Source organism: Gallinula chloropus (genome assembly GCF_964237585.1).
Source record: "Gallinula chloropus genome assembly, chromosome: 5".
Classification (NCBI taxonomy): domain Eukaryota; kingdom Metazoa; phylum Chordata; class Aves; order Gruiformes; family Rallidae; genus Gallinula; species Gallinula chloropus.
In genome coordinates, this window is record NC_140090.1 from 27,544,991 (window position 1) to 27,613,214 (window position 68,224).

General features: G+C 54.6%; 1 protein-coding gene across 1 annotated transcript; it reads right to left on the bottom strand.

Moving 5' to 3' along the window:
* Positions 1-25,955: 25,955 nt before the first annotated feature.
* Positions 25,956-52,292, bottom strand: COL6A1 (collagen type VI alpha 1 chain; the record flags this gene model as incomplete). Its single annotated transcript, XM_084264553.1, has 35 exons — positions 25,956-28,009; positions 28,760-28,789; positions 29,211-29,385; positions 29,606-29,789; positions 30,087-30,196; positions 31,150-31,283; positions 32,805-32,813; positions 33,625-33,661; positions 33,965-34,000; positions 34,647-34,712; positions 35,110-35,172; positions 35,626-35,661; positions 35,757-35,807; positions 36,167-36,229; positions 36,712-36,774; positions 40,806-40,868; positions 43,680-43,742; positions 43,915-43,950; positions 44,036-44,089; positions 44,250-44,312; positions 44,730-44,792; positions 45,634-45,687; positions 45,921-45,965; positions 46,066-46,092; positions 46,450-46,476; positions 46,581-46,625; positions 47,435-47,488; positions 47,753-47,797; positions 47,887-47,907; positions 48,127-48,147; positions 48,240-48,362; positions 48,557-48,716; positions 48,995-49,195; positions 50,948-51,077; positions 52,187-52,292. 35 exons carry the CDS (start codon positions 52,290-52,292, stop codon positions 27,399-27,401), a joined length of 3,069 nt encoding a protein of 1,022 aa, XP_084120679.1. The 3' UTR covers positions 25,956-27,398.
* Positions 52,293-68,224: the final 15,932 nt, after the last annotated feature.

Here is a 68,224-nt window from a genome sequence, read left to right on the forward strand (position 1 = left end):
TGTGACTTACATGACAGTTTCCCTACTCCTCTCAAAGCCCTGTGGCAGAAGCAGGACTCATTCTGGAGCAAGGGGACACTGAAGAATAAAGAACATCCAAGAAACAAGAAATTTCGCAATGATTTCTTGGAAAAGGAAAGAAGGAATTTGTGTGGTATCCATTTCCATATGCCATCTGTAGGAATATTATCTTCACCTCTCTCTCATAGATGGCCACATCCATGACTTAAGTTGGTGTGGTCTGATGTACAAGCACGCTGAAGCACTTGCGTGTCTTGTTTACACAGACATTCAGACAAAACAACATCCAAACAAGATGCTGCTTTGCTTTTCCAGTCTGGATTTGTCAGGTGAGGGGTTTTTTTACAATTTTTTTTTGCAACTGATGGCACTAAAGGCCTGAGACAGCTCCCTGTAGCTGGGCTTCTGTTCTTGCTAGTAGGATGAGGATTGAAGAAGCTCCAGAGGAAAACAGATGTGGGGCAGGGACTTCTTTTGAGGCGGCAGCACTGAAATTTTACCTACCATCTTTGTTGGGGGAATCAAGGTGGCTTGGGTGTCTTTGGCTCCTTTTCCTAATCCCCATATCAATGGCCTTCCTTTTTCCCCTCTCCTTTCAGTGAAACTGTAAATCTCATGGACAGATTTTCACAGAGAGTGTTGGGGATGAGATGCTCATCCCCTATGTATCTGACCTGCGACCAGTGTCGCTGCTCACAGGGCAGAGTAGATACTGAACGGCTATTTTGCATTTAATTACATTTTAAACAGAGAGAGAGGGAGATGAAGAGCAGAAAGGAAGGAAAAAACCTGCTTGAGTCACTGCTCTCCTCTATGACTTTGAGTCTGAAGTCAGGGCATGTTGTTGTTTTACATCTTTTCGCCCCCCAGTAAAGTGTGTTCTCCCAGTTTAAGCTGCATACATACATCTGCAACAGCTTTATGGGATGGCTGTGGCTCTCTGGGAAGCTGCTATTGCTGTTCCTGTGTGTCTGCCCGCAGCGGCATCCCCCTTCATGTGATCCCGAGGACACACAGAGGTCTCTGAGGGTCTCGTTTTCTAAATATGTGAAGAGAACAGGAACCAAGGCCAAGACCATTAAGTGCTTAAGGACAACAATGAATGCTGGTTCTCAGTGTGGGGTGGATAACCTCAGCGATGACAGTTGGAAGGATGGATTTCATGCCCCGTTGTAGTTGCCATTTTCTGAAATTCTTGTTTCCCAACCCAGTTTGTTAGGGCATCCCTCCCTCCCCAGCAGGCAGAGCCCTGCTGCTCTGAGGGCTGGGGTTGTACTTCCGGTGTTTGCCTTGTTGGCTCTCTCAGCACCTCAAGTGCTGTGGCCCTGCAGGCTCTGCAGACCTCCAACCTTCTCTCTTCAAGGGGCAGGTCTGACAGAGCCTTTTCCCTAATGGGGTTCATTCCTCACTTCCATCATTGCCTTCAAACCATTCCAGAAACCTTCTGTGGTGCTCATGCCCAGCCACGCCGCTCTCCTAGCAGACAGCAAGGTGGTTAAATTCACTCATCAATACTACAGCCTGGATGTAAGGATTCCTCCAAGTGCCCAAAAAAACCCCAAACCCCAACAACCCACCTTTATCCACCTCCTCTTCTTCATCAGATGGTCTGCAGCAAACCCCTACGACAGCGTCACCACCGTCTGGTCTTCACCACCCTTTGTGCAGATGTCGGGGAAGGCAGCAGGCCTGCCAGCGGCCTAGCTCTCTTCACTGAAGACACAGGCCCTGACAATATCCTTGTGTTCCCATGAGACAGGAAAAGTTCCTCATGCTGAGAGGATTTTAATAATCACATTCTCAAACCACAGCGGCCTTGAAGACAGGGGTACGTACAGACTGCCCTAACCTAGAAGTATTTATGGGAAGGTACCTGGGAGTAACAGAACATGTCAAGAACAAGCCATAGATGATAAAACAGCAGATGTGCAGATGCTTTTAGGCATCAAAGGTAAACTAATGCTATTTGGCTATAAGATATGGTATCAGAACTTGTTACAAACACTAACCAAGCAGCGGGGTGTGAACAGTGTATGTAGCCAATTAGCAGTTCTTTAGCTTGCCACGTTTGCAGTAACAAATGTCTATAATCTGTGTGATTTCACCCAGTAAATGGCTTCACCTAAAATTCATATCGAATTGCGTGTTGCCCATTGCAGGTCTCTGCATGCAGACACTAGGTGCAGGCTTGGCTGGCTCCAGGGCATCCCTGGCAGGCCTTGCTCACCCAGGAGAAGGCACCTAGTAAAGAAACAAAGAGACCCCACTTGTTTTTCCAGATTAACCCAGGCCATGTACATGAGCAGCAGCCCCTGCCACATTTGAAATCCCTGAATCGTGGTAAAAGGAGTGACAAAGGGGAACCTTGGTGAAAAAACCAGCAAATGTTCCTCTGATACCACGTTTTAGCAGCATTTCCTGGGATTTAGGCTGTTAAAGCCAACTGCTCCAGGATGTTTAGAGAGTCATCATGTGCACATAAGTGCAATCTGAAGTTTTGCATACTCTTTCCTATTTTAAAATCCTGGTGTTAACTTTTTAAGTCCCCTGTGCTGTTGTGGTTTTTATTTACTCAGGCACTTCTCTATCTAGCAGTTGCGTGCTCGTAAATTGCCGTTCGTGAATGCGTAAGGAAGCACTGTTTGCGTTTCTTGGACTTTAATTTAAACAGCCCCAATGATTTCCCAGCCTACAGCATTACTGAAGCCTTGCCAGTCGCAGGCTTGTATCTGTGACCTTGGGTTTTTTCACCAGGGCTCAAGATCTTTAGAGGATGATGGTATCTCAGAGACTCTATGTTGTTTACATGCGGTGATGGGAAAAAGAGTGGCCAGAAGTGGAGGTGACAGTCCTCCATCTTCCAGCTGGTCCCTGGAGAAGGTTACAGGAGCCACCTTAATGCCCCTAGTGGGGCGTTAGTGTGATGCTGATTGCTTTGGTTGGTGGGTCCAGGGCCCATTTCGGTTCTGCTCTGCACAGCATCGTGAGAGGCTGCCCAACGGGGTGGCATGCTCCTAGGTCTCCAACCCACCTGTGGGTTACTTCTTCTTCCCAAGCCTTTGTTCACACAGCCATTCACAAGCCTCCTTCCCCATCATTCCCCATAGTCCCCCTGAAACGGCCACTTAGACTTCACTAGACTGCCTCTCCAAGTTTTATTCCTGCCTGCTCAAGGTATCCCTTCCCAAGATCAGTTTGAGTACGCTGTCTTGAAGGAACCCCAGGGATGCTCCAGGGCGGCCGTGCCCAACTGCTCTCACACCACAATCTGTGAGGTTTGCCATTGTGAAACCACAGCCGTGCTTGTTACTATTTCACCTGCAGCTGCTCGGTCCAGCTTTGTGTCTGGAGTCTAGTTTTCTACAACCACAGAATCTTTCGGGTTGGAAAAGACCTCTAAGGTCATCGAGTCTGATGGTTTGTCCAGTACCACCATGCCAACTGAACCATGTCCTGGAGTGCCACTTCTATGTGTTTTGAACACCCACAGGGATGGTGACCCCGCCACCTCTCTGGGCAGCCTGGTCCAATGCCTGAATGTTCTTTTGGTGAAGAAAATTTTCCTAATATTCAATCTAAACCTTCCCTGACATAACTTGAGACCATTTCCTGTCATCCTATGTCTAGCTACTCAGGAAAAAACACCAACCTCCACCTCACTACATTGTCCTTTCAGGAAGTTGTAGGGAATGATCAGGTCTCTCCTCAGCCTCCTCTTCTCCAGGCTAAACACCCCCCAGCTCTTTCAGACATTCCTCATCAGCCTTGTGCTCCAAACTCTTCCCCAGATTCCTTGCCCTTCTCTGGACACACTCCAGAGTCCACACAGTGTCCTTCTTGTAGCGAACACAGCACTCGAGGTGCGGCCTCACCAGTGCCCCACACAGGGGGACAGTCACTGCCCTGGTCCTGCCCACCACGCCATGGCTGATACAAGCCAGGATGCTGTTGGCCTTTGGCCACCTGGGCACGCTGCCCTGACTACTCACCACTTCTGGAGCTGCTCCATCCAGACATGGAGAAGGTCCAAGCCTTCCAGCTGAACATTTCTGTGTCTCCTCACCACTGTGCAGGGGTGGAAGAGCCAGATCAGGCATTTCAGTACCAGAGGAAGTGAAGGTGCCCTGGGTGCTCACAGAAGTGCCAGGTAGCTGCAACACAAGATAGTTAGTGAACCTATCAAGCAAAAAATTGGTGGACAGGGGTCAGAGGGAGTGGGAAAAAGATGGTCTGAAATCCCTTCTCCCAGAATAGTTCCCCTTTCACCAGTTTCACAATCCTTGCTTTTTGGTGCTTTCATCTCTTGCAGCACATTTTTTCCACACAGTTGGTCAAGATGGTTGAGTCCCAAAACTCGTTGACTCATTGGGAAAAGACTTCACATGGTGAAGCAATCGCATTCCAGCTGCCTGGCAAGGCAGAACCTTGGCCAGGCAGCCAATGCCTCTACTGGATAATCCCAAACTACCTTTGTGGAGATGTCAAATGATCCTTGGTTTAATAAGCCAGGGTAGCAAAAGAGTTAAAACATAGAGTTTGTGTCTTTGGGGCTTCGTGGTGAAATACAGTGGGAGCAGGATGACCCAGCTGCATTTGTTTTATTTTCTTGTCACCAGAGAAACGAGCAGGGAAAACTCGCCGTGGTGTTTCCATGACACTAAGAGAGGGGAAAAAAAAAAAAAAAAAAAAGGCCAATGAAAACCACCCAAAAACCCACACAGTTTATAGGGGAAACCTCATTCCCCTCCCTGGCCTTTTACCAGAGATGTTTCAAAAAAAAAAAAAAAAAAAAAGCCCCTTAAAAAGTTTAAAAAAATAGTACATTTTTGAACTTAGTCACATCCCACCCCACCCACGGTCCTTAGCACCATATACAGACCTAAGGAAGAAGAGATTTCAGTTTCTGTCTCAGTGTTTGCCTTTTTTTTTCCCCCTTTTCTCTCCATGGAGATGCTGCCTCCCCATGAAATGACGGCTCTGGCTAAAGTTACAAGTAAAACATAGACTTTCTCTGTTAGATTTCAGCTAACGGCATGAATAATATTCCCTCCAGACACGCTCGTTATACTGAACGATAAATCTACTGGGGGAAGCTTGTGCAATGACTAAGGGGTATAAATAGAAAGGAAGGGAATTAATTACTGCCTTTTCCTGGGAAAAGAGGGGGCTGAAAGGGATCAGGAGAAAAAAAAACAACTCCAAACCCCAACCCTTTCCTCTGAATGTGGGGGTACAGCAGTGTGGGTGCTGGTCTGGGAGGAGGTTGTTCCTGGTTGGAGTCTGTTGGCCTGGCAAGGACACAGTTAGGGTTCAGCAATTCCACTGATTTATTTGAAATGTTAATCTTGACTTTAATCCCAGCTTTGTGTCTCTGCAACCACACTGTTCCCTTGCCCTTGGGTCTTCAAGAAATGTTTCCAACATCAACCCTTGTGTGGGGACAGATGATGAGTAATCCCTCTTTCCACAGGACCAGTAGAAAAGGAACTAGAAAGGAAAAGTGGATAAAGACCCTCAAAGCTCATGAGAGGCTTTTTACTGGCTTTAGGGATCTCCAGTCCAGGCCCCAGATGAAAATCTGAGACTTCCAGCCTGTGACTTGTAGCTGTAAAGATGCTCACCAACAAAAAACCATTAAATTTAGTTTCTTGACAACCCCCAATCCTAACGAAACCCAAGAAGGTGCCCGGGTCTGAGTAGTGCGCTTGGCTGTCTCCCGAACTACCCAATAAGCTTTTGATTTTTTATCCTAGAGAGGTTAGAAGGACCCACAATCCCCCCATCCGGCCAAATCCACAGGACCTGTCAGATGCTGGCAGCAAGGAGGCTAACAAGGGTCGAGACGAAGGTCGAATGGATGCTCCTGCGAATCAGTGGAGCAATGGGCAGCAATGAGCAAGGCTGAAAGGCAGTATCTCCTGGGGATTCTGCAGTGGTAAGGAAATGCATCTAGGTACTTACTAACAACTTGCCCCCAAACCCTCTGGAAGTCGAAGGTGCTCCTGGAGCAAGAGTAGACCTCTTTCCCGACCTGGGTACGGGGCCAAATTTGGCACAGGTTAACGATAATTTGCAAACCTTTTGCACGGATTTGCAGTCGGAAATGATGTGCAAAATACTTTGCCCACACAAGATTCTGCCGCTAACTCAGGTCTTGCTACCAGCGCGTGCCACCGGTGAACACACTGCGAAATCCACCCCTGCCTTGGCCACTGAGTCAGGAAGCAGAAGCCCAGTGTGTCTCCCGCCTCCCTGGGCTAGAGTTTCCATGCTGAGCACTCCTGGGGGAATGGATTGAAGCTAAAGGAAGGAAGGTTTAAATTAGATATTAGGGGGAAGTTCTTTCCAGAGAGAGTGGTGAGGGTCTGGAACAGGCTGCCCAGAGAGGGGGTGGGTGCCCCGTCCCTGGGGGTGTTCAGGGCCAGGTTGGATGGGGCCCTGGGCAACCTTGTGTAGCTCCAGGCCTGGAGGTTGGTGGCCCTGCCTGTGGCAGGGGGGTTGGAACTCTGTGATCCTTGGGGTTGCTTCCCGTGCTCGACAGCTGCTGCTGTTTGCATAGTTGACGTGAATCCAGGGAACCCTGTGCAGCACTTCAGCTCAGCTCCCCGGGTCACGTACAGCAGAGCACTTTTTGTCTGCTTCTGGCACGGCGCTTAACACCTCCCCTTCTCTTACGCACACAGCCAAATTCCTGCTCTAACACAAACCATGAGAGGCCCTTGTTTCATTTGCAGCTATAGGACTGATGCTTGAGAAACGTACAATTCTGTAATGAAGCGTCCTCCTGGCCAAATACAACACTGGAATTCCCCCTTTACTGCCTCTACTGAGAAGGAAAATGAAATCTGCACTGACCGTAATAAAAATTCCGATGGGAGATTTATGCTTATGGGACTTGTGATATAATAAGGCTGGCATTAGGAGAAAGATCCTTACCTGTGTTGGTTCCAAAGGTCCTCCTGCAAAATGCAGCTAAATAAAAGCCCCAAACCAAACAAAAAAACCAACCCCATGCCGCATTATTAGCAGAATCACAAGGTTGGAAAAGACCTCTAAGCTCATCAAGTCCAACCATTCCCATCCTAAGCTAAACCATATCCCTGAGCACCTCATCTACCCTTTTTAAAAACACATCCAGGCAAGGTGACTCAGCCCTTCCCTGGGCAGCCTGTGCCAGGCCCTGACAACTCTTTCAGGGAAGAACTTTTCCCTCACAGCTGAGCTGACCCTGCCCTGGCACAGCTTGAGCCCATTTCCCCTTGTCCCATCTCCTGTCCCCTGGCTGAAGAGACCATCACCCACCTCTCTACAGGATCCCTTCAGGTAGTTGTAGGTAGTGATAAGGTCTCCCCTCAGCCTCCTCTTCTCCAGGCTGAACACTCCCAGCTCCCTCAGCCGCTTCTCATAGGATTTGCCCTCCAGCCCCTTCCCAAGCCTGGTCGCCCTTCTCTGGACTCACTCCAGGACCTCCATGTCCTTCTCGGAGTGAAGAGCCCAGAACTAGACACAGTACTTGAGGTGTGGCCTCACCAATGCCGAGTACAGGGGCACAAGCACTTCCCTAGTGAACTCTGAGATAAACCAAGCAAATGCTCTGCAGAGCAAGTTAGTGATACTGAGGTGCAGGGGGAGAGAAACACTCAGCCCTTCCTTAGATTCTGTTTTCATGGCACCTTGAGTCAGCCTTGAGAACAGGGATGAGGCACACCCTTTTGCCAGTGTAACTGAGTGCCTGGGTTCCTCACTGGAGCACTCCCAGGAGCCTGACCAAATAATTCTGGCCACACGCACGCAATAAATAACATCCCATGTTTATACTACTTCTCTTTAAGACCGCCAGTGGAGCCTGAATGCTTATCTCCAGCACAAAGGGGCTTGAGATTTTCCAGCTCCACTGTACTATGCTAAACGAAGAGTGGGGATGTGAATGCACTCACTGCTTCTTATGTGCAGCCCTTCGCCCTTCTCTCCTGTCCCTCATCCATCCAGACTCCAACCGCTTCACCTGCAGAGATACATCAATAAAAAGAAGAGAAGCAAGAAACCAGGTGTTATCTGTTTTCTTTTATAACTGCCTTCTTGGCCACAGAAAACAGATTTTCATTTTGCTCTGTGCTGCTGCTCCATCAGTCTAAAGGATGCTGAGATGATGCTACCTCCTCAAATGCCTCTCCACACAGTGTCATGGCCAATATAACCTCATTTAAAAGTGTGCCCCACCACAAAGCAGCGAAGCAAATCGTTTGTGCCCCTCCTAAAATTGCAGGGGCACTGGAGGGGGATGATCGTGGCAGGCTCAATAGGAGAAGCTTTTACAGCTGAATGATGCACAAGACTGGGCAAAGGTGAGCACCCTCAAAAGCAGCTAGCTCATGTCCACACACCAAGGTGGGATCGACATCCAGACCGCTTAGTGTGTCTCTGCCAAGCGTGAGAAGATACAGGGTGCATCCGGCATCAGGGTACGAGCTAGCCCAGCCTCAGGGAGGCATGAGGACCAGCATGGTGAGAAAGAAGGGTGAAGGGTGCTGGAGCAGGGAGATAGGGAGGGAAGGACTTGCAGGATCCGCTGGAAACCCTGTGGGGAAATCAGCCTCCCACATCCCTTCTGGGGAACCCGGATAAGTGAAGGCTGTAGGAGTACTTGGTAGAGAACCCTGGACCAGGGACTGTTAAGTTCTCCAGGCCTCTCATCAGGAACACATGGATCCCATCGAGAGACCGCAGCTCAGCTGGCAGTGAACAGGCATCTCCATGGGGGAGGACGGGGCTGGAGACCCCAAGTCTGAACCACCCCAGCCCTCTCAGCCTCTCCCACATGAGAGATCCCTTATCGCCTTGATGGCTCTTTGTTTGACCTCCTCCAGCAGTCCTGTCTGGCAGCAGTGGGCTTCAGCAGAGCCTCTACTGCGTGTCACACCGGCGAGCCAGCAGCGAGCTTGCTGCTGCTCCAGGGTTGTGCTGTCCAACCCTTTGGGGAGAGGCCTGGGAGCATGGAAAAGGGAAATGCTGGAGGGTCCCTGCTCCAGTTCCAGCAGCACCTTGCTGACTGTGAGCCTGAGCTCAGGGAAAGCACGTCTCCAGAACCCAGAGCTGCCTTCACACAGCCCAAATCCTGTGTTTGCAGGGGGATGCGTCGTTAAGTGCTGTAATTTCAATATACACTAATTAACTAGAGCTTGTAATGCTGTCACAGCTTCAGCACACACTTGGTACAAACCCTGCCCTTCCTCTCTGACAAACCAGAGGGACATAACACCATTAATCAGGGCAGCCACCCCTTCACCCCACAAAACACCAAAATTAAACATGTCCATACGACCTCAACCCCTTGTCCCTGCAGACCAGGACAGGGAGCTAACGCTGTAGTAGATGCCATCACCTGCCAGTGCAGAATGGACATCCCAAAACATGCTGGACCCGCTGCTGGCTCCATGTGGTGTGCCTCTATGGGGCAGTGGGACTGACTGATGCTCAGGGACACCTCCACATCCACCCTGTACAGCACAGCACTGACCCCACCAGCCATCAGATGCATTCTGCCAGCTCTGGTGTCCCAGCAGCATTTCCCCATTTAACTGTCCCAGTTGTCGGGGCCCCCCTCCAAGGGGATCACTCCCCCCTATCTGTCTACTCCTGCAGCAGCTTTGGGGGCAGTTTCAGTGCTGACATCCAGCCAGGAGCCCCCACTGGGGCCCCTGTTGTAGATCACCGGCCCCCTGAAGCCATTGGTTGGACTCTCCACCTTGCTAAGCAGCCCTGGCCAGCTGGGGGGTCCCAGGATGATGCCTCTGGGTCCTGTATGTGGTGATGGTCCCAGCTTAGACGAGGGGCTTGGAGCAGAATGCGTCTGAGGTCTGCCCAATTGCCTCCCCACCTGGGAAGAGCACCATGAGGTCTCTAGCCCCACACTTCTCACAGACTCATTGAATCACAGACTGCACTGGGTTGGCAGGGACCTTCAGAAGCCACCCAGTCCCCCCGCTGCAGTGAGCAGGGACACCTTTAACTGGAGCAGGTTGCTCAGAGCTTCATCCACCCTGACCTTGGATGTCTCCAGGGATGGGGCCTCCCCTACCTCTCTGAGCAACCTGTGCCAGGGTCTCACCACCCTCAGAGGGAAGAACTTCTTCCTCATGTCTCATATGAACCCGCCCTGCTCTAGTTTAACCCATTGCCCCTCGTCCCATTGCTCCATGCCCTTACAAATGTCCTGCCCAGCTTTCCTGTAGGTCCTTCAGGGACTGGAAGGGGCTCGGATGTCTCCCTGGGCCTTCTCTTCTCCAGGCTGAACCAGCCCAGCTGTCCCAGCCTGTCTTTGTAGGAGAGGAGTTCCAGCCCTCTGAGCATCCTCATGGCCTCCTCTGGAGCTGCTCCAAGAGATCCATGTCCTCCTTGTGCTGAGGACCCCAGAGCTGGACACAGTGCTGCAGGGTTCTAACCAGAGCAGGGCAGAGGGGCAGAATCCCCTTCTCAATCTGCTGGTTGTACTTCTTGTGATGCAACCCAGGATGAGATTCTCTCCTGTTCTTCTCCCTGCCTGAGCAAAGAAAGGTCTGGAAAGGACTTGAGCTCTTGAGAATGGGATAAAGCACATAGTTTCTGCATCTCAAGACACAGGGTGAGGGATGCTGTGCCACAATGTGCTGGTTTCAAATGGCTCCCATCTTTTCTGGAAGCCTTGTCATAACACAGGCCAGAAAGCCAAGTCCTACACACAGAACATCATCAGCAGGGATGGTCAATAGCAGCACAGTTCTTTTCTTCCCACAGTGGCTCCCTGTTCATTGGGGCTGAATGCTTTGATTACAGAGGAATCAGCTTTGGCAAAGATTTTCAGATTATTTGGCTGGAAGAAAATTGATGTTCTCTCTTCAAAAAGTTTCTCCAGAAATCACATGTTTCTACAGAATACCCAGGACTGAGCCAAAAGTCTGGGAGGAAGCGATTGAGATGTGGAGAGGTTATCCATAACCTGGCGGAGAGGCATCTCCCAGGTCAGTGCTCCAGGCTTTGTGTCTTTGCTTGGGGGGTGAGGAGAGGACCAGGCTGGGTTTCACCAACTCACACACTTAACTTCCACATACTGAGGAGGGGGAGCAAAAAGCATGGGGTTCACAGTGCCTCACGGAGATCTGACCCAAAATGAATCACAGAATCACAGATTCACAAGGTTGGAAAAGACCTTTAAGATCATCAAGTCCAACCATTCCCATCCCAAGCTAAACCAGATCCCTGAGCACCTCATCTCCCTGTCTGTTAAACACACCCAGGGAAGGTGACTCAGCCCCCCCCTGGGCAGCCTGTGCCAGGCCCTGACAACTCTTTCAGGGAAGAACTTTTCCCTCACAGCTGAGCTGACCCTGCCCTGGCACAGCTTGAGCCCATTTCCCCTTGTCCCATCTCCTGTCCCCTGGCTGAAGAGACCATCGCCCACCTCTCTGCACCCTCCTGTCAGATCAGTGTAGATGGGGATAAGGTCTCCCCTCAGCCTTCTCTTCTCCAGGCTGAACACCCCGAGCTCCCTCAGCTGCTCCTCAGAGGATTTTCCCTCCAGCCTCTTCCCCAGCCTGGTTGCCCTTCTCTGGACTCACTCCAGGACCTTCATGTCCTTCTTGGAGTGAGGAGTCCAGAACTGGACACAATACTTGAGGTGCAGCCTCACCAGTGCCCAGTACAGGGGCACAATCCCCTCCCCAGACCTACTGGCCACACTATTTTTGATACAAGTCAGGAAGCCATTGGCCTTCCTGCCCCCCTGGGCACACTGCTGGCTCATGGTCAGTCAAAGCCACCCAACAACCCCAGGTCCTTCTCTGCCTGACAGGTCTCCAGTTGGTTTTTACCCCAATCTGGAGATGGGGAACAGGCGTGCCGAATGATGTCTGAGAGCAAGGTGGGGGTGCAGCATCCTGGTGCCATTTCCCAGAGGCTTGATCTCTAATTCCCATGATAAGCTCGCAGCAGGCACATCCCTTTTCCAGCTCAGGTCATGACTCTGCTTTATCTGCCCCAAAGCTCTTCATAAACCGGGAATGCTTTCCTCCCCTCCGCCCCCCCCCCCCCCCCCCCTCCTCTCTGTAAGCTTGCTGGAACACACTGCATTGTAAACCTGCACATCTGTAACTCATGGAGGGAACCTGCATCCCATATGTTGTCTCTCCATAACTAGATCCTCTTTTCCTGGAGGCCAGTGAGGAGCTACAGGTTTTGGGGAGAGGGTCAGCATGGCCCCAAGGGTCTCCAGCACCACCTGCTCACGTGGCCACCCCTCCTCTATTGCAGGATGAGGCACAGCGAGCAGGGACAACCGGGTCAAACAGCTGCAGCTTTCTCCTTCACATCTTATCTGAGCCTCTGGCCAGGAAAATATTGACAAACCACAATGACATCCGTGCTCCTGCCACCAGACAGGCACAGCACCCGCTCCTGGCCAAAGTGAGCCCTTTATGAGCCCCTTGAGTATCCCGGGTGGGGTGGTCCTCTAAGAGGCACTTGAAACACAAGGTAGGAGTACACACAGCTGGCTTCTCCCTGTGTAAACCCACAGCCTTCCCTTTTGGAGCCTTTCCATCTGTGCTGTGATTGGAGGCAAAGGAGAAATGAAAATCCCAGCCATAAATGGAAACGTCTGCAAGGAGCGGGGCAGGAGCATCTGCCAAGTTATACAGCTGCTGCGGTGTGACTGAGCAGCCCCAGCACCAGGTACTGGGTACAGGGCTGCTGCCCTCTCACATAGACAAAAACCACACTCCCACCATCTCCAGCTGGAGCTCAGTCACCAGCAAGACAAAGACACTGGGAGATAGCGAGCAGCAAGGTGCCTGGCTCCTGAAGCTGGGCTCTGGGTGCTCTGCAGCAGGGGTGGTCCCAAATCCAGCAGGATTACCTTGAAATAGGAAGTCACAAACCATTTCAGAGTTTATAAACTTTACGTCCCCACACTTTCTGGGTCCCCTCTGAGCCAAGGTGCCTCACTAAGCAGAGAAGACCCCTGTTCAATTTTCCTTTGCCTCATGTAATACCTGGGGGGTTGCAGAATGCTTTCCCCCGAAGCCATGACCAGCTTAGGCACCTTCAGGGAAGCAAAGCAGATGACTTTCTGTTGCCTGGGGTGAAATGGGGATCAGCGGAATCACAGCAGAATGGTTGAGTCTGGCAGGATCTCTGCAGGTCACCCCATCCACGTCAGCCAGAGCAGGATGCCCAGGACAGTGTCCAGCTGGGTTTTGAGTATCTCCAGAGATGGAGAATACACAACATGCCTGGGCAGCTGGCTTCTGTGCCTGCCCACCCTCACGGTGAAACAAACAAACAGATGAATAAATACCTGTTTCTTTCTGTTCAGGTGGAACCTCAATGTGTTTCAGTTTGTGCCCGTCACCTCTTCTTCTGTCACCAGGCACCACTTCTTCATCTCTTCCCCATCAGGTATTGCTACATATGGGTTGCATCTCCCTCAAGTCTGAACAGTCACAACCTTCTCAGCCTCTCCTCTGTGAGACACGTTCCCATCCCTTCGTGACCTGGACAAATCTTCCTCGGATCCATCAAGTCTGCCTTGCACCGGGGAGCCCAGAACTGGACCTATCACTCCAGGTGTGACCTCCCTGACCCATGGCCATCACTCCTCCTTCTCGTAGCCCAGGACACTGTTGGCCTTAGAATCACAGAATCATAGACTGGTCTGGGTTGGAAGGGACCCCAAAGATCGCAGAGCTCCAACCCCTGCCACAGGCAGGGCCACCAACCTCCAGGCCTGGAGCTACACAAGGTTGCCCAGGGCCCCATCCAACCTGGCCCTGAACACCCCCAGGGATGGGGCATCCACCCCCTCTCTGGGCAGCCTGTTCCAGCCCCTCACCACTCTCTGTAAAAAACTTCACCCTAATATTTAATTTAAACCATCCTTCCTTTAGCTTTAGTCCATCCCCTTTGTTCTGCCAGTTGCTGGCCATTAACAAGCTGATTGTCCTCCTGTTTCTCTGCTCCCTTCAGGGACTGGGAGGCTGCAATGAGGTCCCCCTGCAGCCTTCTCTTCTCCAGGCTGAACAAGCCCAGCTCCCTCAGCCTCTCACCATAGTGGAGCTGCTCCAGCCCTCTGATCATCTTTGTGGCCTCCTCTGAACCCTCTCCAACAGTCCCACATCTTCCTTGTATTGGAATCTCTGGACACAGGACTCCAGCTGGGGTCTCCCGAGAGCAGAGCAGAGAGGGACAATCCCCTCCCTGTCTCTGCTGCCACCCCTCTCCTGATGGAGCCCAGGATCCCATTGCCATTCCGAGCTGCCAGAGCACACTGCTGGCTCATGTGAAGCTTCTCATCCACCATGACACCCAGGTCCTTCTTAGTTGCCAGGGTGCATTGCTGGCTCACATTCAGTTACAGCACCTGTGACATCATATCAGACAACTTTAAAGCCAGAACTGGTATCTACTTCATGACACAGACCTAATTCTGGTAGAAACAACCCAGGCTGGGAAAGAAGATTCAGTATGCAGATAGAGAAGTTCTTTTGAATTTGATTACAATTTGCTGCTGAAATCACTTCTCTTCACATATCAGTCAACTATCAGTTCCCACCTCGTTGGATGGTTATTTAATGTAGAAAACTACATTTCAAATGTTTTAAAAAGGACTTGCTGGACTGTTTTGCCGCAGATTTCCTGGAAAAATGTGCAAAGTAATAAATCTATTTTTACTAATGCAGCACATATGTCCTTTCCAGTGGCTAACAAGCAGCCACTCATGTAAATGCAGTAAGAAACCAGTGTTTGTGGAGTGCTTCAGTTTCACAACCACGCAGTGAACACATGCTTCTGATTTCGTTATCAAAATCAGTGGAGTGCAAAAGAGCTGGAGACATGGTGGTCGCAGGCTTGATTCAACTCTCTGATCTTATGAAATATTGCACAAAAGGCATGTGATAACGCTGTGCAAGAGCTCAAGGGTAGTGTCTGCCCTGGGGATCATAAGCAGCCACCATCACCCCCTTGGGTGGAGAGACACAGGACTTGTATGCGGGGTGACAAACTGGCCCATACAAGTCTCACAGGGCTCACTTCTTATCCCTGCTATGAAGAGTTCCCAAACTATTGGCTTAGACTAAGGCGCCTTCTCTGGAGATCTCCAAGCTATAGGAAATAAAAAAACCTTCCCCCCAAAAAAGGGCTTTTAAAAGAATGAGTCTGGCCTGGCAGCGGTGTACGGTGTGCAGCCAACACAGGCATCCTCAGTAGGATGCTCCCACGCCCCGTGTGCAACGGAGAGGGAGCAGATTAACCCCAAATTAATCTGAACAGGAGCTTGACTGCTTTTGCACATCGCTGCCTTCACCTTATGTGCCCTGTGCACTCAGAATGGCTTGCAGATGGAGATTAATGGAGAGAGGTTCAGTTCCTACACCTCCTGCGGACTTGAGTTACAGTCTTGGGCAAAAATTCTTTATTTTGCAACTCCCTGCCAGCAAAACAGCTCACACAATATACTTCTAGCTCTTTTCTTCCCCTAATGCCCCACTAGACATCACAAGCAACAAATACTATATGATCATCTTTGCCAATCAGAGTGTTTTCAGTATCTTCCTGTAGACCAGGAGGAAGGTGATCAGAAACTCTGATTTCAAAGCGGAAGACTCTGAGTATCCTGGCCTGGTTCTATCTGCCTTTGCTATGCAGGCCAGACATCGCTGCGTTCTAGTCTCTCACTCCAAATCACCTTCCCTTGCAAGCTCCCTTCACTACACACCAAGGAGGATACAGAAGAGCTTCCCAGATGGAACACTTTCTGCCTTCCACACGCCAGTGGGACGTGTACAGTGGCCAGGCTGAGTCTAGCAGGACGCCCACACAGCAGCCAGTCATCCACTGGATGACACAGCTCCCGGGATGTGGCAGTGCCTGTGTTCTACACAGACATCACCATGGTTGACTCACCATTCAGTTGTGAAGCACTGACCAGCAGAGTATTTCCTGGCTACATCCTGCCAAGTGCATGAGGCCCTGCCTAAAACATACCCCAGTGCAAAGCCAAGGGATGCTGGGTTCACAGAATCATGGAATCACAGAATCACAGGGGTTAGAAGGGACCCCCAGAGCCCATCGGGTCCAACCCTCGGCCAAAGCAGGGTCCCTAAGACAGGTCACACAGGTCGGTGTCCAGATGGGCCTGGGATATCTCCAGAGAAGGAAACTCCACATCCCCTGGGCAGCCTGTCCCAGGGCTCCCTCAACCTCACTGGGTAAAAGTTCTTCCCCATGTTGGTGCAGAACTTCCTGTGCTCCAACTTGCAGCCATTGCCCCTTATCCTGTCCCCACAGAGCACTGAAAAGGGGCTGGCCATTGCCCCCTGCAGCCCATACTTCAGATACTGATAAATATTAATAAGGTCCCCCCTTAGTCTTCTCTCCAGGCTGAACAGCCCCAGGTCACTCAACCTTTCCTCACAGGGGAGATGCTCCAGGCCCTTAATCATCTCCGTAGCCTCCTCTGGACTCTCTCCAGGAGATCCCTGTCTTTTTTTATCCCAGGGAGCCCAGAACTGGACACAAAACTCCAGGAAATCCCAAATCTCCGGGTGACCATGAAGAGGTGGAGCCACTCAATGTGATAGCACTCGGATTCCCAACGCTGGCCCACTTGCAAATGAACCAGGAAGCAGTCAGCTTGCAAAGCAAAGCAGACAGCGAGGGCTAGGTGACAAGACGTCCACTGAAATGAGAAGCTGCAAAGACCCTGACACTCTTGGCCAGGTCGCAGGAGCTGCCTCCCGCATGGCCTCAGAGCAGTATCATCATCTTTGCATGCAGCAATCTTCCTGCACATAACCAGGCACGGGTCTTCCCGTGGGATGGGGCTCGTGAAAACCAGGGATGTTGCGGAGGGACATTTCTGCAAGGCTAAGCTCCTGCCTTAGAATCATTGACTCACAGGGTGTGTTGGGTTGGCAGGGACCTACAAAGGCCACCCAGTCCCACCCCTGCAGTGAGCAGGGACACCTTTAACTGGAGCAGGTCGCTCAGAGCTTCATCCACCCTGACCTTGGATGTCTCCAGGGATGGGGCCTACCCCACCTCTCTGGGCAACCTGTGCCAGGGTCTCACCACCCTCAGAGGGAAGAGCTTCTTCCCCATGTCTCATTTGAACCTACCCTGCTCTAGTTTAACCCATCGCCCCTCGTCCCGTCACTTCATGGACGAGTCCTGGAGTGACTGTCCTTACAAACAGTCCTGCCCAGCTTTCCTGTAGGGCCCTTCAGGGACTGGAAGGGGCTCAGAGATCTCCCTGAGCCTTCTCTTCTCCAGACTGAACCACCTTCTCAAGGTAGTGAACAAACCTTTCAGTGGATGCGGCCGTGCCCAGGGGCAGCATGGGGGTCACATCGCCAGCTGCTGTTGGGATGGCTGGGCTTAAGCACACTAAACTGCCACATGTTCTCATCTCCCCTCCACCCCCCTACAGCAGAGCCCTTTTGACACACTTTTCAAAGGAGCTGCAGAGCTCCAGATGGGACTCATCCAGCCGCCCTCGGCTGCGTCTTGTTAAGTACGTGCCCAGCACTTCCCTGCTGGACTCTCAGAGCCAGAAAACAAACTGCAGCCTCTGCTCATGGCCTGGGCTGTGTCCAGGACAAGCCTGCCCTAGAAAAGCAACACGCTGTTTTTACAAGCTGCCTTTCAGAAATCCCAAGTACTTCAGGTCCTGTAGAAAACTCCAGTACTCAACTCAGGTTTAGCTCTCACCAGGATGTCATTTTATGAGCAGGGATGGTTTTATCACCAGAAGAACTATGGAAAAGCCAGGGACCTCAGAAACACCCCGGTCTGAATTTCCCACTTACATAGAAACGAGCACAGAGCCTGTGAAGGAGCAAATGCTTTGTGGCTCCTGAGGGTTTGGATTCTTTCAGGGCAAGAGAGGGCTTTGCAGGGATTTCAGGAGCTACAGACAAGCGCTTTGAGCTAATATACATGTTTATGAAGGTTTGAGCCACTTCCTAGAGCTGAGCCAGGAAAGAAACAGCAGCCAGAGTCTGGCAGATCTGCCTTTTCTCAGTGCTTTTGGCACAGTGGAGAAGGATGGGGTCTAGGTGCTGACCTCACATGCTTATTCCTGCCTTGTTTGCTGTGAAAAGGGCTGGTTGAGGAGTGCAGTGGTTGGGGTAGGAGGAGGGACAGAAGGGCAACCTTGGGATCACATTTAGGATCCTTTCTGTCTGGGGAAAAAAAAGAATCTTTTCTTTTCTGGAAAAAATGAAGTGGTAGCAGGGATGATCCTGAGACCATCCCAAGAAAGAGCTATCTCTTCAGGGAGGGAGTCTGAAAGACAAGGTTAGATAAGAGAGGGGGAATTTGTGCTCCCACCAATAATACTTGATGAGTCCCAGGCTGGCAGTTGCCAATGCCTGTCCCATCCAATCTATGAAACACGTAAGTCTGCTTTGATATTTCATTCCAGATCCCCCTGAGGATCCATGGCACGCACTGGTGTGCTCAGAAAGGACAAGTCCTGGTAAGGGCCTGAAATCCGGAGGTCCTTTCCCCATGGGACACAGCCCTAGCAAGGGGCAGAGTGATTCAGGAAGCACAAAGGCCGTTAACGGCTTTCAGTCCTTGGCTTCTGGGCTCCACCATCCCTGGTGCTGCCAGATTCCCTGGCACGCTGCGGTGCATGTCTGAGGGATGTGTGTGGGTGCCACGAGGCCTGTCAGGCTGTCTTGGGAGGATGCTATTTGTTTCCTTTTGTCAAGCATGCCCTGGCATCACCTCTTTGATGGGAGCTCTCTGAGGCCCATATTTTCCAGGATAACAGGTCAGATTTCCAATTTCGGCTTCAAAATCTATTTGCCCCTGGCCTAAGCTCCTTACTGAAGGTTGGTAACTCCAAGCATAGCCTACTGATCCAAAGGCAAACCAGAGGTTACCTTCTACAAAGGTTGTTCCAAAGCTGCCTGTAGCACAGACGGTTTGTGCCATAATCCCTTGCTAGTCTCCAGGACAACTGCACAAAACAAATGTCTCAAGATGCTCTTGCCAGAGGTCTAGTCTGGGTTATTCATCTGCTCCACGAGGACTCAGAAAGGCTTTGCCATGTCTCTACAGCAGTAGAGGTCTCAGAATTAAACACTCACTGTGTAACCAACCTGTGGAACCACAAAGAAAATAAAGGCTGGCCATGCCAACTGTTCAATAACATATGAAAACAACCCCAGACAGACCCAGGACCAAGGAGGAAGAGACCCCCCACGACTATCAGGCTCCTCACCAGTAGCAAGAAGGTTTTCCAGCATTGCTGCTGCTGCGCTGACTGTATCTTCTATGAGGACCTCCTCCATAGATGCCATGAGTGGGAATGAACCCCTGGGCCTTGTGTTTCCATGGTCTTCTGGCACCGTGAACGAGAACTGGGTGTTCAGGTCCTGAGAGAAAAAAAAAGAAGCACAAGTAAATGACCTCAGCTGGTAAATGGCTCTGTAAGGGAAGGAGGAATGCGATCTCTGTGTTCAAGAGACAGGCTTAATGGTGGTGAGAAGTAGGCTGGATGCCAGGACATCTTTTCCTGAAGTAGCCCCAGCCACATCATTAAGGCGCCAAGCAGCAGCAGTGGTTTACTCTAGGCCAGACTGCCTGCAGATGCAGTAGTCTCATGTTCAGAGCTCTTTAGGGTTGGACAAAAACCCATCTGAGAGGAGAATAGAAACAGGCCCTGGGGGGTAAAACATACCTTCAGGGTAGAAAAATGGACTTAATGACCTCTTCATGCCTTATTTTTACATAAATCTGAGTTCAAAGAGGCAGAATCTTTTATTTGGCCAAAAGATGGGGATGGTAAGAGTTGTTAGAGACTGAAGGGAGTGGCTTTACTAGCATTGCTGTGGCAGACACTTTGTGCCACCAAATCAGATGACACATGGCCCTCCAATGTCCCTTGTGTGACTTTTCTCCACTAGAAAACTCATGTCAAGAAGCAGCTTGCCTCCCAAGACCTTTGGAGTCCCCCAGAATGATGTGCTATAACCAGGAAGTGTCCTTGGAGGAGAAGAAAACAAAAAAAAAAACCCAAAATTTTTCTCCAGAAGCATGACATAAGGAGCAGGATGCGTCTGTGTTGCCTCCAACTCCTCCTAATTCATTCTTTTTCCCCTTAAACATACTGCCATTGACAAGAGACACCCCAGCTGCCTTTCCATTTGGTTCAGCAGCTTGGATGTTCAAAGCCAACATTTTCTCTGGAATGATGAAGCTGGGAAGAGTTTCCTGTGGGTGTCTGCAGCAATGGATGGGGCTGGGAGCGCTGCTCTGCTGCGACAGCAGGCAGGTGGATGGGCTGCAGTGATATTTCATGGGGATAGCTGGACTCTCATGCCCAGCTCTGGGGTCCTCAGCACAAGGACACAGACCTCTTGGAGCAGCTCCAGAGGAGGCCATGAGGATGTTCAGGGGGCTGGAGCTGCTCTCCTACAAAGACAGGCTGGGAGAGGTGGGCTGGTTCAGCCTGGAGAAGAGAAGGATCAATGAGACCTCTGAGCCCCTTCCAGTCCCTGAAGGGCCCTACAGGAAAGCTGGGCAGGACTGTTTGTAAGGGCAGGGAGCAATGGGATGAGGGGTGATGGGTTAAACTAGAGCAGGGCAGGTTCAGATGAGACATGAGGAAGAAGCTTTTCCCTCTGAGGGTGGTGAGACACTGGCACAGGTTGCCCAGAGAGGTGGGAGAGGCCCCATCCCTGGAGACATCCAAGGTCAGGGTGGATCAAGCTCTGTGTGACCTGCTCCAGTTAAAGGTGTCTCTCATTAGTGCAGGGGTGAAACTGGGTGGCCTTTGAAAGTCCCTGCCAACCTGACACGTTCAATAAGTTGATGAGCCTATATGTCCCTCCATACATTCCCAGTCCTTGCTGACAAGGCCGTGTCATTGTCTCAGGGTGCTCCTCTGGGCACCTCTGGAGTTTGATGTCTGACAGGGATAGCCCCATCTGTAAAACTCTTTAAATGAAACAAGAAAAGCAGAGACACTAAACAACACCTGGTACCGTGTTCAGAAGTCCTCTCAGCCTCTTGGTGAGGCAATGGCTGGGCTGCAGATCCCTCCTGCCATGCGTTCTCCAGTGCTTTTTGCTGCCCACCAGTCCCAGGAGCTATGTTGCAGCTGGCCAGGGGCAGCCCAGGAAGGGGGCTGATGTGATACATGCTTTCTGCAGAACAGCACAGAAAGCAGATGCTGTAGGCCCTGCCCTCTCTCCCAGCAGATAGTGGGGATGAATTTTGAGGGCCCTGGCAGAGCACGCTTGTTGCCTACGAGCTTAGCTCACAGCCAAGGCACTTAATTGAAGATCTAAAAATTCATTGTGTTTCTAATTTCCATCTTCTCAGCTGAACCAGAGTGCAGCCACCTGTACAACATGCAACCCTGGTGATTACACAGGTGCTTATAATTTATACGACTTAATTATTGATGGGAATTGGCAGAAGAAGAAGTTATGTACACACAGCCGTGTGTTGGTGATGCTACCCTGCCCCATGCCATGCAATGAGAGGCCGTGAGGTTCTCAGCTCCTTTACCTGGAGGTAACAACAGTGTGTGTGGAGGGGGAAGATGGTCTTCCTCTGTGGTCTGGCGCTTGCTCAGAGTCACTTCCCCACGTCATGATGGGTCACAGCCTTTCCTCTGCTGCTGCTGAAGCTTTGAGCAACCCGGTGGCTGCAGGGGGTTGGACTCGTTGCCCACAAGCTTATGTGTGCAGGGATTCTTTCTCCTTACACGCTGTGGTTCCTTTGGAGAGGGAGATCCAGGATTGGGCAAAATAATGAAAAGCTTAAACAAAAACACATTTGGGAAAAACAGAGTTAAAACCAACCCCGAGTCACAGGATTGGAGAGGCATTTGAATATTCAGTTATTCTCCCCTTACAGCTAGGAGAGGCCAGGCAACAGGCCCCTGATCTCAGGGAAAGTCATAGGCATGGGAAAAGCTCTTAAATAATGACTAGGGCAATCAACTAATCTGCAGACCACAAAGCTGGTCAGTCTGGACAGATGAGAAGTGACCACAGGCGGATGTAGCTCAGCCTCATCAGGCTTCCCGAGTCCTGCTGTACAAGGGCTAACTCTGCAGAGAAGGACCTGGGGGATCCTGGTAGATGACAGGGTGGCCATGAGCCAGCAGTGTTCCCTGGGGGCTAAGAGAGCCAATGGGATCCTGGGGGGCATCAAGAGGAGTGTGGCCAGCAGATCACAGGAGGGGATCCTCCCCGTCTGCTCTGCCCTGGTCAGGCCCCACCTGGAGTATTATGTCCAGTTCTGGGCTCCCTGGGAAAAAAAAGGCAGGGATCTCCTGGAGAGAGTCCAGAGGAGGCTATGGAGATGGTTAAGGGCCTGGAGCATCTCCCCTGTGAGGAAAGGCTGAGTGAGCTGGGGCTGTTCAGCCTGGAGAAAAGCAGCCTGAGAGGGGATCTGATCAATGTGTATCAATATCTGAAGTATGGGATGCAGGGGGAAATGGGCAGCCCCTTTTCAGTGGTCAGTTGGGACAGGACAAGGGGCAATGGCCTCAAGTTGGAGCACAGGGAGTTCCGCCCCAATCTGGGGAAGAACTTCTTCCTGGTGAGGGTGAGGGAGCCCTGGGACAGGCTGCCCAGGGGGTGTGGAGTCTCCATCTCTGGAGATATTCCAGCCCCATCTGGACGCCGACCTGTGCAACATGAGCTAGGGAGCTGCTTTGGCAGGCGGTTGGACCCAATGGGCTCCGGAGGTTACTTCCAACCACTACAGTTCTATGATCCTGTGATTCCGTAACGGGGCAGGATAATTTCTCTCTTACTTAGTTTACCTGTCCTGCACTTCCTTTTGCTCCATGCTTTAGGACTGTGGTCCCACAGCGCTGTCCCAGCACATTACATCGTTGGGGTTTTCTTGCATCGCTGGCAGGGTACGTGTTCTGGGAGCTCCACCACATTGGTTAAGTGGCTTCAGCAGCCCTCTCCTTCCCCAGCCACCACCTTCCCACGAAGGGCTGTGAATCAGCAGTGCCTCAAACAAGAACTTAGTCAGAGGAATGCAGCCGAAATTCTGCCGTCGTTACATAAACCCCCCCTCACTAAACATCTGGGGAACATCTGAAGTTTAACAAAGCAGGCCTGCAGGCAGAGGCATTTTTGACCTTTCCTGTAATGGAAGCATAAAGAAATCAAGACTGAAAAGAAGGGAGTAAATATAACCAGAAATGGAAGATAAAACAGGGCCAGAATTTTGGGGCCAGCTTCAGCCCAAACACCCAACGAGCTCCCACCACGCTGCCTGGACAGCGCATAAGAGAGACAAGGCAACATGCCTGAACACAAGGCTTTGGGCACCGCTCACAAAATCTCTGCCAGTCCCCATCTTCTAGGGAAGGCAGCTCTTTACCAGACCCTGCTTAAAACAGGGTTTCTTCTAGGCAAACTGGAATTTAAAGGGAACGTGTGGATTTTCGTCATGGATAAAACTCCAGAGCTGAGGCTTGGAAACCAGTAATTTTTTGCTGGTTTCAGTAAACAGAAGAAAAGCAAGGCAGGGCAGAAGGTGGGGGCGGGGTGTGTGTGTGGGGTAGGGAACAGACACACAACAGAAGCAAAAAAATGCCTCCTACCACTTTTTTTTCTCAAGCAAAAAGCTGTAAAAAAACAGCCCAAAGTTGGAGAGAGCTTTCTCCAGGTGGCGTTTGACATAGGCCATCTGGGGTGCAAGGGGGAGGGCATAGCCCCAGGAGGGTGCAGGAGCTGGGGATGGAGTGGGGAGAGGGGATCCCCCTTTTCCCCTCTCCTTGCTGGCAGCAGTGCATCCCACAGGCTGGGCAGCCCAGGCAGCCAGTGTGTAAGCCAGGGACTTGTCCCTGTCATGTTCCCTCACAGATGATTCACGCTGAGGCCTGTGGTGGGGCCATTAAGGAATATTTCTTGAGCTGTAACAGTAGCTGCCTTTATTAGCCTAGACCTGAAGGCATTTTTTTCCTTGTCTTTCTGCAGAGAGCAGAGTGGGACATCCCATACAGAGCTCAGGCACCTGCAGAGCCTTTCCCAGACGAGCTCACAGACTCACAGAACATTCAGGGTTGGAAGGGACCTCAAAAGCTCACCCAGTCCAACCCCTCTGCCAGAGCAGGGTCACCCAGACTAAATCACACATGAACACATCCAGGTGGGGTTTGGATGTCTCCAGAGAAGGAGACTCCACAGCCTCTCTGAGCAGCCTGTCCCAGGGCTCTGTCACCCTCACAGTGACAAAGTTCCTCCTTATATTCCCATGGAACTTCCTTTGCTCCAGCTTGCACCCATTGTCCCTTGTCCTGTCACTGCCATCCCTGAGATGAGCCTGGCTCTGGCCTCCTGACTCTCACCCTTTACATATTTATAGACATTAATAAGGTCACCCCTCAGTCCCCTTTTCTCCAGGCTAAAGAGGCCCATCTCCCTCAGCCTGTCCTCACAAGGAAGGGGTTCCACTCCCAGAAATCATCTTGGTGGACCTGTGCTGGGCTCTTCCAGGGAGTTCTGTGTCCTTAAAGTCAATGCCAGAGCCAGCATCTTGGACTAGAGAGGCAGGCACTCGTATTATTTCTACTGGCTTGTTGCTGTCCTGTGAACAGAGTTCTTCAGCAGCCAAGAGGCAGCCTGTCCCAGGCACTAAGACCCAGCAAGTGAAAAACCTGTAACAGTGAAGAATACTACACAATGCCTAGCTCCTCAGACTTCCCAACAGGGAGGGAGTGATGAGCACCAGAGCGCTGCAGGATGGCCAGGAAGCCCAAGGAGCAGCTCAAGTGAGATGCTTAGCCCAGGAAATAGCATTACCAAGAGGTGAGACACAAGGGAAAGCGAGGCAGTGACCTCTCCATTGCTGAAACAGGCTATGAGCGTGGCCCACTGTCTGGGGAACAAGTGATGCCGCACGTGTCCACAACCAAAGGCTGCAACACGCCTCTGGGACATACAGGTTCAGCCTGGGATCCCCCCCAAAGACAGGCACCCTTTAGAGCTGCCTTCAGATCTAAAACAAGCGCTGAGGGAATGCTGAGCCTGGAAAAGCCAGGTGAGATACGTTCACCACTGAGCCCTGGCTGCAGAGCAGCATTCCCATGATGGTACGAAGGAGCCTGAACGCAAGCAGACAGCAAATGCAGCTTACTTCTTCCCCTGGTGATGCCCCTGCTTTTGCACTGGGTCTTCTGCAAACAGCAGCACCTACCTGTGTAGTCAGGAGGGAGTTTTTTGCAACCAGAAGGCAAATGGAAGCTGCGTAAGCATTTCCCATCCTCTGGGATCTGGGTGCTCTTCTCATACGAGTTTTTTCTGCACTCTTCATGGATGAAGAGTATTCAACAGCCTTCCTCAAGTCCACAGCATTCAATAATAACCAGACACAGAATCACAGGGGTTGGAAGGGACCTTGAGAGCCCATCGAGTCCAACCCCCCTGCCAAAGCAGCCCCTCACTGGGTAAAAGTTCTTCCACATGTTGGTGCAGAACTCCCTGTGCTCCAACTTGCAGCCATCGCCCCTTGTCCAGTCCACTGAAAAGGGGCTGGCCATTTCCCCCTGCATCCCATACTTCAGATACTGATAAACATTAATAAGGTCCCCCCTTAGTCTTCTTTTCTCCAGGCTGAGCATCCCCAGCTCACTCAGCCTTTCCTCATAGGGGAGATGCTCCAGGCCCTTAACCATCTCTGTAGCCTCCTCTGGACTCTCTCCAGGAGATCCCTGTCTTTTTTTTCCCAGGGAGCCCAGAACTGGACACAATACTCCAGGTGGGGCCTGACCAGGGCAGAGCAGAGGGGGAGGATCACCACACAGAAGCAATAGATCTCTGTTCTCCTAATCCCTTGCAGTTTTATGTGAGAAATATTTACTGGCTTTTTGAGCTTTTGGAGCCCCTGACATTCAAGTCAGACAACCTTTCAGCAAGATTGTGGAAAACAATTTATTTGGACAAATTTCCAAAGTGGACAATTTTAGTAAAACACAGGCATAAAATAAAACTAACTTGTACAGTGGGTCTTTGGGATACAAAGTAAAGAGTTTGAGGTGCCAATACCTGGCAATCACTGCTGCTTTCCTGGAAGAGCATGAATTCATAGCAAGAGCACCAATGGAAGCACTGAAACAACAAAAAAAAAAATCTCACCCAGCCAAACCACAACTTCATGTGGTCCTGGAAACAACTGTGTAAACACCAAGGGCCTGCATCACCCACATAGCGATAGCACCTTCATCAGTATATCCATAGGCCGCAAGTCAGAGACCCTGGCAGATCATGGCAGCCTTCCCCTTGACTTTGCTGGGCTGTGGATGAGGCCCTAATTCAGTACCTAGAACAGTTAGTGGGTTTCCCTAGGGCCCAGGTGCCTAACTCTGAGGTGGTCCTATAGAAATGGGATTCCCAGAGAGCTCAGTGGGAATTAGCTCGGCACATTTTGGGGAATAAAAAATAAAAACCCCACTAACTGGGCTCAGAGAGATTTTCCAGAATGGTATTTGAACCGTAACACAAGTCATCAGGTTATCCTTGAGGTTCCTGGTTTCACTGTAGGACCATGAGATCGGTAAGTGAAGGAGTGCAGTTACGTAGCTTCTTCCAGGGTTCCCCAACCCCCTTCCCCAGTGGCTGCTGTCCATCTCCCCTTCGGTCTGTGCCCAGCCTCCCTGTCCTGAATGAGGGTGTTGGAGCTTAGGGATGCTTCCACTCCAGCCCTGGGAAATCGGTGTCCCACCCCATGGCACCTGGGGCCAGACATGCTTCTACCCAGCTTGGGTGATGCCACGGGAGATACGAACCGAACTCACCAGCCATGACAATGATCCCCACTCAAAGCTTGCTGGAGTGTTGAAGGCTACACTTGAAGCACAGCGTTGGGTTGGGGCCACTGTGAGCTGGGAAGTGCTCAGCTGACGTATGAAGGAAAGAAGCTAATGAACAAAAAACAACCCTTGTGTCTAAAAAGAGCATAATCAGCCTTATGAGACCAGCTAGTCCTTAGTGGTGCAAAAATCCCTCATCCTGATTTTTTCATGCCAAAAGGTGGCGGGATGAGGTTGCTATTGGTGTTCTGGCAGCGTATCACTAGGTGTGCTTGTGTTTGCCTGCCATGGGGAAGGAGAGGCAGTCATGGGCAGGGAGGGAAGTTTGAGGCCAAGAGAGTAGAGAGGCGGATGTTGAAGCACAGGGAGAAGGAAGGGGACTATGCACTGCCAGGCTGTGGCACTACGACTATCTGCATAGATGCAATTCCTCGGGTTGGTCAAGAATACTGTGAATATTTTTTTTTTTTTTTTTTGGGTTTTGTTGTTTTTCATTTTTAGGTGAGACAGAAGCAGGCATGGCCGTGGCAGAAACCCACCCAGATGCTCAGTCAACAGCTATCTTCCTGGAGACAGTTTGGTAGAAGACGCCACGCAGCAGAGAGGAATAGTCCGGCACGCGGAAGAGGTGGCGCTCCCCGTAGGCCACATCGTAGTCTGCGCTCTTCCCCGTGACCAGCACACGGATGTTGGGCTCATTGGCTTGGCTGCCCACCGCCAGCACGTAGATCTCAATGCCAGCCTGCTGAGCTTCCTGCACAGCCCTCTCAATGGCCCTGGCAGTGATCCCTTGAGAGTTGCCATCAGAAAACACCAGCACCCTCTTCTTCGCCCTGGGGCGCGAGGACTGCTGGTACAGCGCGGTGACGTACCGCAGGGCAGCGTTGACGTCCGTGGCATCGTTAATAAACTCCATGTTGTCAATGGCTTTGGCGATGACCGTGTAGTTGTGCTGGAACTGAGCTTCCAGCTTCTGCTGGTTCCTGCCACTGTACTGGACCACTGAGAGACGCACGGAGTCGTCGGCGGGCTTGGTGGCCTCCAGGAACCGCTCCGCCAGCCGCTTCACGAACTTCTTGGTGGTCTCAAAGTTCTTGCTCCCCACGCTGGTGGAGCTGTCCACCAGCAGCGTGATGTCCGCCAGCCCGGTGAAGGTGACTGCAAGGGGAAAGGCCCAGGGCTCATTACACTGTGCTGCTCCTGCCTCTGCCATGACAAGTCGGTGAAGTCACCGGCTGTCACCAGGGCTTCCTGCCTTGCCAGGCTTGGGAAATCCCCACTCTCAGGGTGTTTGCTAGCTTGCTTTCCCCTACTCCAGTCCAGCCCTGTCCTACCTTTTACCCTGACATTCCTTCCTTTATTTGGTTGCACCCCCAGGTACTTATCTAGCTCAGATAATCTTGTGGCCTGTTGCTCCAACGTGGTGCTGCTGCTTGGGGACCCGCTTCGTCTCCCGAGGCTGGCTCCTTCCCAAGCGAGCTCAAGGACTGTACGTGCTCCTGACTCAGAGGGGCACCCCACTGGATTTCTCCCCACCCTCCCTTTTCAAGCACCTTTCTCAAGTACCCCTGCCACAGCACTGACTTCTGCTCACGCTCCTGCCACCACGCAGCAAATTGATCTCAGTACCTGCCTCAGCCAAAGCCTTCTGAGGACCAAAGTCTGGCACAGCCCCCCCCCCCTCTAAGTTTGGGGTGCCAGAAAAGCAACTGCCTGAGCTTCTTCCCTGGGTGCTTTGGGCTGGCATGTTGGGGACACTGCGAGCGTCTGACAAGGATTGCTCACTTCTCTGGCCCAGGAGCCTCCCTGTTGCAGGAGGTCTCCAAGCTACGCATTGGAGCATCCTAAAATCTCCCACTCCCACAGCACTCACAACCCTTCTGAGTGGCACGAGAAGTCAATACTCACTTGGGCAGGTGTAGTCCGGACATTTCTTCTCTGTTAAGAAAATTAGAAAGGGTAATGTCACCAGCTGGCCCAGGAAAACCATTTATCCTGTAGCTTCCCACTGAGCCATGGAATAGATGAGCTCACCTCTGTCACAGCCACACTGTGCAAGGTGCTGGGCAAAGGCTATAAATGGGCACCAGAAAGCACAGGGGTCCTTGGAAACTGCTGTGGACAGGGATGTCCTGCAGCACAAGAGGGCCTGGACCCAGCTGCAAAGTGCTCTGAGACACGGGATGTCCTTGTGCCTTATTTAATTAAACCTCAGGCACCATTCTCTCCCCTCAAGGCCTGCTGAAGAGCATGGTTGGGGGAAGGTAAGGGAAGGGAGAGCAGCCTGTGTCCCTCACCCTTCGGCTGAGGCGATCCCCACTGCCTGCCTTGTCACCTGCAGCCACAACCATCCACCCACCTTGGCAGACGTAAGAGGTGATGTTCTGCAAGAAGGTGTCATCCAGGAGCTCAGCATAGTTGTCCCTTTGAATGGACAGCCCTGGCCTGGTAGGTCTGCTTAAGCAAGCGATGTCATTCAGGTGATCAGGATTTGGAGGGTTCCGGAAGATGTCACCTATCCCAAGGGAAACCACCTGCAGGGAAGTCAGAGTCCATCACGGGGTGTGTGCATCATCTAATGCATGCCTAAACTTGAATGCCCATCACTTTGTGCATGCTTCTGGTGACGTGTCCCCCCCCCACCCTAGCCCCGGGTAGCAAAGGCATGGAGACCCCCAGAAAGCCTGCACCCCTCTGATGCACATCTGCTGTCTGGAGTTCCCAGCAGGCAGGGTACAAGCCCTGGGACCTTACCGGGGTGACATCGCACAGGGTGTTGAGTGGGGTAGGGTCCCGCAGGGTGTCAGAGCGCCCGTCCGTGATGACGATGGCGACACGCTTGTCAGAGGTGAACCTCCGCAGCAGGTTATCCTTGGTGAACTGCAGGGCTTCTCCAGTGAAGGTGCCCCCAGCTATCCATTTCAGGTTCTTGACGGCCCTGCAAGCAGAGACCCCAGTGAGCCTGCAAGCCCTTCCCCATGGACACTGAAGGAGCCCCTGGGATCACGCGCCTCTGATATGCTTGCAAGGCAGGATGAGATTCCTGCACAGAGCTTTGGGTGGGAAACCAGCAAACTCCTTGGCTACAGCAGCACTTACAAAGCCACCAACTGCTACCTTCCACTCAGCATCCCTGCAGCTGCAGGAGCTGCTGGCCTGCAGATGGAGGATGGGAGAGGAGTAGATGTCCCTGGGTCAGGTCTCTGCATGATGCACTGAGACCCCACAAACTCACTGTTTGAGTGCTCCGATGTTGTCTATGTTGGCATCTCCCATGGCCACCAGCTCCTGTGTGTTGCCATGGCTGTACTGAACAACACCCACACGGGACTCCCCAGCTTCAAACTGTTGGGAAAAACAGAAGCCAGTTCAGGTCAGATCCCCCAGGGAGCCCTGGGGAGCTCAGAAGTCCTGCAGCAGTTTGTACTGCTCCCTCCGTGGCAGGGACAAATTCAGTGACCCAGTCAGTGACACAAGACCCAGACCCAGGTTTCTCTCAACACAAGCCTTGGTGGATGGCTAGAAATAGGTCTTTTTTCAAAACTTCTGTTTCCCTTTTAACACCGTGGCTTTGCTGCTCCACCTCTAGCCTTCCTGCTTGTTACCTGCTCTTTGCCAGCCAAAAAAACCCATCCATGCCCACCCAAGTGTCCATCAGCAGGTCACTGTAGCTTCAACACCCTGAGTGCTGCAGATGTGCCTGGTTATACCTTAAGGAAAGGCTGGATCCCAAACATCCCTTCCAAGTCACAGAGGTAAATGAAATCTCCCACAAACACTGGGTTACCAGAGAGGACATCAAAGAGCAGGCACTCATGTCCCTCTTCAGACTGAAACACTCGCTACTGGGACAGCAACCTCGCTGTTTCAGGTTGCAAAGGTCCTTTTTGAGTATTATGCTTCACTGGTAACCTAAACCCAGGCTTGGGGGCAGGCAAGGGCTGACCATCAGGGAGCTGGGGGAGGTCGCAACACACCTCATGTTACCTACTCCAGGCACCTGACACGGTCATCAGGACAGAGAAAAGACCGAGAGACTGACTGATCAAGTGAACACCTTGTAAACCACCTGCTCTGGGGCACAGAGGAAGAGCTCACAGCCACCTCAGGACAGGTCCCTTTGCCCAGAAAGGGTGACACCACTGTTTTGGAACAGCAGACTGCTGTCTCCTCTCCATTGCTGTGAATCCAGGAGGAATCAGGACACACCCCAGTGAAGACTCTTTTAGAGTGGAGGTATCTCCCTGTTTTCCTGCTTGCGGTGAAAAATGAGTGTGCTGGCTGGGTGGAGACCTCACCTTCACACGCTCGTCCTTGCTCAGGCGGTCGATGACTTTGATGATGAAGTCCTTGGCAATCTGGAAGTTCTGCAGGCCGATGCTCTCCGAGCTGTCCAACACGAAGAGGAGGTCGACGGGACCACAGGTGCACTCTGCAGGGAGGCACGGGGGCAGAGGCACTCATGTTTTCACAGAATCACAGAATCACAGGGCTGGGAAGGGACCTCCAGAGCCCATCGGGTCCAACCCCCTGCCAAAGCAGCTCCCTGGCTCATATTGCACAGGTCAGTGTCCAGACGGGACTGGAGTATCTCCAGAGAAGGAGACTACACACCCCTGGGCAGCCTGTCCCAGGGCTCCCTCACCCTCACTAGGAAGAAGCTCTTCCCCAGATTGGTGTGGAACTCCCTGTGCTCCAACTTGAGGCCATCGCCCCTTGTCCTGTCCCCACAGACACTGAGAAGAGGCTGGCCCTGTGTTCCACCCTTCAGATATTGATAAACATTAATAAGGTCCCCCCTTAGTCTTCTTTTCTCCAGGCTGAACAGTCCCAGCTCACTCAGCCTTTCCTCATAGGGGAGATGCTCCAGGCCCTTCATCATATTCAGGTTTTCTACCCAAGCTGCCAGCTCCAGCAGCACCTTTCCCAGGGAGCCATCCCAGAGCCAGCAGCTGGTGCCTACCCTTGGTCCTGACCCTGGGGATGCCTGTGCTCTATCTACCCACAAAGCATGGTGTATGCAACTACAGCCCCGCTGGTGGAAGCAACTACTACAGCCCAGTGGTAGCTGCATGGGATGCTGGAGAGCCAGCTTACTAATTTCCCCATCTCCACTCTGCTCAGCGCTGCTTGTAGGACATGCCAGGTTTCCAAGCTGTGAGCGTGCCCTTAAAACACCCAGTAATTATCCCAAAGCCCTTTTCCTCACAAGTCTTCTCACTCTTTCTGTTCAACCAGCCCAGCAGGACAGAGGTGACAGCAGTGGGCTGGAGGAGGCTGAATCAGTTTGCTCCTCCCACCCCCACCACCACCACCACCACCCCCACACCCCCCCACCCCGGCTCTGTCTCATGTGCCCTTGGCTCTTCCTTCAAGCTTTTGGACTGCAGGCCCAATTCATTGGGGACACCATTAGAGGGGAGGGTGGGGGGGGGAACCAAAACCCAACGGCCCAGCACATTTCTTTGCAGGCCAGCACAGGATTTGGAATCACAGGGGTTGGAAGAGACCCCCAGAGCCCATCAGGTCCAACCCCCTGTGCCAAAGCAGCTCCCTAGGACAGGTCACACAGGTCGGCGTCCAGACAAGGCTGGAATATCTCCAGAGAAGGAGACTCCACACCCCCCTGAGCAGCCTATTAGGAGAACAGGAAGAAGGAGGACAGAGCTGGATCCACAGCTGATGTCCCTTTCAAAGGGCAGGGAAAACCCGCCTGCAGTTTGCTGGCATAGGGCACCTTGACAACAGGCTTCCAGCTGCAGGACCTGGCTGCAGCAGCCTCTGAACCCACCCAGCACCTCTGGGGAGAGCTCGCTGCCCTCCCCTGCCTTCCACATGCTCAGTCCACCCTGCCGGGCTCTCACTGCGTCTCCGCAGCAGCAGGCAAGGAGCAGGGAGAGGGAGGGGTGCATGCAAGGAGAAGGGCCAGCAAACTTTGCCAAGAAACACTCACCACAGCAAGCTGGAGGAGAAGGGAGAGAAAGAGAGAACATTAGAACTTGGGGCACACGGTGTTTCCACACGCGGGCAGGCTGCAGGTTTGTGTTTCTGCAAAGCCAAAGACAACTGGTCTGGACAATTTAGGCTGGTAGAGGTTTCCCTCTGGTTTGACATAGCCAGGTCTCCCTCCTGCCTTAGATCGCCCTGCGCCGGTGCAGCGGAGCTGTGTTTCCACACACACTGCTGTGTTCTTATTTCAATAACAATAAAAGCCAGAGCTGGAGGGATTAAGCAAATCACCAGAGCAGAGAGCTCAAACCCAGTTCCTTAAGTACCCTGTGCTCTTCCAGCACACCATTGATGTCCCCTGCTAGCCCCTACTGCTTGCTCCCCATGGCAGGACACCCCAGAACAGACCCCCTCTCCTTTCCCAAGGGGGTAAAAAAAAAGTCAGGCCTTGCTATTCAAGGAAATAAAAAAATATGAGGAATTATAAGATGACCCACATGAAGATCTGGCATGGCTTTGCTCCTTTTCCCCCTGAGGGGTAACAGAGCCATGGACACAGCAAACCAGGCTGCTGCGTGCACCAGTTGCGCAGCCGGCTCTGGAGGCTGAGCTAGAAGCCCCTGAGCCCAGAGAAGGGACAGCAATGCACAAAAGATTTGTCTTCCCACCTATCCCCCCCCACTCCCCAGCTTGCTGACTTAAATTGTGACTCATGGAAGGACCACGGTGCCCATGGTGTCCCTCCCTGGGGCCAGGGAAAATGCAGTCACCTCCCAGCTCAGCGAGGAGCTGGGCAGGGCAGGGGAACATACAGGGATACTCACAGCACATCTTCATGATGATGTCCAGGATTTCACACTCCTGAAAACAGAGGTAAGGAAATGTTTGAACAGTGAAGGCAGCTTCCTGGCTCCTGTGTGCTCTGTCCACCACCCCCCTTGCCCTTTGTGCCACTCCCCCATTCTGGAAAGGGACAATGTGCAAGTGGGATGGACTGGCAGGAAGGAAATCCAGCCAGTGAGACTCACTGGGACAGCGATGGGAGGCAGCCACCATCCACCCAGGAGCTCAAGGCTCCCCTAGAAGCCACCCCCACACCCAGGAGCCATTGGAGGGAGGGGAGCATAGACCAAGCAAGCAATGCCACGACCCAATCCCACTCACATCTGGTCCTGGAGGTCCCCCAGGTCCTGGTGGTCCCTGTCAAACAGAAGCGAGCAGTTACAAGAGCAGCCAGTCCCATCCATGAGCAGCACAGTCTAGAAACTCCTGGTTTCCTGGGTGCTGGTCCCTGTGCTGGCCTCTGTGCAGGGACATCTGCTTGCTTGCACAGTGCCCTGGGGCTGCATGGGGGTCAGGGGAGGGAGAACCACTTCCACACATGCCATGCCCACTGAGGTGGGAAGGCAAGTCTTGCTGCAGGCAGCCAGCACACCTTGTGTGACACAGCTTGGCAGAGCCCCACGGCACTTGGGGAGGGGATGGAGGTGGGACAGAGTCACTTGGAAGACACCTCTCCTGTAGCCTGCAGGCTAAGCTGAGGCAATGGCAGCACATGGCCACACAACATGACCTGAAACACCTTCAGGTTCAGGATGGCCACTCTGGAGGGCTGCCTGCCCTTCCAGAGCAGGCAGCCTTCATAGGAGACCTGCTTTTCCATGAGCAAAGTCCCTGTATGTTCTGCCCTGACTTGGGATGAGCAGGATTTCAGGACCAGGCTGCAGCAGCAGTTTTCCAAGCAGGGCCAAGCACAGCAAGTCCAGGACGAGCACCAGTGTCAGGAGCTCCATCATCCCAGCACGCTGTGCTCATCAGCCCAAACCCTGCCCAGGTCCCAACCTACCGGGCGGCCTTCAGGTCCCCTGTGACCCTTTGCTCCTTTGATGCCCCTGCGGCCGGGGGTTGGATTCTGGATTGAAAACAGAGACAAAACTCACACGTCTGCATGGGTCAGGGTACAGCACCTTCCCCTCTAGATGTCTGCTGAACCACAAAAACCATCTGCAGAGATGGCTGTACCCAAAGAAATTACTTAGGACACAGAGCATCTCCCTCCACAGGACAGTGGCGTGGTACATCTACACCCAAGCATACAAAACCTCATGGGACATGATTCCTGCCTCAACCTAACAGATGGGGAGGTTTGCCAGCCATAAGCTGCAGGACACAAACCAAACACCTGGAGATAGCTCCCCTTGCCATCAGACCTCACTCAGCAGCAAAGAGCACTTCACAGGGTTACAAAGTTTGATGGGCTCTGACCCTGAGACCCAGCCCAAAGCTCCCACGGTCACAGAGATGCTTACATCATTCCCGGGGTCTCCAGCTTCTCCTTCATCACCTTTAGGACCAACATAGCCTCTTGTTCCCTGAAAAACAGCACAGAAGAGAGCTGAGTGTGGGCATGCAGTGACCTTGCAAGAACTGGCTTGGGGAGGGGGGGGGTAGGGGGCGGAGTGAAGAGCAGCATATAGTACAGCACAGCACCACCAAATTGTGGTGCAACTAAGGGAAAGAGCTTTGTCTGTGGCTTTGCTATCCTAGCACCATCTAGCTCCCCCTGGGTGGCACTCCCAGCCCCAAACTCCAGCCCTGGGGGAGCACCAGAGAGCACTCAGCCCTGGCTGCTGCCCTTGGGTGTTGCTAGCAGTACACCACAGCAGAAGCATCCACTGCAGGGAGACACAGGTAAGAGGGAAAGAGGTGCTTTAGAGGCTGCTTCAGGGACCTCTTTGCACAGTGTGGCTGATGGAGAGGCTCTAGTAGCCAAATCACCGTCCAAGGCAACTTCTGTTGGGTGGATGAGGAAGCAGTACACTCACATTAACACCAGGGTTTCCTCTGTCTCCTGGCTGCCCCTGGGGACAGAGAAAAGAAAGCACGTTAGGTCGGACAAGCAGAAATACAGCGCTTGCAGTTTGGAGGCAGCACAAAAAAAAGCCTCCCAACTTACTGGGGAGCCTGGGAATCCAATCGTGCCATTCCCTGGAGGGCCATCCTCCCCCTGGACAGGAAGAGAGAAATATGTGAGAAGCTGACCCCTCCAGTACCACAGCAACAGGACCCTGCCCTCCTCAGACAGTTTATGCCCACAGCAAGACGCCTGTGCAACAAACACACAGCTGATGGGCTGGACACTGGGGCAGGGAAGCGAAAGGGCCACTGTGCCTATGTGTGGCCCCAAAATACAGCTTCCCTTGAGCCCACAGATGCAATGCATGTTCACAGGCAGGCTGCTTGCAAGTTCTCCCAGCGTCTTGTCTACATATGAATGTAATTCCTTTTCTCCCTGAGCAGGACCAGCCTGCCTGCCATGCATCCTTTCCACATGGCATGCAATGCCCCCAGACAAACAGCACTCACCCTTTCTCCCATCAGGCCAGGGTCTCCAGGCAGACCACGCGCTCCAGGAAATCCCTTTGGGCCCTGGAAGGAGAAGCAGTGGTCAAGCATGGTGTACCATCCTCTGAGCTGGGAAGGCGATGCCTTCTGAGGCAACCAGCTACCGTCAGAAGCCCATCACAGGAGGTGTTTTGCAATGCCAAGCCCACAGCTGGGCTTGGGATTCAGCTTGTTCCCTGCTCTGGGGATAGAACAGCCAGCAGATTCAGGGTGCTGCCCTTGGGGAACAGCTCCATTGGCTTCTGTGATGGGAAGCCACGTGGCTAATGGTGTGGCTACACCCCGTCCACAAAGTGACCTCTGAGAGGTGGGGAGAAAGGCAGCTGTAGCCTTGAGGATCCATGAAAAATGCTTCCATATGGCTGTCAGGAAGCGAGCACCCAAGTTTGTACCCACAACAGGCTCCCAAAGGCTGAAGGATTTGGGGACAGCCTCAACGGGCGGCATCTCCTGGTCTTCCCTTCCTTACCTCCCCTCAGAAGATGCATTGATGAAGCAGCACTGACCTCAACACCGCGGGGACCATCATCTCCCCTGTAGCCCTTGGGTCCTGGGAGTCCAGCCGCGCCCTAGGGAAACACAAAGAACTCTCACAACAGGGATTTTCTCCTGCCACTCCTGCCATGAAGGGCTGGTCCCTTCATTTTGTGATGTGGTGGGTGGGGGCATCTGCCTTGCACCCATCAGTGAGTCACGCCTGCCTTGGCCAGACTCGCAAGAAAGGACTTATTGATGGGCACGAACACAAGTGGGGAGATGCCTCAGGAGTTGCAGCTCCCTACGTTTCTTTACGCCCTGCAAAGCCCTGTCAGAGGCAGCCCTGGCCAGATCCCTGCTGAGCATGAGCCAAAGCAAGAAGCTCTCTGGCCAAGGTGTGACGCTGCAGCTGTGGGTTGAACACCATGTGCTTCCAGCGGCAGCCAGGCTGCAGGAGGGAATGTCTTCTGAGGCCCCACAAGCCCTCCCTCTGCTCCACACTTAGCAGCAGATGACCTGGTGAGGAAGAGGACCGGGGAGGCAGGGGCGGGGTTTTCCAGCAGCAAAGAACAGCTTGGTTGCACAGTGGCATCTCATCAGCTGTGACAGAGGTACCCCCAGGACAAAGAATAGCCCTCGGTGGAGCACGTCACCTTGAAGGTGACACAGACCTACTTCCAGAGAGGCCCTCCCCACCCCTCAGGGCTCGGAGACGTCTGGGTTGCAGCCGTGCTGACAGAGGCTCATTCGTGGCTCCAAGGAGCTTCTGTCCTCAGGAGGCTGCAGAGCCCTGGCAGCGTGTGCTGGAGCGGACTGGAGCTGTCACTCTGCCACATCCCATCTGGGCAGTGGCCGCTCGCTCCGTCAGCTGCAGGGCCAGCCAGAGACAAGGCAAGAGGAGCTGGGGTTTTTTTCCCCTCACAGAGCTCCAACAGATGTCCGAGGGAGCCCTTCCACTGCCTGCTTAGGGGCAACGGTCCCTCACCGGGTTCGTAACAATGGTGGAGATGGGTAGCGAGGGCAGGCAGCGACTGGGTAGCAATGCTCTAGCCCACAGATCCCAGCACTCAGCATCTGATGTGGAACCAGGTGTGCAGCTGGTCCCCAGGTGATGGAGATGGCAAAGGCGGGCAGAAGGCAAGTGTGGTGGGAGACCACAACAGCTGGGCAACGGGCCCCATCCCACATTGCTGCTGCAGTCTTGCCCAGCTCGGCTCCCAGCTTCCCAAAGCAGCTTGAGAGGGGATCTGATCAATGGTTATCAATATCTGAAGGGTGGGACACAGGGGACATGGCCAGCCTCTTCTCAGTGTCTGTGAGGACAGGACAAGGGGCGATGGCCTCAAGTTGGAGCACAGGGAGTTCCACACCAATCTGGGGAAGAACTTCTTCCCGATGAGGGTGAGGGAGCCCTGGGACAGGCTGCCCAGGGGGTGTGGAGTCTCCTTCTCTGGAGATATTCCAGCCCTGTCTGGATGCCGACCTGTGTGACCTATCCTAGGGACCCTGCTTTGGCAGGGGGTTGGACCCCATGGGCTCTGGGGGTCCCTTCCAACCCCTACAGCTCTGTGATCCTGGGTGATTCCTTCTGAGGGAAGGTGCACACGTGGGTGTGGGGAACTTAAAATCCCGCAGAGCACGAAGCTGCCCAGAGGCGCGTGACCTTATTTCTGCACAAAAGCCCAGAGGAGGAAAAGCTGTGAGGGAGGGAAAGGAACTCATGACTGCTCACACCAGCCAAAGCTGGATCCACAGCATGCTTGGCTCACACTGGCCTCGCATGTCCTTACTGTAGCACACAGTTCAAATCCCACATGGCCCTGGGGGGGGAGGGGGGGGGGGCGAGTTCATCGAGATGCAGGATTTGGGAGTCAGGAAATCTTTAGCAGCTCCCACTTTTCTAGGAGCCAGGAGAACCATAGGAGGGACAGGCATTAGCCTGGGGAAAAGGGTCCACCAAGCCTGCCCTGAGGATGGGGGAAAGGTTGTGCTGACCTTTTCTTCTCTCAGATGGAGAGCATTGAAAGGGAGCCACAGGCTAGCAGGAGCCCTTTCACCTTGCCAAAAGAAACACTGGTCCAGGAGACAGAGCTTGCAGATAACACGGCTTGAAAAACACTTGTGCTCGCCAGGGTCCTACTCTCCTGCCCAAGCCCAATTACACATCTATCTTTAATTTGGCCAAGGAAAAGCATTCCTCCTCAGCTCATGGAAAAAAAAACCCTCCTTGCTTTGCAACTGCGTGTGTGGAGTCTCCCTGGAGCTGTGGAGGCACTGTGCTAGTCCCTGGTCTGGGGAAACTTCAGGACTGCTTCTCTAGTGGTTCCCTCTCTGACAGGGGTTTGACTCGAGTTTGGTGCTGAGGAAGGGGAAACTGGTGTCCCATAGGGTTGGTGACAGCAGGGAGACTGTCCCTTGTCTTTTCTCCTCCTCCCCACCATGCTCACAGTGCTGCAGCCCCTGGGCTTGCATCAAAAGTCCACCTCAACTCTTCTTCTGCACAACCCTCCTCCTGCTATGAGCTTCCAATGAGCCTCTACCGCACAGAAAGCATCTCCAGCCCTTCCTCCTTCACTGCTCCAAGCCTTCATTGTCGATACACTCATCCAAAGAGCTGTCTTCCTACCACAGCCACCTCCCTGAAGGACACCTCTCACCACAACAGCGTCCAACAAGCTGGACACTACCAGATGCTCTTTAGTTGCAGCAGGAGCTCAGCTCTGCTGCAGACAAGATCTGGACAATCCTTCTGTGCAAATTTGGTGGATTAGCATGAGGCAGGCTTGAGGGAAGCCTGACCCCAGGAAAGCACAACCCTGGCACAAGCACATCCTCTCCCCAGGCTGCAGCATGGTGCAGGTTGCCATGAGGGTCACCCATGCTGGGGATAACGTGAGGACAACAGAAGCCCCTTCATCTGAGGGTCAGATTTCAAGTCCTTGTTTGGGCACCAGTGAGGGTGAGGGAGCCCTGGGACAGGCTGCCCAGGGGGTGTGGAGTCTCCATCTCTGGAGATATTCGAGCCCCGTCTGGACACCGACCTGTGCGACCTGTCCTAGGGAGCTGCTTTGGCAGGGGGTTGGACCCGATGGGCTCTGGGGGTCCCTTCCAACCCCTGTGATTCTGGGATCCATGGCTATCCTGTGCTCCTGATCATCAGGGCTCTTCAACACTTGGTCAACCACAAAGGAGCTCAAAAGCTGTCTCATCTTTGACCACACACTGACCTTCATGCTTCACCCTCTGTGGAAGCCTTGCTCTGCCAGTGTAAGAACGTTTATCTCTGTAGCTCCCTGTATCTCAGGCTCTATTGAAACTCTGATAGCGTGGGTAGGAGGAGAGCTATCCCACAGAACTCCAGCCATGGGTGACATCAAAGCAACTTGCCTAGCTGCAAAGACCCTGTTGACCATTGCAATCGGTGCTGTGGCCATGGAGGATCCACCCAGCAACATCACCAGATCCAGAGTTCAGCTAGGAGCTGGGTACATCTTTGGGAAGAGCATTTAACTGTGCAGGGAACAGGAGCCTTCCTCAAGCAGGAGGTAGCCAGCTCTGCTCTCCAGAAAGCCCGGTGGAGCTGAGACCTGTTTCTTGAGGCACACAAGGACAAGTAGACCCCAGAGGAGGAGGACCACACCTTGCAGCAAGCAGAGGAACACTGGCTTTGGGACACACCATCTCTGCAGATGCCAAGGGTGTCAGAATACCAACTGAGGCCCCATCAGGCTGTCCTCCCTGACACAACACATTGCATTGACTCCCTTGACCGAGGTAGCAGTGCCTGGCCCCAAGCCTGGACCCTTTGTGTGTTGCTCCATCTTGCACTTGCCAGTTTCCAAATGGGTCTGGTGTGTTGACATCTATTTCCATGGGATTGGGAAACAGCATGGGGGTTGCTCTGTCCACAGCCCAGCAACCAAGTCTTCATTTTTCCAGCCCTGCCCGTATTCTGGGTTCTCCCAGAAATCCCTGCTCCTCTTCACCAGCTTTGCTACCCAGTCTGGAAGATGCTGAGAATTTGCCCCATGATGCCATAACATCAGCTAAGCCTCCAACCCCACTCTCCCCACTGCCCCAACTGCTTCCACCTGGGATGCAGAAGGTGAATCCAAGCTCTTACCGGGTCGCCAGGTGGTCCGAGGGGTCCTTCCCGCCCTTGGTCACCAGGGGGTCCAGGCTCTCCCTGAAAACACACACAGAGGCCATGAGGAACTGAAAGAGGGACAGACAAAGGGTGCCAAGGGCCCTGTGCGTGGTGGGGAGCAGGGATGGGCACTGCTAGCACATGCTGGGTAGAAAGCCAGTCACCCAAATGGGGAGGTTTGAGGCAGATTCAGGACTTGGGTAGGAAACTATCAGAGGTATGGGGACCTTGAAACCAAGAAAACAGCCCTAACAGGAAGGCCTTCTGAGGGTGGGAGCACTTTGCCAGAACAGCAAATGCCTGAGGAGGTCCTTCCTTCAAGGCTTCTGCAGATACACAGCCCTGCCCCAGCCCCAAAACCACATAGTGGCCTTTGCAGCCACCCTTTGCCACCATGGCTGCTCTCCTAGGGCAGCTCCTGCCCCAGGTGGCCTGCATGGAGAGGGGCTGCTGTCTCCATGCATGGAGACTCCAGGCTAGCAACCTCCTTCCTCTACCACCTCTTCCGCCAGTCTGCCCTCCTCACAGGCCTGAGGGTCATTCCCAAGGGAATGAGCTGGCACTGGGGAAGGATGCCCTCACCTCTCCTTGCTGTCAGATCAGAGAACTGATAGACCAGGAGAGCCCTAGAAAATAGAGCCCAAGTGATTATGCACCCCAACAGCTCCTATGGAGCCCAAGGGCTGGGCATGGCTCAGTTCTACTTTCACTTAACCAGTGTGGGAGGGTACAGCCTTCCACCAGTCCAGCAGAGCTGCAACCCAACACGGCAATGGAGCCTCACCCCTCCTCACAGGGCTGCAGGGCAGCTAAGCATGGAGCTTTGCACCTTACAGCTAAGGCATGCCCTAGAGAGTTTGGCCCATGCAAGCCTTGTGAAGTTCAGCAAGGACAAGTGCAAGGTCTGGCACCTGGGTCAGGACAATGCTTGCTGCCAACACAGGCCAGGGATGATGGGATAGAAAGCAGCCCTGTGGGAAAGGATTTGGGGTACTGATGGATGCAAAGCCAGGCACTTGCAGCCCAGAAGGCTGATGGCATCCTGGGCTGCATTACCAGAAGTGTGGCCAGCAGATCAACAGAGGGGATTCTGCACCTCTGTCCTGCTCTGGTGAGACCCCCTGCAGCGCTGTGTCCAGCTCTGGGGCCCTCAGCACAGGGAGGACATGGACCTCTTGGAGCAGCTCCAGAGGAGGCCACGGGGATGCTCGGAGTGCTGGAGCTCCTCTCCTACAAAGCCAGGCTGGGAGAGCTGGGCTGGTGCAGCCTGGAGAAGAGAAGGCTCAGGGAGACCTCCGAGCCCCTTCCAGTCCCTGAAGGGCCCTACAGGAAAGCTGGGCAGGACTGTTTGTAAGGGCAGGGAGCAATGGGACGAGGGGAGATGGTTTAAACTAGAGCAGGACAGGTTAAGATGAAACATGGGGAAGAAGCTCTTCCCTCTGAGGGTGGTGAGACCCTGGCACAGGATGTCCAGAGAGGTGGGGGAGGCCCCATCCCTGGAGACATCCAAGGTCAGGGTGGATGAAGCTCTGAGCAACCTGCTCCAGGTAAAGGTGTCTCTACTTGGTGCAGGGGTGGGACTGGGTGGCCTTTGAAGGTCCCTGCCAACCCAATGCATCCCATGACTCCATGACTGAGAGCTGCAGGACAAGTGTCTGTGCATGAGGTGCTGCTCTGCCTGCAGCCCCGGATGCAGGGCCAGGCAGCCCCCAGCCCGCAGGGAAGGGAGACGCTCAGGAAACTTCCCAGGTCAGTCCCACCTGTCTCACAGCTTTCATGAAGGCAGTTGAAAGCTCGGAGACCTAAAGCTGTTGTTTGCAAGGCTCGAAGCTTCCAGATGCCTCAGCCAAACAGTAAACACAAAGCACAGCTTCCAAAGGGCCCCGAGCGCCGGCGGAGGCGTTTCTGGCGAGGCTACGCTGCCTCGTGCTTGGACTGAAGCTTGGGAGGAAGCAGCCCGTTGCCTGCTGAACAAGTTAACCGGGGGAACGCTGGCATGCCTCCCTCTCCCGCGCACATCTGCCCCGCACACCCCGTGCGGCAGCGCTCCCGCTCCCCCAGCGGTAAACAGGAAAGGGAAGGCAGCCCCCTGCCAAGCTGCTCCCTTCCCAGGGCGGGGCTCCGTGTCCCACCCTCCCCTCCCGAGCCGGCGGTGGGTACTGGCTGTCCTCACCGCGGGGGCAGGGGAGCACGGCACGGCGCGGCTGCCTAGCAGTGCCAGGATGCAGCCAGCCACCCGCTGGGATGGTGCTGCCGTGGCTCCTGCAGCCCCCACCCTTAGGCAGCGGCACCCCACATCCCTCCTTGGCACCTCTGCCGCTTGCCACATGTTTGTCCTGGCCTGCCCAGGGCTCCCATCCGTGCCCGTCTCCTCCCACCCTCACGCTTGGTGACTCACCCCCCAAGTACAGTGAAAAATACTTTCCTAGTGACTCCTGCCCAAAAGGAGGGGTGCTTCTCCTCCCATCCCACCCAGGCACAATGCCCTGTGCCCTCCTTCCCCACACAGCCCCCAGAGAGGACGTGTGGCCTCTTCGTTCCTGCTCTTCACCAAGCAGTCGTGCAGCCATGAAGCAAGGGCTGACCGCTCTCCCCTCCTCCAGGCTGGCTGGGCATGCTCTCCTCTGGGTTTTGGCTGTTTGGTGCCTTGCTGGCAACATAAAGGGATGAGTTCTGGGGCTCAATGGAGGGTTTTCCCTACTCCCCAAGCCAACAGGTAAAGGCACTGAGGTCCCTTGCTGGCCTGCAACTGGTGGAGCTAGCCACGGGGCACCCATTCCCAACCCCCAGCTGCAAAGCATGACCTCATTGGCAAGCAGACACCAAAAGCTGCCCCCCAGATGCAATTACCAGCTCTCCTCTTGGTCCACGGTCGCCCGGTGAGCCCGGGGGGCCTCTTTCTCCATTGCCACCCTGCAAGGAGATGGTGGGAACACAAAGTCAGGACCTGCTCTGAGCAGGAGCGAACCCCTCCCTCACTGCCCACCTCTAAGCAGCCTCACCCCAGCCCTCCTCTTCCTCCTCCTCCTCCTCCACAGGGTACCAGCCCCTGCCCGTGCCCTGCCAGTACAGCACCATCACTTACCCGTTCTCCAGGAGGACCATCCACACCTGGGGAACCCTGGGGAGAAGTAATCAGGGTGGTCAGGTGGTGGGGATGGTCAGCAGGTACGCATGCATGGGGGCATCACAGGCATAGGACTCACCTCATCGCCCGTCTCTCCTGCCGGCCCCGGCTCACCCCGGTTTCCAGGTGCACCCTGCACGAGCAAGCCACAGGGGAGAGAACAAGACAAGTCAGCAGGGTTTGGGGCAAAGCCCTGCGTGCTTGCAGGGCCTGGGGCGAGCTCTGCTTCAAAGCCAAGGCCGGAGCAGGGGGCCTCTCCTGCTCGCGAAGGGCAGAGGGTGCTCCACACCCACCTTCTCTCCAGGACTGCCAGGGATTCCTTCTCGTCCAGGTTTTCCATCGTCCCCAGGTTCCCCCTTCACAATGACACAAGGCACCATCAAGACCCCATCCATTGCTCAGCGGTGGATTTCAGCTCTCCCAGCACCAAGGCTGTCAGGAGCTCTACTGCACCCCACGCCCTTTTTTGGGCTGTGGTCTCTCCCCTCATGGAGCTCCCCATCCCCAGCAGATCCTCCCCTCCCACCCACCCAGCGTGAGCCACTTTCTCACAGCAGCCCCCCGAACCCTCATTATCTCAGAGATGCTTATGCCAGGCTTGTGGCCACGCCCTAACCTGGGGCACGCTGGGAGTCACACCAGCCTGATTTTATGGTGGGTGATGGGCAGGCATCAATGGATGCCATCAATGGATGCCATCACCACCACACCCTCTTACAAGAGAGGGGTCCCAGCTCCCCTCCTTCCATGTGGGGCTGGGCAAAGCGACTCACCTTTCCTCCCTTGGCTCCATAAGGACCAGGATCTCCCTTTGGTCCAGGTGGGCCTTGAGCTCCCTGTTTAAAATAAAGGCAGCGTCACTGAAAACCAAGCTGGTGTCACCATGTGGGGAAGACGTGGGGCACAGAGGAGGAAGCATCCCAGCAGGCTGGCCTGCAGCTCCCTGGTGGGATGGGCAGGAGGGACAAGCACTCAGGAGCAATGCAGGGAAGGCACAGTATCTCTTGCACCATGGAGACGCACAAGTAGTGCCATGGCCACGCTGCTGAAGCCCTGCACAACCGAGCGTGCCTCTGCAGCTCAGAGGGAAGCAGCAGAGAGAACAGGTGGTGTTTGGGCTGCTGCAGCTGGACCATCTGGATACTGGTGGCACCGTGGATGTGTCACCCTGGGAGCGTGGAAGCAAGCAGGGAAACTGGAGCAGTGCAACGTCAGAATAACATGTTCCAAAGCCCTCCCAAGACCCCAACATGGCCAGTCCCAGCAGGCTAGAATTGGTAAAGCCCAGGCTTGCCTGGCTGGTACCAAGCTCCTCTTTGCCTGAGCTTAACATCCTCCAGCCAAACACAGGGTGCAGCTGCTCTGGCAGCCTCATGCTACGAGGGACAGCTCCCAGGTGAGGACTAAGCAGACTGCTCCACGCCCCCCCACCCCCCAGGACACCCTGAAGGTGCCAGTCCCAGGATGAGCATTGCGTGTCCAGAGGCTTCTTTCCAAGCGTAGTGACTCCCTCCCACAGTTCCTTTTCGGGGGGGGGGGGGGGGGAGGGGGGCGGGAAGGGGAAGGCGAGGGGGGGGAAAGGAGTGGGGAGGGGTAAGTCCCCATTCCCATGTGCCATCATGGCAGACTTGCTGTGCCAGTTCATCCGCATACAAGGGGCAACCACGGGGTACGTACGTCAAATCCAGGTGAGCCTTTGCAGCCAGGTAACCCAGGGTATCCAGCTTCACCCTGTCAGACAAAGCAGGGGTCTCCCTGAGCAGTGCCCATGGAAAGACCCCCATCCATCATCCCAAAGCGCTGAAAGGGATGTCCCAAAACCCTGTCCCTGGCTGGCAGGTGGACAGCCATTGCAGGGAGGGAGACCCACTGCCCCAATGTGGGACACTGGCTTCATTCCCAGCCCCCAGAACGGGTTTTGGAGGTCCTCAGGCTAAGCAAAGTGCCCAGGAGTGGAGACCTACCTTCATGCCATCGATGCCATCGATTCCACGCTTGCCCTTCTCACCCTGAAATGAAGAATAGGGGCCATGAAGAAGTGATTTTCAAAGACCCTTCTCTCCCAGTCCTCAACCAGAACAAATAAATGGTGCAAAAGTAGAGACTGACCTTGGCTCCTTTGGGTCCTCTTGAGCCCTGCAAAGGAAGGGAGGGAGAAGTTAGGCCCTTGTACAGAGCAGCTCCTTCCCCCCACCACGCTGTGGACCCCACATCAGCTTGGTCTGAGGGTCCAGGGGCATTCACCATGCCTCTACATACCACCAGTCCCCAGTCTCTCCCCTACTTCATGATGCTTGTCTGAACACTGAAGGTGCCTCAGCTGCAAACCAGCTGATCCTGTTGGATCCCTGCTCCCAGCGTGGGAGGCACCATGAGGAGAGATGGATGTGCAGCCACATACCAGACCCCAACACCACACATCTGCAGGGGCAGCCCTGGGTAGCCAAACAGGGGGATGCAGAGACCTCCCCCCAGCATCCTCGCCATCCTCACCTTTTCTCCACGACCTCCTTTGTCACCCTGGAGATGAAAGGAGAGAGAAAAATGGGCAAATGAAAACACCTGCAGCACAAAGCCTGGGCCCAGCCTTGAAACCATGCCCATGACCCTTCAGCCCCACATACCTTCATTCCTTGGTAGCCAACAGGTCCCATGTCGCCTGGTCTGCCCTAGGGAACAGAAACAGGATTCTACAGAGGCAGATGCTATCACCATAGGGCAGCCTTCCCCCAAGGTGTCAGGCCCCATCCACCATATACTCCCCACAGCAGGCTGTCCCATAACTCTGCTCCTTGTTTGCCTAGTCTGGGAGCATGGGATCATTGTGGAGGGCAGAGAGGACCTGACTTCACCCTCCACCGACTCCAGCCCTTCCCTGGAGGTGAGGGAAGCTGGGCACTTGGGGACACATCATCTTGGATGAAAGGGAAGAACAAAAAACCCTTAGGAAGGGGGGAAAAAATAGATGACATGGGATTTCCAGATTGGGAATGGACAGGATGAGTAACTGCACACTCACGTGTGTGGGGGAGAAACACACTTCCCAAAATTAAGTGTACCTAGTAATAGAGGAGAAGGAGGGGAGGGGGGAAATAGTTTCCTCATGCTATTAGCTTATTATTTACCAGAGGTCTCCCTGTAACACTGCTGCACTTGTTGTGTCAGAGGAGCCCAGAGTCCACCCCTGGGCTGGCATACATGAGTCAGAGATGTGTCCTCCAGGAGGAACAGCTATTTTGGGTGAGGAACAAGGAAGCCTTGTGGCAAGAGAGGAGGGGGCCACCCTACTGCCTACCAGGAGCCACGGCTCAGCAGGGTGGCTGGGGAGGGGGACAGCTGGCCATGGTCCCACTGACTACCCCATGGAAACACAGTGATGCAGGGGCAAGGGCTGGTGAGGATGTTCCCAGGAGGTCTGGCCAAAAGCAGCCAAAAACCAGCCCCTACACAGAGTTACCAGGGCTGGTCCTTTACTTACTGGATCTCCAGCCTCTCCTTTCTGGCCGGGAAGACCTGGCTTGCCTCTTTCTCCCTGCAATACAGAACAGAAATAAAGTTAGCTTGTCATCCCCAGGAACAGAACGATGACCTGTTGAAAGGAGAGCAGGGAGGGTGGTAGCAGCAACGCTCCATGGACCTGGGGAGTGGATGATGCTGGCTGCATGGGAGCGTGGCACAGGCCCTCATCCACCTCTCCACAGGGCAGCACTGGGGTACCGAGGACCAGTCTCTGAGCAGCCCCAGTAATCCTATCCACCACCCCAGTCCCACAGCATGGCCACAGTCAGTCTCATACCTCACTGCCCGGGTCACCAGGAGGTCCAGGGAGCCCTCGGGGAGGCTGCAGGAGAGAGGTGTGAGTTAGACTGGTAACTGAGGCACAGCCTGGGGCCACAGGATGGTAATGGGGGTCTCCAGTGCAAGACTCACCTGGCACTCAAAAGAGCAGCACTGCCCAGAGAGAAGGAGAAAACAGTATTAGAGGCAACAGGCAGCAGCAGGGCCAGGCTGCACCCTGTGCCAGGGGGCTCCCCAGGCTGGCAGGGGCCAAGGAGCGGCTGCCTGTGGGGCAGGACCGTGCCAACGAGCCCCCAACTTGGCTGTGGGTGACCCACAGGGTCAGGGACAGGATCAGGGTGGGGGTGACGCAGGGCTCTGGGGGACACTCACCGATTGCTCTGTGTTAGCTTTCTGCAAGACAAGAAGGGAGAGAGAGAGGGTTTGAGAAGGATGGATCGGGCTGGGGAGGGGGCTGGCTGGGGAGGGGGCCTGGCTGTGCTCACAATCATGTCAATGATGGTGTTGATGGTTTCCTCCACGTCGAACTCCCGGGTGGGCTTCAGGCTGGTGGCAGTGAAGTTGCGGCGGTACGTGTGGTCTGTGGCGATGATGTTGAGCCGCTGGTCCTGGGGTTGGGGAGGGCAAAGTGAGACCTGCGGGCACTGGTGCAGGACCCACCCCCCAGAGACCACCCTGGGGACCCGCACCCCCCTTCCAGGCAGGGCTCTGAGGGGCACTCAGGCTCCTCTGCCATGCAGGGGGGTCCTGTGGTTTCACCTCAGGATGCTTGCAGGGAGCATCCCTGCTATGAGGACCCTACCAGGTGGTGGGGGGAGATGGCGACGGAGAACACTTTGATCCCCAAATGTTTGGCTTCATTGGCAGCATCATCCAGGCCTCCACAGGGCTCCTTGTACCCTTCCAAGGGGTGTCCATCGGTCACCACAATCAGGTATTTATTCTCCTTGTGATGGGAGCCACTGCAAGGGGTTAAATGCAGGACTGAGCAGATTTAAGTGGCAAAGAGTGGCTTGGGCACCTCTGGATGCTCAAACCAGGCAGTGCCCCAGCCTGTGGTCAGGGCACACAGCATCCCACAGCACTAGCAACCTGCCACCCCGTGCCTAGGTGGCCTCCTCTTCCACCCTGGGGGACAGCTCTGCACGATGCACAGGGGACATCCTAACCCCATAGCTCCCACCCTCTGCCCACCGCAGCCGTCCCACCAGCATCGCCCTCCCCAGCCACACTGCCTGACCCGATGAGCAGCTCCTCGATGCCCCGCTTGATGGCGCAGTCGGTGTAGGTGCCCTTCCCGATGTAATTCACGTCGGAGACGCGGTTCTTCAGCTCGTTCCTGCCGCTGGGCATGGCGGTGAGGCTCTTGATGAGCACCACCTCGTCGCTGTAGTGCAACGCCCCAGCATTCCACACCAGGTTGCGGTCGCAGCGATAGTACCTGCACGGACACAGCAGGACACATGCTTTCAGCACCTTGCGCCACACCCTACTGCCACGGAACCACAGACTGGTTTGGATTGGCAGGGATATCTGGAGATCCCCCAGTCCCACCCCCCTCCACCAAAAGCAGGGTACCCTCAAGCAGGCTGCACAGGACAGTGCCCAGGATTATGGGGTCTGAATGTCTCCAGAGATGGAGACTCCCCAACCTCTCTGGGCAGCCTGGCCCAGAGCTCTGCCACCTCCACCAGCCCAGCACGCAAACCATGAGCCCTCTCCCAAACACGACAGGGCTGACTGGGGCTCCCTGTGAGGCCGGGATGTGCCCAGCCACAGGAGCAGGGTGGTTTGTTCAGAGGGTGGAAGGGCAAAGGGGTGCAGCTGGTGGGTGTCTGCAGGGGTCGGGCAGTTTGGCAGGGAGCCTTCCTGAAGAGGTGCCAGGCTGCAGTGGTCCAAGCCTAGCTGGCAGTGCTAAGTCAGGCAGCCAGGGGAGCTACCAAGTAGCACACACAGGACACTGGATGTGTTAAAACCAGAGAGGGATGCCTCCTCCTTCCAAAGGATGCCCCAATTCGGAGATGGACGAGTGTGTGTGTTGGGAGTCCCGTCCTGTGCACTGGCACTGCCTGGACTAGTGATTCCCTGGGATGGAGACGTCATATCCACCTGTGCCCCAGCAAGGGGCTTTGCTGGGGCTGATCCCAAAGGGATGGGGATGGACAGCTCGCTGGCTTCCCCCCCCTCAAGCTCATCCTCTCTCTGCCCAGAAGGACCTATCCCAAAGCCACCAGAGCATCGCCCACTGCTGTCCCCTCCACCCCAGCAGCATGGCATGCATGGTGGTGGCTCACAGAGTCAGAGCAGGTAGAGAGTGGCAGTGTGGGCATAGGGATGCTCAGGAGATCCATCTGTCTGTCTGTATGCAGCACAGGCTCTGGATGCTGACTCATGCTGCATTGATGGAAACCTGGCTGGTTGTTCCCAAGCACGAGCCTCCTGGTCACTTGCTGCCTTGTACCAGCAGGTGATGGCACCTTGTGCAGCACCAGGACATCTCCACGGTGTTCTTCAGGCATCAGCACACATCTCCTGCTGTCCCAAGGGATTCAGCAAGACCCACCTGCCTCCACTCCTTGGAGTGCACAGGAGGCCTTGGAGTGCACAGGAGCAAGCCATGGCCTTTGCCTGCAGCCCTTCCCAGCATACCCCCCCCCACACACCACAAGATCTGGGCATTTTTGGGCATCCCCAGGTGAATTCACCCTGGGAAAGCCAGGGTCAGCCCAGGTGGGTGAGGAAATGGAAGATAAAGGGCTGGGTGGAGTGGGTATAGGGCATCCAAAGCTGGGTTCAGTGCTGCAGGCTGTCTGGGGGTATGGTAGTTGCAAGGGGGGGTGCTGGGATTGACATCAGGGGTGCCCTGCTGCTGGCACCTGAGCATCCCATGGCATGGGGCTCAGCATTGCTTTGGCACTACATAACAACCCAGCCAACCTGAGTTGGGAGGCTGCAGTGCCATGTCTGATGTCCCAGGAAGCCCCTGTTAAAGGGATGCTGCTGCTCTCTGTACAGGCAGAGGAAAAACAGGGGGTGGCCACAGCCCGGGAGAGGGAGGAGACACTCCCACCACCCTCCACAGCATCCTTGCTCTCTTCCTCTCCCTCTGGAGGCAGACACACAGTGTGGTCCGAGCATCCCACCCAGCACCAGGACCCTACAGCAGCCTGGACAAAACCCCTGGGAGATGTACCTGCTTGTCAGCTTATCAATGAACCGGTTGGTGAAGTCTTTCACTTGTGCAACCAGGTCCCCAAAGGGCTTCACCCTCAGGGCAACGCTCTCTGAGGTGTCCAGGACGAAGAACAGGTCCACGGGGCAGTCTGAGGAGAAGCGGATCCAGCATGCTCAAGGGGGGTGAGGCTGCAGCTGCACATCATTCCCCCCAAACCCAGCCCGGGCTCCCCATGCCACTGGCATCACACCTGCAGCCCACCTCCCCTCCTGCCCTCCCAGAAGCCGAGCTCAGGGCACTGCTTCAGCCTCCTAACCCATCATGTGGGCACACGGGCACACAAGGGGGGCTGCTCCCTTCTCTTTCAGCATCCAGGGCTCAATAGAGCCAGCACAGTTCCAGAAACTGTTGGCTGAGGAGCATTTAGCAGTTTTCCACATCGATGTTAAGATGCAGACATGTCTTAAGAGCATCCCCAACTCTCAGAACACAGCGTGCTGCCGCAGCAGCCTCTCAAGCAAAGCCCAGAGGTGATGGCAGCTAAGAGAATTTACAGAATCACAGGGGTTGGAAGGGACCTCCAGAGCCCATTGGGTCCAACCCCCTGCTGAAGCAGCTCCCTAGTTCATGTTGCACAGGTCAGCATCCAGATGGGTCTTGAATATCTCCACAGAAGGAGACTCCACAACCCCCTGGGCAGCCTGTCCCAGGGCTCCTACACCCTCACCAGGAAGAAGTTCTTCCCCAGATTGGGGCGGAACTCCCTGTGCTCCAACTTGCAGCCATCGCCCCTTGTCCTGTCTCCACAGACCATAGATCAGGTTTAAGTGGATACAGATAACAGCTAAGCCAGAATTCGATGGGTTTGTGACACAGGCACCAGCACGGGGGAGATCAAAGGCATCACATTCCTCAAACCCGAAACCTTTTGGAAAGCTAAACCAGTACCCTCTGTTATCCCCTTCCCGCTGCAGCCCAGTGTGGTACTGGTGGCACCCGACAAGGCAGAGCCGAGGAGAAAGAACCACGGAAATAAAACACCCCGGCGTTAGAAGCGGGTCCCAGACCCTCTAATCCTGCGCTGCTCTTCCCCTAAATCATCCCAACAACGCCACGGAGGTGCCCGGCCAGGAGGGGAACAGCAGCCGGATTTCTCCGCCGGTCCCAGGGAGGAAAAGTTAAAAACCCAAAAAAATCCACCACACACAGCCCCCCCTCCAAAAAAAAAGCCCACCCCGGTAAGGAGCCCGGGCTTACCTTCTGCGTTGGCGACACGGGTGGTGATTTCGTAGCGCTGGGCCCATGAGCCCCCTCCGAGAAAGACCGGGAGCGACAGAATGAGCACAAACCCTCCTGGCCCCATCCTGCTTTGCTTCAGATTACCATCGAGCAGGGGCGAAGGGAGAGGCTGGGACGGACCCCGCAGCGGGGAGAGGTTGGAGTCGCTGGTCCGTTGGCAGGTGTAGCTGAAAAGAGAATTTTTTTTTCTTCTTTTTTACCACTTTCCTCTCTGTCTCCGTGGCCGGAGAGCAAGCAGGAGGGTAAGGGTGAGGAGGAGACTTCTGATGAGGATGGAGGGAGGGATCGGGGGATGTCAGCTGAGTCAGACACCAATGAGGCATTGCGCCTCCTCATTTTCTGTACCTGAAGCCTAGGCACCAGTGCCTAGGACCTCTGTAAGCCTCATGAAGGGAGACTGGTCACAGTCAGCATCCCACATGGGAGTCAGCACCCCCCATGGGGGGCAGGGAGACTCTAGGACCTGCCAGGTTGCCTCCTCCCAGCTCCTGGGCTAAGAAAGCTGGGGCAGGGGAATAGGCAGCCCCATCTGAGCTGGTCTGTGTCAATGCCAGCCAGGGGAGTCTCCACCAAAGGGCAGGGCTGGAGCTGTCCCACAGCCACCTAAGGATGGTGGCACCATGGAGACACCACATTTCTGGAGAAGCGCCTTCCTCCCTGACTTTCAGGGGTTTCTGCTCAACCCAGTCAGGAACCTGAGGGGGCAAGCTGAGAAATACCTCACAGGGACACCCAGAGACAGGGAATGGTCTCCCCAGGCTGTGCTCAGGGCAGGCAGTGGGGATGGGGTTGGAGGTGTCAAGCCCAGGAGGTGGCAGCAGGAGCCCAAGCCCTTTGGGGTGTCTGGTGATGTGCATCTTCCCACCAGGTAGGACAACCTGAGAACCTGCAGCTGTGGGGAACTGGACCCGCCCACCCCAGCAAGGCCCCACCCCCCCCAACCCAGAGTGTTGTGGACCATCTGCTCTCCACAGCCAGCACTGGAGATAAGTCCCACACTGCTGAACTCAGACCCAGAGGCAGGTACAGCCAGACCTCATTGCAGTGGGCGCATTGGGGGAAGAGAAGTACAACACCTGGAGGCTGCACCCTGCTCCCACAAACACAGGAGGGGACCAAAGCCTGCCATTAATTAGCAAATGGATGAGTTGTCCAAGACAAGGAGACACCACACCTTTGAAAGCTGAAATGAAACCCAGAGAGGTTCTTGCTCCGGGGCCAGGCAGAGCATCCCTTGCAGGCACATAGGGACGGGCAGCTCCAAGGGATGAAGGGCCAACACCGTGAACCCAGCTGGCACACAGGGTTTGCACACAAGCTGGTGGCACAAAGGAAACAGCCAACCTGTCGTGCTGCTTCATGGGGCCACACAGGGACAGGCTGCATCCCCCTGCACTACTGCCCTGACAGCCCCTCGGTGCAAAGGAGCAGGAGGAAACACTGCAGGCCTTGCTCTAGGGAGCTGCCTTGAGTTCAGGCAACTTCAAAAAGGACAAAAAGCTGTTGCTCCACTGACTGGGAATTACATCAATAGAGAAGCCCAGCCACGCCACCAAGGCAGGGGCATTGGATGACTCTTTGGATAAAAAACATCCGAAGTCAGTGGAAGAAAAGCCCACGGACTGTGCCAAGCCAAAACCTCCTAAACCCAACAGCATGACAGGCCCTGGTTTGCACCCAGAATCACCAGGTTGGAGAAGCCCTTTAAGCTCATCAAGTCAAATCATCCCTGTCCTGTGCTGACCCATATCCCTGAGCACCTCATCTCCCTGTCTGTTAAACACACCCAGGAGTGGGGACTCAGCCCCCTCCCTGGGCAGCCTGTGCCAGGCCCTGACAACTCTTTCAGGGAAGAACTTTTCCCTCACAGCTGAGCTGACCCTGCCCTGGCCCAGCTTGAGCCCATTTCCCCTTGTCCCATCTCCTGTCCTCTGGCTGAAGAGACCATCACCCACCTCTCTGCACCCTCCTGTCAGGTCAGTGTAGGTGGTGAGAAGGTCTCCCCTCAGCCTCCTCTTCTCCAGTCTGAACACCCCCAGCTCCCTCAGCCTCTCTTTGTAGGGGAGGTGCTCTGTCCCTCTGATCATCTTCGTGGGTCCTCTGAACCCTCTCCAACAGTTCCACATCTTGCTTGCATTGGAGCCCCAGCTCTGGACACAGGACTCCAGCTGGGGCCTCACAAGGGCAGAGCAGAGAGGGACAATCCCCTCCCTGTCCCTGCTACCACCCCTCTCCCAATGGAGCCCTGGATCCCATCGCCCTTCTGAGCTGCAAGAGCACACTGCTGGCTCATGGGAAGTTTCTCACCCACCAGAACCCCCAGTTCCTTCTCCTCAGGGCTGCTCTCCAGGAGCTCTTCTCCCAGGCTGTAAACGTCGGGGATTTTTCCAGCCCAAGTGCAACACCTGACACTTCCCCCCTCTCCTTACAGGAAGGGAAAAGCACATCCATCCCTGGAACAGCCTGGCTGCTCCACAGAGCCTTGCAAGCTGGAGGCCAATCGCCCACACCAGCCAAGACTTAAGGATAACGGTGTGGCTCGTGCGAGGCGCCTGCTGACCGTACATGGCTCCACACAGCTGCAGCCTGTCAGACTCCACACATCCTGATACAGGGAGCCAGGGCACCCCACGCACCCCGCCAGGGACCCCGCTGCCTTGCTGACACTCAGCTGCCAGACCCAGGGGCCTTTATCAGGCGCCACGTCCCAGGGCTCAAGCTCTGCCGAGCGGATGATGAGGTTGTGTCTGTGTCCAGCTTCAAAAGCTTTTTAAAGCGTTGCCTTTCCCCCCACCCAGGTCCCTGGTGCTAAACCAGGGCCAGCAGCGTCCCCTGTGCGCTGAACAGTCACTTCCTTGGAAAAGTGTGGGCTAGTTGTGCAGAAGTCCAGCTGACCCCAGGGGTGTTGCAATCATTGGGCCAAGCAGGATGCTACAGTGTCCTGAAAGCTAAGGGCACATAGGATCACAGAGCATTAGGGGTTGAAAGGCACCTCAAAAGCTTCTGCCAGAACAGGATGACCCAGACTACATCACACATACGCATCCAGGCAGGTTTGAATGTCTCCAGAGACAGAGATTCCACAACCTCTCTGGGCAGCCTGTCCCAGGGCTCGGATACTCTCATAGTGACAAAGTTCCTGCTGACATTGCCATGGAACTTCCTCTGCTCCAGCTTCCTCTGTCTCTTGTCCTGTCACTGCCCATCCCTGAGAAGAGCCTGGCTCCAGCCTCCTGACTCTCACCCCTTACATATTGATAAACATTAATTAGGTCACCCCTCAGTCCCCTCTTCTCCAGGCTAAAGAGGCCCAGCTCCCTCAGCCTGTCCTCATAAGGAAGGGGTTCCACTCCATCATCTTGGTGGCCCTGCGCTGGGCTCTTTTCAAGGAGCACCTGGGAAGGATGTTCCCTCTCCTTTCTTCAGATGAGGCCAGGGAGACCAAACGCCCTGACTCTGCCATGCCGGGTGGTCCTCCAGGAGCAAGGGACCCCTCCAGAGCACCATGCAGATGAACAAGAGGAGCCCCTCCATCCAACCCAGGGGATGAACACAGCCCAGTTTGCTCCATCTTCCTGTCAATTCTCTTGTGCAACCTTTCCCTCCCCTTAACCGAGTCTACTCCTTCCATAGGAAGCCTGGAAATGGGGTGAAACAAATTCCCCTGGGAAAGCCAGTATCGAACCCACCAGCAGACTCATAACTGAAGGGTGCTTTGGAAAGGGGAAGGGCTGAGTGCCAGGTTTCCAGCTCCACCTCCTGCAGCTGGAGCTACTTTGTCCTCTCACGCTGTCCCAGGAGATGCCACAATTACCGAGCACCAAAATTCCCCTGGTCGCAACCGCGCGGAACGCACCAGCATCCCACTGGCTGCCCACATCCCTCATCCCCCCTCTTCCCTCCAGGGACACGAACGCCCAAGACTTGCTGAGCATTTGCAATGGTGGAAGGTTTTCATCCTATAGCTCCCCACGCTATAGGATCCTGGACCCCCCCGCCCACCATGGTTCCGTGACTCAGTTTACCCATGACTCAGCCACATCCCCATTGCTCACTGCATCTCCATGCTTGGACCGGCAGCACGGAAGCATCCATGGTCTGAGCTGTGCCACCACAAGCCTGGCTGGAAAGAGCCAGGTGTGGTGTTTCCACACACGGCAGTTTAACTTCCCACAGCATCCGCTCTCCCAGCGCTGATGCTAACACCCCGAGCGGGCACGGGGCAGGCCTGGCAGCACTGCAGGGAGCTCTTGCGCTCATCCTGACCCTGTGGAAGAGCCCCTCGACACCCCCAGGAGAAGCAGGGCCTTCACCCCTGCACAGACCCCGCAAGAGGCAGCGCAGCCAGGCTGTGACGCTTCTCCTCCCCCTGAATCGCCAGCCCAACTGACCCTGCACGAACTTCCCCGCTGGGCGCTTTGCCAGCTGGGCTTTGCTCCTACCAGTTCCAGCTGCCCCAAAAAGAGGGAAGGGAAGGGGAGGGGGGCTCTCCCCTCCCTTCCACCTCCATTTGGGGACACACTCTGCATCAAAGCCCTCGCAAGCCACCCCACAGGGCCACCACCCATCCAGTACACCCCCCCTGCTCCCCCCATCCCATTCCATGGACTCCTTGCATGCCGATATGGCCGTGACACGGCGCGGCTGCTCCACCACAGCCACATCCCTGCGTGCAGGCTGGGGAGGGTTAATATTTTCCCTGTTACCTCACGATGGCCTCTGGTTCCATGGAAAAAACAAACCATCTGGTAATAATATTTCTCTAATAGCTGTCTGGGTCTGTGGGAAAGCTTGGCTCAGCTTCTTAGGAAAGAGCAGCGGACCAAGTGAGAAGGGAGGCTGCAGATGCAGCGTGGGAGCTGGAGGAGAGGAGATAAGACTTTTGGGCTCCATTTTCTGCTCCCCCCCTGCCTCCATCTCTCACAGAGATGCTTTCCTCACAGGGGTGCCACAGCATACAGGGATGTCACACGTCTGGGATATTGGGAAGGGTGTCCCCATGCTCTCCAGTGGATGAGAGACAGAATCATAAGGTTTGGAAGGGACCTCGAGAGCTCATCGGGTCCAACCCCCCTGCCAAAGCAGCTCCCTAGCTCATACTGCACAGGTCGGCGTCCAGACAGGGCTGGAATATCTCCAGAGAAGGAGACTCCACACCCCCTGGACAGCCTGTCCCAGGGCTCCCTCACCGGGTAAAAGTTTTTCCTATGCTCTAACTTGCAGCCATTGCCCCTTGTCCTGTCTCCACAGAGCACTGAAAAGGGGCTGGCCATTCCCCCTGCATCCCATACTTCAGATATTGATAAACATTAATAAGGTCCATACCATGGACATACCACGGCAGCTCGTAGACAAAGTAAAACTCTCTTTCAGGGATCTCCCGCCCCCCCCCTCCTTTTCCACAGGGAAAACCTACACTTGGTGTTCAGAAGATGGAAACAGCCCAAAGCACAGGCTCTCCAGGGTTGGGAGTGGTGCAGTTTGGGAATAAAACTGGCCCAAACCAGAAATGATTGACAACACCTGCACTATTCTCTTGGTCTTGGAGAAAACTAAACTGGACTGGGGGGGGTTGGGAAATCCTGGTTTTCTGAGAAAGCTAGAGAAGAAGTGGTAGGCAGCATCAATACCTCAGGGTTGCTGCTCAGAGGCTCTTGGCTGAGCCCATGCTTACCCCACCAGGCTGTGTGGTGCCAGCAGCACCCCTGGACATGCCACCCCCACGCCCAGTGACATCCTGCCTGAAAACTGGGTGGAACAACACACGCTAGCCCCTCCATCCATCAGGCAGGGAATATTTTCCACTTCTTGGCAATAAGCGGCGTCGCTTGGGTGATTCCCAGGGAGCAGAGTCTGCTCACCAGGCTGGGCAGCGAGCATCTTCCCAGGGAAGGGAGGCACCTGGCACTCGAGGAACAGCCAAGCAGCTACCAGACACAGCCTTGGCTCCAGCTGGGGGCACTGCAAGCGCTGGCTCCCATCCAGCCCCACGCTGGGGGGGTAGCACAGGGCTCACCTGCTGAGAAATGACCAGGGGCAGTGTTAGGAATACTCTCCGTGAAAGGAAAGCCCTGAGACCTGAGGTAAGAAGGACTGCTTGTGGCCTTCATGAGGAGGTTTCAAGCTAGCAACACCGTTTAGTCCTTGCCCCTTTGGTTTGGGAGCTACTGCTGGACATCTAGCAAGTTTGAGAGGGAATGCTGGCAGAGCTGAGAAACCATCCATGGCAAACCTTAGTGTTTGCAGAAGCCAGGTCAGCTCACATCACCAAGCTGCAAAGAGATGAGCTTCCTGAACGAATCACAGCATAGCTTCGGAGCTCCCCACCTCCTCCCTGAGGATGCTCGGCGGCTTCTTGTACCCCATCCCTGGGTAGAAGAGGTGGCACGAGACCAGCAGCACTCCCACCATCCTCTCCTGAAGCCGCATGGCAAACCTCCCCTCCCCCTGCCCACACCGTGCTGGGCTCCTCTGTTCATCCCTCACCTTGCCCTGGCTGTCACGCTGCTGCAGCACAGCTCACACCTTCTCCCACCGACCCAAAAGACACTCACAAACTGCTTTTCATCATTTCCTTTCTCCAGTGCCCTCCTCTCCCCCAAAGCCATAGAAACTGCAAAGGTCCATCTTGCTTGCTAGATGACCTTCAGATTACATGCATCAGCTGGCTTCCATGCAACACACCACCAGCCCTTCCACGCTCTTCCAGAGGGATGATCCACCCCTGCCCATCAGCAAACTCCCAAGGTCCTGCTTAGCCCATGCCCATGAGAAACTGAGGAATAAGTAGCTCTGCTAGAAGATGCAGGTGAAATGATACCCATACACTGGACAATGAGAACATAAGAGTGGCTGAATTGCCACTCAGGACGTGGGGTGGAATGTAAGGAGCTCAGAGCTACACAAACAGGTTTGGGCAATGTCCAGCCCATCAGGTGATTAATGGGGTGGGAGGGGGGTGGGGGTTGTTCAGAGACTTGAGGTCCCATCTCAGCAGAGACAGCCCTCAGGGAGCTATGTATCAGCTCAGACTTGAGTTGTCCTTTAAAACCAGACTAAACAGGGCAGTGCTTGGTAACTGAACAAACTGAAACCTGGGTTGAGCCTCGAATTTTTTCAACAAACAATACGCCCTGAATCCCAATCAAGCCCCACTCTTGCAAATTACTTCTTCATTAACATGTCTACCACAAATCCTTTCTTTAGGATCATTGGCATTTCTAACAACAGCAAGGCCACACTCAGACTGTTAGAAGCGTTTGCTGATTCTGCTTGAGTTAACAGAGGTGTGAGCTGATCCTGCACAAAGATAACGTGCTTGCTAAGCTGTGTAACATGATATGCTTTGAACAAAGAGCTTTTTGCAGAACTAAATGAGCTGAGAACAGAACAAGAAGCCCCCTCAACCGCAGTACCGGCAGGAGACCAGCCTGAACTGGAGGACACGGTTACTGAAGTAAAACAGAAGAAGGAGTTGATCAAAATTGGGCAATTATGGTGAAACGTGCAACTATTGATGTACTTTGATCAATGATGCTGAATAATGAACTGAGTTGCAAAATCCCCTACCTTTCTTCTCATATTGTATATATACCTATAACGAAATTCGAAAAGGCGCGGTGTGATGAGACTTCGGTCCTCACTCGCCCGGCGCCGATTCTTTCTCTCTGAATAAACCGTTGCTGCTGTTACACTCCCGGGGTGAGTGTCCTTTTGTCGATAACACAGACCTTCTGCAGACATTGAGGAGCAGTGCAAACGACCCAGACTTTTTGCAGTTCTCAAGGCTATTTCCCGTCCTTCATGGCTGACTCAGCATCCGGGAGCTGGAGAAGAAGCTGGAAGGACAGCAGTGCTTTTTCGAGTCGGGGGCAGCCCTCCATCCACTGGACAGGGACCCCACCACTGCTGTCTCCAACCCACCCCCCTTCCCCCCAAAAAAAACCAGGGACAGGAGCAGCCGCCTTTTAAAAGCCGCCAGGGCACCAAGAAGGTTGGGGGGCTGGAGCAGAAGCAAAGGTTGCAGAGGGGGCAGCAGACCGGGAGGCAGCAACCACTCCCCGTCCCCGACCCCTCACCCAGCAGGTCACAGAGATAAGCCTATCTCCGTCCTGCTTTGTTTCCCAGAGAGACCTCCAGAACTAAACAGCCCTGCCTGAAACCCCCAAACACTCACCTTCTTGGGAGGAAGGCACAGAACTCGGGAGGTGGCTGCCTGCAGCAGAAAGCTGTAGAGCAATGGCCATCTGCATCCCTTAATGCCTGCACAGGGCACAGGTGCTGGGTGTTTCAGCGCTGACAGCCTGCAGCGGGAAGGCCAGGCTGTGCTAGTAAAGGGGACGGGCAATTAACATTCATTAATTAACGCCCATTAAATCCCTTAGCCTCCCTCTGCTCCAGCCTGGTCAGGGATTCAAGCTGGCTTTGAAGCTGAGCCGTACCTCAGTTCTGTTCCCTAGGGCAGGATTCTGGCACCCCATGCGTACCCACCTGCCACACCCCCTGCTATCTGTGTCTTCTAGCAAGGCCACGCCCCGGGGGCTGTCGGGAGGTGGGAAAGGAAAAAGACCTGAACTAGGCTTAGTTACTCTCAGCATTGAACTTATGGTGACATGCGGCTTTGGGAGGGTGTCCGCAGTGCCGCTGCCCCAGGAACAGGGCAAGAGGAGAAAAAAGGTGTTTCCTCTAAGCCAAACCATACATTGTGTTGCTGGAACAGAAAAAAGAAAAAAAAACAGGAAACCTTTTTTTTTTTAGTGAAAACTGGGTGCTGGGTCTGGAGCTCCGCATGGCAGTGGCTTTGTAGGTCAGCTGAGTCAGACACCGAGCTGGGCAGGAATGCTGGCACCTTGTCGTGGGAGCCAGCTCAGGCAGCAGCGGGCATCCTCACCCCCAACCCCCACCCCCCCCCATCGTCTCTGCTGATTCACTTTGACCAGAATAAAGAGAATAAAGATGTCTCTCAAATAGAGCAGGAGCGAAAGGGGTTTTTCCCAGGCAGATTCCTGTCTCGGGCAGGATGACAGCCTGCTTTTAAAAAAGGGGCTGCCAGTGGTGGCACAAAGGAGTGGAGGATGACTTACCACTCGGAGGCACTTGGGGCAAGCACCAGCCTACGTGGATTTGGGGCTAGCAGGGGTGAAAAGCAAGGTCTGGCAGCAAGGCTTGGGCTTCCTGGGGGCTTCCCAGTGCTGGGCTAGCTGGCAATAGAGAGCCCCCCACCCCACCTGCACCGGGGTGTGAGGCAAAGTTGGGGGGCTGAGCTGGCAGCTCCGTTTCTCATCCTCCTGGGTGACAGCACCTGCTCAGGGCTGGCTGTACCCAAGGGCCTGGGGGACACGGAGGGGCACTACTGGGGCTGGTGGCATGGCAGGGAGGGGCCATGCTCCAACATCACCCCTCAGGCGAGAAACTGAGTGTCTTCGAGAGAAAACACATGCCCTAGCGCAGCCCCAAATAGTGCTGGGTCTGCTCCAGGGTTCGGGGGGTGCATGGCAGCCCTGGGGGGGGCTAGCTTGAGAGCTGCCATTGCGGGGGCTGGATGGGCAGCCTGTACCCCATCTTAATTGCCATCGGCCTCCATTGCGGCCTGCTTGCATCCGGGGACCCGCAGCGACTCGTGCTTGCTATAAACACATCTCCTGACGGATAACGAATCCCAGCCGTCATGGAAAGCTCTAGATTTTCTTCACAGTGCTCCCCTCCCGCCCCTCCCCTCCTGGCAGCCCCACCCCCTCCCCGGATCGTTTCCTGATGCTCTGAAGCCTTTTTTTCCAGCCAGCAGCCAGCAATTTGCTTCAGAGAGCTGCATGGGCCGCGTTTCGCCATTAACCCTTCCAGGGGGGACAGAGGCTCCTCCCACCATCCAACCCTAGCTGAGCAGCCTCTGTTGGGGACCCTGTTTGTTTGGGGACCCCAACCTTCCCCCTCTGCTGATCACGGAGGGTACATGAAGCAACAAAAAAGCTTTATTGAGGTTACACAAATAAGCCACGAAATACATTGCAAAGCGCAGGGGAGCAAGGGGTGCCAATGAAGTGCAGAGGGGTGGGGGGGGGGTGAGCTGGGGGATAATGGGGAAGCGCTTGCTTGCAGAAGTGGGTACTGCTGCACACTGGCTGCAAGCTGCTGTCCTGCCAGCTACTGCTTGAGACCCCCACCCCGGTCCTGCCGCTGCCCCGTACCCAGCCAAGGGAGCCGTGGGTTTGTGGGGGGTGGGGGCTTCGGCCAGCCGGCCCAAAAAGTGCCACGGAGGAGAGGGAGAAGCTCACGGGAAGCTGGCAGTGTCTTCATGGGTGGGGGGAAGGCTCAAGCGTCAGCCACTGGCACCATGTCTGCTGCGGCGCTGCAGTCAGGCGGTGAAGGTGTTCCTCCCGTGAGGGTCAGGGTCTGCAGAGCTATGGGGGTCGAGCAAGGGAGACGGTCAGGGTTCAGCCGAGGCTCTGACACCATTTCCTTCCCCCTCCCAGCTCCAGCCATGCCCTGCCGCCCCCCGCAACATCCCGAGAAACTCCCTGGCACAGTGCTGGAACCCCCCCACAGCCACCCCAAACCTCTCCTTGCCCCCAGAACTTGATCCCAAACACACCTGAGATGCCAGCCGAGCCAAGGTGGCCATGTGGCTTCACCCTGTAGGCTCCCACCGGGTGCTGGAAGCGGCTTTTTGGAAACTCCAGAGAAACCACCTTAATGTACTGAGGCCCCAGGCTTCATGCAGGGTGAATACCTCTAGCCCGCCCCTGCTGCACCCTTGCTGTGGTCACACAGCCCCAGGATGAGCATCACAGGCTGAATCCTGCATGCCTCGAGCACAGGGACTGGAGCAAAGGCTTTTTGCAGCCCCCAAAGCCCCCCCATCCCCGAGCATGGCTGAATTTAAAGACACACTGTGCCTTGGGAGGGGAGATCTACTGGAGGCAGGAGACAGGCTGTTTGTGCATGGCTGCAGATGTGCTTTAGACACAGTGATGAGGGTTTCCTCTGCGCCGCTGGGTCCTCACCTTTGACCTCCTTTTTATTGGCAGCGCTCCCCTAAGAGGTTAGGGAGACCCATGGCTGCTGCATGCCGAGTGCATCCCTTGGGAAACCCACAGCACAGGCTGCGGCAGTGACATCATTGCAATGGGCACTCTTCCTTGAAAAGACGCTGAATGCCAGCTTTTGGGTGAAGCTGCCTGGCTCTCCTTTGTACCAGGGAAATCCTGTTGGATTTCCATAGCAGTTTGACCTGGAGCCACTCCTGCAATCCCAAATTCAGGAGTAATGCTGTCCCATCCCTCCAGCCTACTCTCCCCGAGCTCTTCATGCTCGACCAAGCTGCCAGCTCACTGGTGGCACGCTGCTGTGGGCATGCTGCCCATGCTTCCCTGGAGCAACCCATGCCCCCGAGTCTCATCTGAAGCATCAAAACCCAGAGAGGCTCCAGAGCCCAGCATCACCCATCCCCTTTTTGGGTCCAGACACAAATGCCCTTTAGAGAAAACTTTTCCTCCAGATATGACCGATGCCACAGAGATGCTGCCCACAGGGAGCCACAGCACAGCACTTCAGGAGCACTTCAAATGCTCATGTCCTCATGCACATCCTGGCTTTCCCTTTCAGGATCAAAGCAGTTCCTTCTAGAAACAGCAGGCATGTTTTAAATCAGCAACAGGCTCAGCACGGGGCTCGTAAACCAGCCCTCCCCTCCCACCACTCAGTTTCCATAGAATCATAGAATCACAGACTGATCTGTGTTGGAAGGGACCCCAAGGATCACAGATTTCCAACCCCACTGCCACAGGCAGGACCACCAATCTCCAGGCCTGGAGCTACAGAAGGTTGCCCAGGGCCCCATCCAACCTGGCCTTGAACACCACCCCTCACCACTCTCTCTCTGTAAAGAACTTCCCCCTAATATGCAACTTAAACCTTCCTTCTTTTAGCTTTAATCCATCCCCGTTGTCCTGTCAGGCTCTGCCCTTTAACAAGCTGATTCCCCTCCTGTTTCTCTGCTCCCTTCAGGGACTGGAAGGCTGCAATGAGGTCCCCCTGCAGCCTTCTCTTCTCCAGGCTGAACGAGCCCAGCTCCCTCAGCCTCTCTTCATGGGGGAGGTGCCCCAGCCCTCTAACCACCTTCGTGGCCTCCTCTGAACCCTCTCCAACAGTCCCACATCTTCCTTGTATTGGGGGCCCCAGCTTTGGACACAGGACTCCAGCTGGGGCCTTCCGAGGACAGAGCAGAGAGGGACAATCCCCTCCCTGTCCCTGCTGCCACCCCTCTCCTGATGGAGCCCAGGATCCCATTGCCCTTCTGAGCTGCAAGAGCACACTGCTGGCTCACGGGAAGTTTCTCATCCATCTCGCCCATCTCCTCTTCAGTTCTGCTCCCTGTGCAAGGAGCTGCCACAAGCATCATTTTTGGGAAGAGGCATCCCTGCGGTTAAGCAGCCTAAGCAGGGGTGTGGGAATCCGGAGCTGGCCTGGTGTGTCACTTGGCTGGATTTAGTCTGTGGGACGCTTTCTGAGCAGTCTTGGTGTCTCCCGTTCCTCTCTGCAGGACAACCGTGCTGAGGGAAGGGCTGGGGGGAGTGGGGGGGGGTAGGGGGGAAGGGGAGGGAGGCTGCACATCTGGAGCCGAAGGAGTTGCACATCTGGTACATTCAGTACTTCCTAAAAGTCACTGCCACGTTACCCTTTGGCTGGAGGCCCGGGGCTCAACGCACGGCACAGCGCAGTACGATCCACAGCTGCCTTTTTATTAATGTTGGGGTTTTTTTCTGAAGGGGAAGCAAAAATAACCCTCTCAGCAGAGCCCCAGCTCCCCACAGCATCTAGCGTGGGAGCAGGGGAACTGCATGGAGACTGTGGCCTTTACACAAGCCATCCCACCCCAAGCCCTGCGCTCATACCAGCCGCCGATGGCTCCTGCAGCATGTGGGGGCACGGCGCTGCCTGCCTGCACGTGCTTATCTCCCGCGGGGGACAGGGAGGGATGGAGACCCCTGTGTGCTGACCTGCCTCGGGGGACAGGAAGGGAGACCCTCATGTGCTGACCTCCCCCGGTGGACAGGGAGGAAAGGAGACCCTTGCGTGCTGACATCCCCTGGGGGACAGGGAGGGATCCTGTATCATCCAGCAGCCCGGCAAGTCTTCTGCAAGTGGATGGAGCAGAGGCTGGGACCACCCTACATCCAAAGGCTAGAGCAGGGTGTGTGCGAAAACCTGGTCAAGGGGGACATCTAGTGACAAGCTGGGGGGAGGGGAGGGCGGGGAAGAATGGGAGACGCCAGACCGGGGTTCATCCCCGGGGCTGGGGTGGGGGGGCTGCATTCAGGCAGGGTGGGGGGAGCTGGGCTGCCAAGCTCACATCTCCTGCAAACGGAAGGAGAAAGGTGTGAGAAAGGACTGGCGCTGAGCCCCTGCCATCCGTCCAGCCCTGTGGCCAAGGAGAAAAGGAGGTTAAGGATTCATCCCTCCTGAAGCACTGAGCGACCTCCCCGAGACCCAACTTTGCCAGTGCTGAGGGGTGTGTGTGTGTTTTGAAATTACCCTTGCTAATGGACCATAAGCTTGAAATTAGCATAATTAGAAATGACTAGCATGGATACATTAAAAACAAACCCAAACCACCCAGAATTACAACTAAAAGAGAGCATTACATTCAAAGTCTCCGTGGTGAAAGTCACTTTCCCTGAGGGGAAACAATCACTTTTCCTTTTTCCCAGCACCAGGATGTGCTGGGTTTGCACATACAGTCGGGGGGGAGGATGAACCCAACCCAACACACAGCATGTCACAACATTACAAACACTTGATTTTGGGAGCATGACCTGGGAAGGATAGGAGGGGGAGTGGAGACCTTCGGCCCAAGGTGCCAATCACCGACCTTGGCCAGCCCCTCTCTCGCTCTGGGGGCAGAGAGGCATCGAACCAGTAATTTCCTGCCAAAGTAACAATTTCTCACAAAAAATAACGCATTCCCAAAGATTTTGACTGAGTAATGCCCAGTCGGATGCTTCCAGCAATGTTGAATCATCCTTGCATTGAACTTTCGCTCCAGTATGGAGGCATGAACATACATCATAGAATCATGGAACCACAGAAAGCTTTGGGTTGGAAGGGACCTCAAAAATCACCTAGTGCCAACCCCCTGCCATGGGCAGGGGCACCCTCCACTAGCCCAGGGTGCCCGAAGCCTCATCCAACCCCGCCTTGAACACCTCCAGTGATGGGGCCTCTCTGGGCAGCCTGTGCCAGGGCCTCCCCACCCTCACAATAAAGAATTTCTTCCCAACATGTAATCTAACCCTGCCCTCTGTCAGCCTGAAGCCATTGCCCCGTGTCCTGTCCCTGCACTCCCTGGTGAACAGCCCCTCTCCCACGTTCCTGTAGGACCCATTTAAGTATTGGGATGCCATCAGGAGGTCTCTCCAGAGGCAGCCTTCTCTTCCAGGCTGAACAAGCCCAGCTCTCCCAGCCTGAACACTTCTCCCAAGGGCATGGCTCTGGATGTACCCCTGGAGCAGTTCAAGTTCGTATCAAACACCAATCCAAGCTGTATCCCAAAGCAAAAGCAAACACCCGAGGCTCCTCCCGATGAGCCAACCTTTTCTTGGGCCACGCCAAAGCAATCCAAACCACGTCTGCTACATCCCTTGGGATTTTGTTGCTATCCTTGCCATGTTCCCAGGAGATGCTTGCAATTGTTTAAACACCTCTTTCTCCAGCCCAGACGATGACAGATAGGCTGCTGGATTCCCACATAACACTGGAGTTCCCATAATGCTGGAGTTTCCTTTTGTTTAGTTGGTTTGTTGTGTTGTTTGGGGCTTTTTTTAATAATTATCTAAATAATCTGGGAAAGGCGACCGCAAAGAAGACTGCAAAGTCAAAGGTGGTGTCAGAAGGAGGGATCCACATCCTTCCCTGTGCCCTCAGAGCGAAATGCTCAGCTCCCTCCCCCTTCCCTAAAAAACAAATGCTCAGGGGAAGAGAGGCAGCAGCCTGTGTCCTGTCCTTTGCTGAGGAGGATTCTTGAGCAATGGGAGGCGAACAAGCATTTGCTTTGTAGGGGCCCAGCAAGACCTGACCATTTTTGGCATACCCAGCTCCACTTGCATTCCCAGCCAGCACTGCTCAAGTGGCTTTTTCTACTCTAAATCATCTTCAGGCAGCTAAACCAAACTCGTGTCCTGTATCAGAGCAGTGAGCAGCGCTGTGGGAGGGTTGGTATACCCCTTGCCTGCTCCAGTCCCTTGGAAATACCCCGAGATTTAACCATTGGGCAATAATGGGCATCACTGGGGAAAAGTGAGCTGAAATGCCCCAGGGGGAGAAGGCAAAGCCCCTCCCCACGCTCTGACCTCCCAAACGGCACACTCCAGCATCCCGAGCGAAGTTGTGAGGCTCTCCCGCTATGCCACCAAGACATGGTACTTCTGGAAGGTGGCTGCTGCAGCTGGCACTGTCCCTCACTTCCCCTCGCTCAATGGCCAGCCCCTTTTCAGTGCTCTGTGGGACAGGACAAGGGGCAATGGCTGCAAGTTGGAGCACAGGAAGTTCCGCACCAACATGGGGAAGAACTTTTACCCAGTGAGGGTGAGGGAGCCCTGGGACAGGCTGCCCAGGGGTGTGTGGAGTCTCCTTCTCTGGAGATATTCCAGCCCTGTCTGGATGCCGACTTGTGCAATATGAGCCAGGGAGCTACTTTGGCAGGGGGTTGGACCTGATGGGCTCTCGAGGTCCCTTCCAACCCCTGTGATTCTGTGATTCCCCCCGCGCCATTCCCCATGAGCCCAGGTTGTGGGGCTTGACACGACAGCTCGGATGCCTGCCCGACACCAGAGCGATGCTCGTTATCCAGCCTCTCCCTGTCACCATCAGCAGTGCCTTTCCCAGCAGGAACAGCCTTGCTGGGTGATATTGCAGCGGGTTGGGCTGGCGACGGGACCCGGGGGTGGGACGTTATCTGCTGGATTGCTGGCACACAGGGACAGGCACAGAGGCAATGCTGCA